Raw genomic sequence first — 70,640 nt, 5'->3', positions numbered from 1 at the left:
AGTGTGGAACATATAATCCGAGTTCTATGCCAAGGCAAAACTTTTTCATTATATAAGTTTCATTTACGAATTGAAAATTTTCATTCTTTTACTCATTACAATATTTTTTTATTTTAATGTATAAATTAGACATTAAGGTTATTCACCAAATGGAAGTGGAAAGTTTATCTTTTGAGATCACCAATGTGCTGAAATAAATTGGAATATCTACATGCGAGCCTAGAAATTAGATGGTTGTAGTAAGCCTTTGACATATCTTCATTTATTTTCATTCATCTCACAATAATACACAATGACAGGTTAAGTAACCAATACATTTGTTCAAATTTTCAAGAATTGTTTTGAATGTAGGAATGGGAAGATGATCCAAAGGCATTCCCTTTAAATCTTGATATGTTCCTTGCAAGGACAATGTCCTTAAGGGTCAAAGTGCAGCCATTCTACAACCAATCCTCTGTGATAAGACTATCTAGAAGTTTGATCAAGTCTATTTCTGATCAGTTTGGAATATTATAGGTGCAGATTGTAAGTTAAAATATATAATGCTCTATCCATATTTGTAGGGTAAAGATTCTTCTAAATTGATAATAATTAATTTTTACCTATTATTAACCAGGGTTCCACTTTTGAGGAACACAAAGGAAAGTGTCATGTCAATCACATTTCTCAACATGAATCTATGAGTGTAATCCATCTTTTTTTACAATGTTTATGGTTCAAAGGTAATTACACTAATAAGTATGATATATTGTGAATTTTGCAACTTGCATGGGTAGTCTGTATTTATCACTGCTGATCATGATCCAGATAACCTTCAAGTTGTAACTCCAGCCAAGAGAATGTCGAATAACCTAGCTTTGGACCTCCTATAAAGCCCCTTCTAAAAATCCACTTAGTTGTCATCCTCCAAGGTGGCAAAACATATCAAGATTGAATGACTAATCCGAGTATGAAAAAGATATATAACCATTTTTGAGAACTAAAATTAAATGCATAATAGTTCGATGTATATTTTGTGACCTTATCCTCAAGTACCCACAGACCGACTGACATTACAACACAAATTTCCTATATTATGTGACTATATGTAACTATTAGAATTTCATAACCAATAAATACTGAAAATATAAGTAACATGTGAGGGACATCACATTTAGTAAATTGGGTTATATACCTTTTTGGCTAAGTAGATATAAACAAACATGATTGATTAATCACCTTAAATTAATTCTCTCTTCTTAGATATAGATTCAACAACCACATTAATCATAGCATATTTCACCAACATCATTATTTATTTTTAAAGCTTTATGTTATGTATTTCTTTTACAGATATAGGCAAATAACACTACATAAGTAAATATATTTCTTTTTTATTATAACATAGGATGTCTCATAACATTGTATATGACCATCTCTCTATCATATGTATTTTTTTAAAAGAGATCATGACTCATCACTAATGATTTATGCCTAATATCAATTGTTTTTTAAATAATTAATGACCATCAAATGTTACTATATTTTTTCAAACATGGATTTGCAACGCTAAAATTAAGTTTGTAATAATCTATTTCCATTTCCAGTTGATATAATTAAATTCTAATGTTAATATATTTCTTAAAAAATAGAATTTTAGTGATGATGGCTGTAGACATGATATAAGTCACAGACTTAGAGCTGATTCTCATAACAGAAAACGAAATCGTCTAACTGTATGAGAATGAATGTCCTTTAGATTGCAAACAAGGAAGAATGGGACTCAAATTTTGTTGAGGTCAAGAAGGCTATTTCCTCAATTTTTAGTTGATGCTTACACTATGGTGGAGTTTGAACGATTGTCTTTTATCAAAAGAAATCAGTCAAAGTTAATGTTGATAAATACATAAATTTGAATCAATCTCAATCAAACAATCAAAGTCAAGGATCAAATATTGGGAAAAGAGTGATATTACCTTCAACCTTTGTTGGTAGTCGTAGATACATGGGTCAATTTACTTTGATGGGATGACAATTTGTAGTTAGTTGGGATTTCCTGATTTGTTTCTCATATTGACATGCAATCACAATTGGCCTGAAATTGTTAGATTTCTTAACCCTGTGGATTTGAAGCCACATGATAGACCAAATATAATCTCAAGAGTATTCAAAATGAAGTTTGAAGAGTTACTTCAAGATTTAAAAAAGTGGCATGTGTTGGGTAAATTAATTACGTATAAGTATATATTTTACAAAATTTATTCTATTATCTCATGTATATTACTATTTAAATAATTTTAGATACTTGTTATTCCTTTTTTATTTAATATTTCAAATATGTACACCATTGAATTTCAAAAAATAGGTTTTCCATATGTACACTTGCTTATATTTTTGGATCTATCTAACAAATATTCATCTCTATATGATATTGATAGAATTGTCTCAGCTAAAATTCCAAATCCGAATGATGATTCTAAATTGTACAACTTGATCAAGTCACATATGATTCATGGTCCATGTGGTTCTTGCAATATGTCTTCTCCATGTATGAAAGATGGTAAATATTCTTGGTATTTTCCAAAATAATTTCATCGGTCTATAATTGTTGATCAAGATGACTATCTTGTTTATATGAGAAGAGATATTGGAAACATTATTGAAAAAAATGACATTTCTCTTGAGAACTGTTATGTTGTCCCTTACAACCCGCAACTATTAATTAAGTATCAAGCTCACATTAATATGGAGTGGTGTAACCAAAGTATCTTTGTTAAGTACTTATTCAAGTATATAAACAAAGGTTGTGATAGGATTAATATGACAGATATTATTGAACCAACAAATGATGGTGGGTCGCAAACTCCAAGGAACATTGATGGGGTTAAACAATATCTTGATTGTAGATATGTATCACTATGAGAAGCATGTTGGAGAATTTTTAAATTTCCAATTCATAGGAGACAACCAACTGTCGAAAGATTATACTTTCACCTTTCAGGAGAATAACATGTTTACTTTATTGATCATGAAGACATTGACGATATTTTTTCAAGACCAACAATATCAGGATCTATGTTTACATCGTGGATGGAAGCTAATAAACAATACCCATAAGGTAGAACTTTGAGTTATGCTCAATATGTGTCAAAATTTGTTTATGTCAAGAAATATAGGTGTTGGAAGCCAAGAAAGTCAGGTTATACAATTGGTAGATTAATTTGGGTTCCTCCATGCACCAGTGAGCTATACTATCTTAGGATGTTGTTGACAGTTGTTAAAGGACCAACATGTTATGAAGACATTATAACTGCTTCAAATATTTGTCATGCAACATTCAGGGATGCATGTTTTTCTATAGGCTTACTTAAGGACGATAGAGAATATATTGAAGCTTTAAGAAAAGCAAATGATAGGGGTTTTGGATTCTACTTGAGAAAATTATTTGTCACAATGCTTCTATCATCATCTATGAATATGCCAAATCATGTTTGGGAAGAGACATGACAATGGTTATCTGATGAAATTCTTTACAATCAAAGAAAAATCTCCAATAATCAAGGTATCCAATAAATTATATTACACTTAATTATTTAAATTTTATTTAACGTAAATATATTATGTCATATAAGACTTTATTTACACTTTATATGTTTGGTGGTTAATGATGAACAACTACAAAATCTAACCTTATTGGAGATTGAAAAAGTACTTGAAGGAAAGCCGAAGAAATTTGAAAGACTATCCTTCAATGTCATACCCAATAGGGTATATAACAAGTCAATTAGGCAACAAACTAATATATGATGAGCTTAATTATGATATAGATGAATTAAAGAACAATTTCACTACTCTTTTCAACTCTCTCATATGTACTTACATGAGGTTGAGAGTTTATGTATTTAACTTTATTTTCATTTAATCTATTTTTAATATTAAGATGAATGTTTACATATTCAATTCATATTATGCAGAAGAATGGTAAGATATTCCAGACTATACTGCAAGTCGTTAACCATCAACAAGGTCGCATGTTTTTCCTATATGATTATGAAGGAACTGGAAAAACACATATGTGGCGAACTTTAACATTTACATTGAGATCTCAAAAGCATATTGTATTAATTGTGGCTTCAAGTGATATATCTTCTTTATTATTACTGGGGGTAGGACAACACACTCTAAATTCAAAATACGTGTACCAACATTTGACAACCCTGTTTGCAACATTTATCAAGAGTCTGAACTTGCAGAGTTATTGAAACTAACAAAGTTAATTATAAGGGATGAAGCTTCAATGACACATAAGTTTTGCTTCGAGGCACTTGATAAAAGTCTTGGCGATATAATGGGAACAATAAATGACTCAATTTTGTTTGGAGGAAAGGTTGTAGTTTTGGAGGTGATTTTAGACAAATCCTACGAGTGATTGCAAGAAGGTGTCGTTCAGGTATTGTACATGCTACAATTAATGCCTCTTATCTTTGACAACAATGTACAATTTTAATTCTTATAAAGAACATGTGTCTACAAAATCATGATAATGCAACAAATATCAAAGAATTCTCTGAATGGATACTAAAAATGAGAAATGGAAAAGTATTTGAGCCTAATGATGGTTGTGTTGAAATTGATATTTCGGAAGAACTTCTGATTGTAGATTATGATAACTCAATTGATGATATTGTCTCTAGAACCTATCTAAACTTACAAGATCATTACAAGGACATAAAATTTCTTCAATGTAAAACAATACTCGCATCAACAATTGAGATTGTTGATCAAATCAATGACTATGTCTTGAGTAAAATTATAGGTAAGTTATATTCAATTCTCTTTAAATATTCATTATGTTAAATTTATTACATTTATTATACTTGTAGTAATAAACATTGTAATGTATATTCTAGGTGATGAAAAAGAGTATTTTGAGCTAAGATGAAGTTGATGTGTCAGATGCTAATGAAAGTGAAACATTCAACATATTAACTTCTGAATTTTTAAATTCACTTGCAACATTTGACCTTCCAAATCATAAGATCAAGCTGAAAGTGGGTACTCTAGTTATGCTATTGAGGAATTTAGACCAGTCTGAGGGATTATGTAACCATACAAGATTGATGGTTACTAAAATGACTAATCATGTATTTGAGGCAAAAATTACTGGAAAAAATATTGAAAACATCACTTATATTCCTCAGTTATCAATGTTACCATCACAAGCTCTATGGCCTTTCACGCTTATCAGAAGACTGTTCCCTATAATTGTTTCATATGCAATGACAATCAATAAATCACAAGGTCAATCATTAGAAAATGTGAGTTTGTATTTACCCAGACCAATATTCAGTTATGATCAATTGTATGTAGTTGTTTCAAGAGTTCAAAACAAAAAAGGATTAAAAATATTGATGCATGACAAGGATGATAAACTAATGAAGACAACAACAAATGTGGTTTATAAAGAAGTTTTAAAAAATATTTAACAGGTGTTCTACAACTTATTTTATATTATGTTTCAAATTTTTCTTTCTAACTAATATTTTTTTTAAATAACAAATTCAATTTCATCTCATTCTTGAACGACTCTACATGAAGAATCAAATGCATACAAACCAACCTATATAAGGTAATCCTTAATGACATTATTACTAACAAATTATCATATTGTTCTTTAATTAAATTCATCCAATACACAATACTACATATGTGAATGCACTAGTCTCCTTCTAGTTTTCATAAATTCATTATATTTGGGCCTATTAAAAAGTCTATTCATATTAAGGGATCAAACTTTAAATCATTTAAAAGACATATTAAATATAATAAAATCTATTTAATTATATTATATATTAATATTTAGAGAAAACGCCTATGTCAGTTTTTAAATTTTTTGTGTTTGCCAATTTGGTCCCTAAAATTTGAAAAACAAAAAAATGTCTCCAAAATATCAAATATGAATCAAATTACTAGTTTGATCACTAATAGAAACTATTTTAATCCACATTTGTGATATTTGAATTCAGATTTTTTCTTTTTTTATATATCAAAATGATACATGCGAAAATTTATAATAACCAAATTAAATATTCATTCTAATATTTATATTATATTATTTCAACAACTTTTTGGACCATATTTTTTCACAATTATATTAAATGTAACCCAACTACAACTGGAACACCACAAATATATTAAAAGCAACACAACTACAATTATAACACCACAATTATATTAAATGTAACACAATTAGAACCGTATTCGATGAAAGTCGTATGTATGGCTTGGAGGGAAATCTTTCATATCTTTCGAGATCCACCCTACAGTGAATCGTTCTTTTTTCTCTGACAGATGGTCAGAACTTCATCTGGGTTCGAATCCTACTGAGAGGTCCACTAGAGATCAGAAATTGTTGAAAAAAGAACAAGATGTTTCTTTTGTTCTTTCCAGGCGATCGAAAAATAAAGATATAGTTAATATATTCAAGATAATTATGTATTTACCACAATTTATAGCACATGTATCTATTATTAATATAAATATTTATATGCAGTCAACATATTATCCATTATTTATCTGTATTACTTTTCTGAAGAGTCAATACTAATAAAATGTGAATGATAAATGATGTAATAATAATATATAAAACTCGTACATTATGATTGCATAATTTTTTCTCTAATACAAAACTAACATAATTACAAGTGCCACCAACAATTTAAAAAAAAAAAACTGATAAGATATAAGTTGAAAGTACAACTTAGTAAAGAAATAAGAATATACAAAGAGGAAAAAAAATGTATGTATTGATGAGTTTTATATATTATCATTCTTATGTTTAATCTACATTGATTTCCATGACTCTCATATGAATATGTAAAGAAAAAATGTATGCACTAACTAGGGGTGGGCATGGGTCAGGTTGGACGAGTAAAAGTTTATCCTTTTCCCGATCCTAAATATTGTTCGAGTTATTTTTTGAACTTGAACCCGATCCTAAATAACGACCATATCAATCTTTGAACTTGGATCTGTCACGACACCATATTAAATATAACGCATACATATTTTAGATAAAGTCTTCTCATTATTACCTATTATTATTGATATGTAATTTGATATATATAATGATATATATATTGTTAATCATGTATATATCATAAAAAATTAGAGAATCAATAATACTTTCGACTAAAGATGTGTCATTACTTTGTGCACAATTGAATAGGAACACACACAAACATGTTGAATGAGTGATCATGTGACGGGCCGAGTTGGATCTTGTTTGTCCCATACCCAGTCCAAAATATTGACCGAATCTAATTTTTGAACCTGAACTCGACCCTATATCTGATGAGACCCGACCCTATTTAGACCTGATCATGATCGAACCATATTAGGTGAGCGAGTAGGGTCAGGTCTTGCTCACCCATAATATTGACAATGTATAAGTTTTATACGCTATCATCGTATCATCCGCCATTCATGTTATATATATATATATATATGAATCTCTTTAAATTAACAATACATAAATATTAGAGTAAATTACACTGACACCCCTTGAGTTTTAGTAAATTACACAAACTACCCCTCACCTTTTTACACCTACACAGACCTCATCTAATTTTTATACTTTCATTACACCGACCACTCATACATAAGAAACAAGTGTAATCTTTGAAACAAAAAATGTGATGAATGCAATTAAGTTAAATAAAACATGATATATTGTGGAGACAAGTCCAAATAATATATGAGTCAATATCTCTTTATTATTTTTGGTTCGTTACACTATATTATAGAGCAATATATCTTTAAAATTGTTGATGCATTTTGTAATAAAAAATAATAAAGATATATTGATTTGTACATTATTTGGACTTATCTACACAATATATCATGTTTTGTTTAACTTAATTGCATTTATCATGTTTTTTGTTTAAAAGATTACATTTATTTCTTATGCTTGGGTGGTCAGTGTAATTAAAGTATAAAAACTAGGCGAAGTCTGTGTAAGTGTAGAAAAGTGAGGGTTAGTTTATGCAATTTCACTAAAACTCAGGGATGTCAGTATAATTTATTCTGAATATTATATCCTATAATTATATATTGGAACAACTATCATATAGTGACCATGTATAAATTTTTAAAGACACTGAATAACTAATATACAAATGTATGTAAGAGATGAAAATAAAGTATCTCTTAATATAAGGATATAAATTATCTCATTCAGCTACTAAAATCATGAAATGTATTATTTTATATAATAAGACTATAAAATAGTATACATGTCATGCTTTTACTTAAAGAGTAAGTTATATGATGATACCGAGAGAAATTTTATTCTATGAGAAATATATAATTAGTTGAATAAATATAAGAAATAGCTAGAAGGTATAGCAGAGTTGTGAGGGTTAGATACAAAATCGCAAAACCCTAAAAACGAGAAAGAGAGTGAGAGAATGGATTTGCAACAGAACGATTTCGATCGGCTCTTGTTCTTCGAGCATGCTCGTAAGACTGCTGAAGCTGAATACTCCCTCAACCCTCGAGATGCTGACGTCAGTCTTCTCTCTTTCTACACTCATTTTATTTCATTTATCTATTTTCTGAACCTATTATCGTGTCGTTCGATTCATGTAGCCGTGTGTAATATTTTCAGAATTTGACAAGATGGGGAGGAGCTTTAATAGAGTTGTCTCAGTTTCAGAGTCTTCCTGAGTCTAAGAAGATGATTCAAGGTAATTCATTGTTTCTCTTTTTTTATTACTACAAAAATGTTAGTTTTATTCAAGAACAATGTTCACGGTTATTGAAAAATTAGAGGAATTTTCATTTAGTGTATTCGTGTTTTGAATTTCTAGAATGTGAAAAAAGAAGAAAAATGCAGTGTGGTTGAAATTTCTTTACATTTTTTTTATATTTCTGTTGTCCCTAACCTTTTTAACATTGTTATTTCTGTACATTTTTTCACTTTTATTTACCCTTTATTAATCAACCCGATTTTTTCTTCAAATTTCAATTAGGTTTTCGTGTTTGACGTTCTTTTTATCACTTCATTATTTGTGTGATATGTAGTTTTGATTTAGCCAACAAATTTAAAAAGAGTGTTTCTTTTTGTTTTGTTTTCTCTTTTTGTAGTTGATATTTATTATAATTACGAGAGCGACACCTTATTTTCTTTTTATGATCAAAATGGGAAAAATGTGCTTTGTTGCTCAATAATTATGTCAATGAGAACAAATCAACTGAAAAAGATAACTAAAACAATGGAAAACAAACCAAACACTCCATATTATTATGGCGAACATTCATGAACTTCTTTTGATTTTTCATTGAGGATTGGTCATTCGATTTGCAGATGCTGTTTCCAAGCTCGAGGAGGCACTAGCTATTAATCCCAAGAAGCATGATACTCTGTGGTGCTTGGGAAATGCCCTCACTTCACAAGCATTTTTAATTCCAGACCAGGATGAGGCCAAATCTTATTTTGATAAGGCGGCTGAGTACTTCCAGCAAGCTGTTGATGAGGTATATTTTCGGTCCAGTACAACAATGCCATCATTGTATAGCAAATAGTTCACCTGTCATAGTAATTTGTAATAGAGTTGCTTTGTTTTCTGTAGGACCCGACAAATGAACTTTACCAGAAATCGTTGGAAGTGGCTGCCAAGGTATGTTCTCTATTGGAATGTTTTTGTATTCCGTTATAATGCATTCATGCTGTTTCAATTCTCCCTTTTTCATTTATTGTGTTTGAAAGATCTGATATGTCTCTGTGTACTATGGAAATGGCTATTGCAGCTTTGTTCGGTTTTGTCATGGACTTTTTAATCTGTTTGCTGTTTTGGTTGAGAAAACTGGAAACTAGGTGGTGTGACAAGAAATATTTTTGGATTTTTTTAAATTTTGTATCACCAACTTCGTATCTTACTAAGTTGCAAAGGGGTCCTGTAAAATGGTTTTACTATCTGCAGTTATGCATGACAGTAAGAAATTGTGGTTTGACTTGTAGAATATGGATACCACTATGGAGAGATGCTTGATACATGAATGTGGAATGAACTCAATGAATGTAATCAATATGGTGTAGGACCTGGACATATTCTATTGATAAATTTTATAGAGTAAAGTGTCATATTGGTTCTCCAAAGATACCATGGCCACCAAATTAGTACTCCATAGAAAATAAAATAAGTCCCTGCCAGTTCAAATGGGCGCCACATAGTGTAAATTTTAGTCCTTGAAAGATTCGCATAGGACCAATTTGGTGGCCATTTTAAACTTTCAGGACTTATTTGGTGATCAATTTTTATGGAAGACTAACTTGGTGACCGTCGTATCTTTGAAAGACCAAATTGTTGTTTTATTCTGATATATAAAACACATTGATTGATGAAGAGTTTTTCTAACTGAAAATGTTTCATGTTTACCTTGCTAAATTTTATAACTTAGTATGATCTCTGTTTGTGGCCTTGTTTTGGGGTCATAGATTATTGTTTTTGTATGTATTTATGTTGCTGTCCTCTGGACAAATTCAATTACTAACAAGTAACAACTTTTTTTAAGGCTCCTGAGCTGCATGTAGAAATCCATAAGCAGGGGTTTGGTCAACAGTTGCAGGCAGCTGAGGCTGCAGGACCTTCATCTTCTTCAGGAACAAAGGTAATACTTAGAAGTTTCACTTATCTATCTCTACCCTGCTATTAATTCAATTTCTTATTTTTCTTTTGACTTCTTTATGCACACATACATTAGCATATGTTTTCCAGTGTTAATGAATTGTTTTGGCATTGAGGTTTAGTAACTTAGGTTCATGTTTTCATCCATATATGGATGTTCTCCGACCGTGGACACATTCAATGAGTGTTCTTGCAGTGAACTGAGGACCTTGTTGACTGGAATTTACTGTACCTTTCTGCTGACAATTAATGTTTTTCAAAAGTTCATTATTTTCTGGCGATAAATTCACATTTCATTGACTTAGCTCTTTGTGATGCAAATCTGCACCAAATTAACTTTGGATGTGGGTTACCTAACTCATGCATTTGTGGGATTGAGACATAGATTGAGTTAATGTCATGGTGAATTTTCCCTTTGAAAAGGACAGTGTGTGTGTGTGTGCATATATCTATGTACTTTAAAACAAGTTTAATATATGAACTAAACTTTTGTTTAGTCAGATCTCCAGATAAATGCTTTTGGTTGTTTTGGACTGTTATTTGTTTATGTCACCTCACTCCTGCTTTATGGGTCAAGCATGTCTTCATTCGTGCACCAAAAACAAGTTGAAGTAGATATGCTATAGAAACTCTGATCTTCATATACTTGAATTGTGCCCATTTTTTTTACCTAACTTATCTGTTCTTTTTTCAGACTCAAAAGAAAAAGAAAAGCAGTGATCTGAAGTATGACATATTTGGATGGGTAATTCTAGCTGTTGGCATTGTTGCTTGGGTAGGATTTGCAAAATCAAACATTCCACCTCCTCCACCATCTCTATAAGTCAATCAATTTTATTTGATTTTGATGCATTGTTATTGATAACTGAGAGTCACATTTGTTTTCAGCCTTATTGTTTAATCTTTGACAGTAGTTATGTTTTTAATGGTGTAACCATTATCTTATCCATCATATGAAAATTTATCTTTACTATAATTCAGTTGAGCAGCTAAATGTTGTAGCACTAGATCTTTCCAATGTATTGCAGAACAAAAGGCATCATTGGCATCAAATGTTGAAACATAATAAGATTTTTCTGCCAATTTTTCTGTTAAACCTTCATATCAAGCTTTAATTATTTGCTTTCTGTTCATGACTTCATGTTGAGAAAACATTTATAGTTCTTAACAATATAGCAGTACTGTGCAAATAACCAAATCTGTAATGAAAAATTGAAGAGAATTATTGGTACAATGTGTTGTATGGAGTTTTAATTATTTTTTATGAGGATATTAGTCTAGTCATTTAGTTTGTTAGCACTGATAAATTTATTGAATTAAAAAATTTGAATTAACATGCACCCTGCTGGTCAAAAACTAGTATAATATATTAAAAGATATATAATCAAATCAGATAAAATCTTAAAAATAAATAATGATGTAATAATTTCAAAACTTTTGGAGAAGGGAAGAGATTTACTTACTCAAAGAGTAAGTTTTTTAAATTTACGTCATCCTAGAATTGATGGCCAAGATGGAGGAAGTAAGTTGATTCCCACTCTTCGAATAAACTACTAATAGCTGTATATTATGTAAATAAGGTTGTCAAGTTCCCTTTAAAAGGTAATGCATTACTACTAAACTCACGTCAATTGTGTCAAAAGGGTAAAAAACACTCCAACTCTATATAAGTATTTTATGTTTATGAATGTAAGTCAGATGTACATGTGTGAAATATTCATGTAAAATATATACGTTCCAAAGTGATAAAAAGGAGGGTTTATATAACATATTTGTGGAGAATGGTCACTTAAGAATTGAATTTGAGGTTGGTAGGCTATAGGTTATAACCTACTAATTTGATCGCTGACTGCACTTGAAAATGATCTTTGTTTGTTTTAACCAAATGATGATTGAACGACTTTGAACCAAAGAGATTTTAGTTCAACCTTATTAAACCCGATTAAACTTGAATAATTTATAAAGTAAACCAGACGATTCACTTAAAATATTAAAAAATATGGAACAATGTTCTAATGTTTTATTTTACTTCAAACTAAATTAATTAAACATAATATAAGACATCTTTCAATTTTACTTCCCTTCTAGTTTTATAACATTTTTTAGCACAACACATTGACTTAGATGGTGCCACCACCTCACACCATACCCTCATACACGTCCCAAGACCTATGTGAGGTATGCTTATTCATGCCAGATTTGTGGATCAACATTCTGTGAAATTAACACATCCTTCATCCACATGGATCAAAGCCAAAAGTTTTTGGTCATCAAATCCTGGAATCTCTGTTGATGGAAATAAGTTATATAATCTATTATTTCCACACTCCACCAAATAAAAATCTTATGCATTAAGTCCAAAGAAGTTATACTACAAATTCTAGTAATGCATTTATATTATGAGGGAAAAAAATGTATTGAAATTATATGAGTTTTATATATCATTACTCATGTTTTATTATCATTTACTCTTAAAAAATAATATAAATAAATAATAGATCATTATATTAATAATGTATATATTTCATTATTTCTTTTTTTATCTAGTGGCAGCCGATATCGTACACATGAGAGTTTTCTGAAACCTAAATTAGTTTTACAGATGTAAGAATCTTACTTTCAAATATATTTCATCACTTTTTTGGATAAGAATTAATCTCTTTCGGGATTTGTGTTTATTTCTCTCAACAAATGTCACTCCTAAAAGTCAAATCATTAAACTTCTGGTTATCCGAAAGATCTAATAGAGTCTTACACTATTTGACCAAGAGGTAGTTGAAACATGTACCTATGAATTAACCACTAACAACATTATTTCTCCAATATGTGTATTTAATATTTTGTAAAATCATGGGCCTTTATGGCTTAGGCTTCATTACTAACCCAACTTGTTTTTATTTTTGGGGTTAGGCCCATTTGAGATAGAGGACTAAGTTACAATATTGAAAAAGAAAGAGTAATTAATGCAAAAAATTGAGTAAACTCTTCAACAAGAAAGACATAACAAAAACCAACCCTTATTATATAATATTGCACTTTGCTTTCTACCGAAGAAGAAGAAGAAAAAGAAGTTGAATTGAAATCACAAGTTGTAAAAATGAGTAGCATTGGAACAGGTTATGATCTATCAGTCACTACTTTCTCTCCTGATGGTCGTGTTTTTCAGATCGAATATGCTGCTAAAGCTGTTGATAATAGCGGGTACTCTTTTTTCTTCTCTTCATTCACTTTTTCATTTATTTTTTTATAATTTTAATTCTATGATTAATTATTTCAGGACTGTTATTGGAATCAAATGCAAAGATGGGGTTGTGTTGGTAGGTTAATTTGACTTTGTTTTCGTATCTGGGTCTGTGTTTTTTTGTTGAAGTTTTGATTTTTATTTTGTTTCGTGTATTGGGTCATGTTTATTTTTGTTTATGAGTTTTTATTTTATTATGTTTAACTTGGGTTTTTGTTGTAGGGTGTTGAGAAGCTTATTCCTTCAAAAATGATGCTTCCTGGTTCAAATAGAAGGATACACTCGGTTCATCGCCATTCTGGGATGGTATTGTGTTCTTTTACCTTTTTTGTTATGTTTTCAACTTATATGTGTTGAAATCCCGGAACCTAATGTTGTTTACATCTATTCTTATTTTGAAGATATTAGTGTGGTTTTGTTTTTTTGTTCATGTCTATATTTGTTTTGATCTTGTAATTGTGTAATTTTGCAATAACCGAAAAAGTGGTTACATAAAAGAGAGATGTTTGACTTGCATTTGTATTCAAGCTTGATCTCAAATAGCTAGCGTTTAAGTGAAGAATTGAACTTTTAAGGCGAAAGAAAGTGAAAAGGTTTGATTTCTGTACATATAGAGATGATTTCTCCATCACTGGATGTTGATGTACCGGAATAGAATTAATTTGTAGTAGTTGCTTTTTATTTTGGTTTCATCTGTTGGTAGAGGTCCTATGGGATTAGCATACTGAATTCTAGATCCTATGCACGGGACACCAATTTTGAAACTGTAATTCGGTGACGTTTTTCATGATCTATTAATTTGATGTGAATATTAGTAAGGAAGTCATAATGTCATGGCAATAAATATAATTAAGGATATATTCTTTTGTACACCTTTTGCTATGCAATAATAAAGCAATCTAATACCATTATATTTAAGTCAAATCATTGCAATGGGGGATACTATTTGTTCATTAGTTTTTTGGTTTATAATCTCATTTGTTGCATTCTACGTTTTTTGCTGTTTTGAACTTCTTCTGATGTATGCATGAATCTTCTTCCAATTTTAGGCCGTGGCAGGATTAGCCGCTGATGGCAGGCAGATTGTTGCAAGGGCTAAGTCTGAAGCAACTAATTATGACAGGTTTAGTACATTCTCTTGCAACATCTGAAGAATGACATGCCACTTTTATTTTCTGCAAACGTGCACATTCATACATTGTCTTGTTACTGCATAAAAAGTAAATATCGCTGCAATAGATGGTCTAATCGGAAAGCCCTAGAAAGTAATTTGACCTTGTTTTTGTTTTGATTTTTAGGTCAACCTAATTAAAATTTCTCGTTATGTTGCTATATTCCAAAGCAGTAGCTAGAAAAGTAGTTGCCATAAAATTTCACTTATTAGTTTTGGCAGACTAATTGAAACATTGTATGGTGACTCAAACTTGTTTTTCATTTCGAAGTCATTCTTATTTTAAGTGCTTATTTGTTTGCCAAAGATCCACAAAGAAATAAGTTATATCTACCAAATTTCATCAATTACAATGGCAATTCAGTAGGTTGTAACTATTTAAATATATTTTTTCAGTTTATTATAGTATTATACAGTATTCTTAAGATGCTGCCTGATGGTTGATGGCCAAAGATATTTGAGTTGTGGTTTTGTGGTTTTGACATGCCGTTTAGTGTAAATTCAATTATATAGATCTCTTAATTCCAAGGTTTTATTAAATGTTTGTGTTCCATTTTTTAGAACAGAGATGTTTATTCTAGCTTGCTTGTTTTTTCAGTGTATATGGTGACCCAATTCCTGTTAAGGAACTTGCTGAACGTGTAGCTAGTTATGTGCACCTTTGTACACTATACTGGTGGCTAAGGTTTGATTAATCTGACGGTCCTGTGATTATTTTGAAGTTATATCTCCTCATTTCACATTAATGATGAATCTGAATGGTGCTGCAGGCCTTTTGGATGTGGTGTCATACTAGGAGGTTATGACAGAGACGGTCCACAGTTGTACATGGTTGAACCTTCCGGTGTTTCCTATGTGGGTCTACTTTTTGATATTTGATAGCAACTTATGGGCTTTTTAATCATTAACTGAGCTATTAAGGTTATTTTTTCCGCAGTTCCGTGTGATGTTTTTGCACTTATTTGTTTTCCGGTATTTGTTGTAGAGATATTTTGGTGCTGCAATTGGAAAGGGTAGGCAGGCTGCTAAAACGTAAGTGCATATGTTAATTAATGTATTGTAACTCTGTTCCAATTCTAACAACATTCGAGATATGTATACTTGACTTCATTTATTTTGCTCTAAAACTGTCCATTCTGTATATTAGCTGTTTAGTTGATGTTACATGGTATCTTGGTTTATAAATTTTGAAAATAACTACTGAAGCTGAAGCAAGATAGCAGTAATCCTTCCTAGGAGCTTCTCCGAGTGTAGCTTGTTTGTGGGATAATTAGACCATTTGATAATGTGTGTTGACAATTTCTTCACCGTGTTTTCATAATTTGACATTTGCTTCAAGTGAATGAACAATGCTAGAAAACACTATTGTAAGTCAGAATTCTCTCCCTAATCATTTAGCCATTTTCTCAAGTGCAAAACTCCACTGTTGCACTTTTTGATGTATTGTTTGTGCCATCTTCATCCCAAACACTGAAAATAGTGGATTCATGACCAAATTATAAATATTTGTTATTAATCTCGAGTTGGAGGGTATAAAATGAAAAATGTATTAATTTGGTATATGTGTACCCACAAATGTGGGTGTGCATGCTTCTACATCATCTTCACTGCTTTGTGTGGCAGTAAGGTGTAAAGTGGATCATTATATTGAGATAAATACGAAAAATCACATCAGAGGAATCTTGAATGTGGTTTAGTAACTTGTTGCAATATTTGTGCCTTTGTGGATAATGTGCTTTTCCTTTTTTGAAAGAGTAATTGCGACAGTAGTCCTATCTTTCTTATGCTGCATTGCATCAGTTTCTTTGAATAAACTTTTCATGTTTATAGTCTTGGAATATTTCACTTAGTTTAATCTCATGATATAGTTCTAATGTGATTCAAATGATATTAAATTATCATGTTAATTTCATGGCAGGGAAATTGAAAAGTTAAAGCTTGCTGATATGACTTGCCGACAAGGAGTTATTGAGGTAGCCAAGATGTAAGTATCATGGTTATTGGCATATAGTATTCTTAGTTATTTTGTTCATCATATTCCTAGTCCAAGAGGTGTTCGGCTTTGAATTTGGGTGCGTTCTTGTCCCTCTGTTTTGTGTTATGCACCCATTGTTAGTAATTATGATCATTGTGTATCCTTGGTTATGTATAATCAGGGTAACTAAATCTTAGTAGTATCATGCTTATTGTTTTAGTTTATGAAACCCCTATTGTTTAGGGATTGTAGTTGATTCTTAATTGTATTGCTATTGCTCATATATAAAGCTGCGACTTAGGGTTCGCAGGCTATTAAGAAAAAACCATAAACCGCCAAGTTAGCATCAGAGCCTGCTCTCTTTCGGTCAATAAGATTTCTGCCATCAGCCAACTTTCAGATCCCCAACCATGGTTGGCGGTCAATGAAACTGTTAAGGTCCAACTGGTCTTAACCCAAGAGAACAACTTTCGCAGTTATCAGATGTGCCTTTACACGCTGCTGCAGCTTGGCAACCATGTTCATCTTCCGAACACCTTATTGTGATGGGGTCTTTCCCTTCATTTGCTGGCCTTTTCTGTCCCTTTACAACCCTCAAACCTGTTTTACAGTTTTATTCGTATTTAGCCTGAAGGTTAGATTTTCACACCTTGGCTATGACTTTCGTCACTGGTTTTGACACTGAATCTTCCTCTTTCACCTCTGATTAGTGTAAGAACCTGGTCTCCTTTGCTTTCTTTAGTACACCTACCCTAACATTGAGAAAGGTAAAATGAAATAATTAGTTAGCACCGGCGTGCCACTGTTGTATTGTTTTTAAGTCAGGGTCTGAGGTCAGAGCACTTGACCAAGAACTCTGAGGAAATTTCCCCTGTTGAAGGGAGTAGTGAAAGAAAACTGAGTGCTCTTACTTTTGGCACTCAATTGGTTAGAAGTTATTATTTCACTTTTGCTTCTACAAAAACATGTTACCATATATGAAAGACAGCACTGGATACAGCACTCATTTGAGTTAATGAATTTATGATGCACATTGAAGACAGATATTATAGAAAGAATCAAGAATGGAGATTATTAGAATATATGAAAATAACAGAATATCTTAAATTATATTATAGAGAATATCATACTTAGATATAGAGAGAATATCTCATATTATCAGATGGGTAGTCTTTCTTATATTGCATCATTTTACTGCAACAAGATGGAAGTCACTTTTTTTTCCGGAAACATGCTACTCCTTATCTAACTCAATTGCCTTTTGTGAAATGTTACTTACAACATTTTTTCTTCTGTTTGTCTGTGCCACACAGTATATATGGAGTTCATGATGAGGCAAAGGATAAAGATTTTGAACTAGAAATGAGCTGGGTCTGTGATGAATCAAACCGCCAACACGTAAAGGTAAGGCCTAACTTTTATATGAAGATGTTTTTTCCTTGCGCTAGTTTTTGGCATTGACGTCGTGTGCATTTTTTTGGGTTTTTTCTTTCTTAGCAATTTATTTTAGTCCCTTAAAAATGGTAACACATAAGGACTTGAAAGTTTACCTCTACCCTTTTTAACTGATTGCTACTTATCTAGTGTAGTAATTGTTAGTAGCTATCAATTTTTTTCTGTTATGGGCAATTTGGCTGCAGAATTGGTCTGGCCAAGATAATCTGATTATGTAAATATGTTCTTTTGTAACTAGTTTAATTTTTTTTAGATCGGTTAAAATTTGTCCCGAACTTATTATATAATTTAAAATATAATTATGGAGATAGAAACAAAACTTGAAAGAGAAAGTTAAAATAATGATGAAGGAGATACTAAAGAAATAATATGCACAGGTCCCTGATGTTCTTCTGGAGGAAGCCAAGACAGCAGCCAAAGCTGCTCTTGAAGAAATGGATGCAGATTAGTGTATTGAAAAATACTATCATCAAATGTGTTTCACAATATTATTTGGAACATCTAGGAAATGTAATAGCTTTAATACTTGGATTTTGTATGCTTTGATGGTTAAATGCCTTGTTGATTTCTGGTTTCTGAGAGAAATGTTTTAACTTTGTTGAGATCACTGAACAAATATGCAATACCTATGAGTTCATTGAGTTGTGAATTGAAATATTAAGATTTGGGAACAGAAACATTCTAGTCAAAGTTTTAACAAGTGAATGTATTGTGATCAATGTTCTTCATTTGATATTGTTTAGTCTTTCCTTCATTCTTGGCCTGTAAAATATGGAGTTCTCTTATTCTTGGCATCAACCAAGACAAGCATTTCAATAGTAGGTGTTGTCCCATGCGTATTTTGGTCGTTAAGGGTTTGTTTGGTAGTTTGGTTTCGAAGATTGTTTTGTTTAGAAACTTATTTTAATGGCCAAAGCATTGCAACTAGTTATTTTTCAATGACCAAATTTTAAAGAATATATTAGCAATCTACATCAATTCTTCTAATATTCACATGTTATCTATTTAAAAACAATTTTAATGTAAGAGTAAGTTAGTAAAATAATAATACATTTAACTAAGAAAATTGCCTAGTCTTAGGAGAAAGATGTCATACTTGATGAAGAAAGAATCAACAAGGAGATGATGGAATAGAAAGAGATTAGTGAATAAAATACATTTAGTCAACATATTAAAAAATACCAAAGAAAGAATATAAAGTTTTTTTTTGTTAAACTTGGTTTTAATACAAAAATTTAATATCTATTAGTTTAGCAAAATTATGTGAATACTTATTATTATTTTTAAAAAAATTAAGTATTTTTTGAAAATATTGAGAATAAGAAAATATTTAACTATACAAAGAATCAAGAATGACCAAGTACATGCTTCAATTTTATCAAGTAAATTGGGTGAATTACTAATTTAGACTGAGGTGAAGTACACATAAGATAAACTAATCCAGATTCAAAGGTAGCATCACAGATTTGGACATTTTCTCTACAAATTGCAATCTCTTTATCATATTAAAGGAATAAAAGAGAAGGCTTAGTAATCCCACCTAAAACTACTCAATCCAAATGTGTATGAGTTAAGTTACAAGAAATTCTTTCTATCAAAACTTGAGTTGTTAGTAAAACATAACACTACCTGCATTGCTAATCTTGACGATAATATCAACCAGGTTTTCATTCTACTCGATGAAGTCGACTACATGGATCAAATGAAATAATAATGTTCTATCTTGAACAATTAATGAAATTAAGATTGTTGTACTGGGAAGCTGCATGCCAAATATCATAACAAGATTCATCACCATTCACCAAAAATGAGTAGTAGAAAGCAAAGTTTACATAAACATCACAAACGTTTTCCACTTTTTGCAAAACAAACTAGAAAAATATCATTCCAATTTCCACCACAATCAATAGCACTAAGTGAAGGTTGGATTCAAAACTATCAACTAAAAATGTAGAAAGAAGAAAGGACATGGAACTAGAACTAGGATTAACAAGCCAACCTTGTCCTTTTTGTTTGTCATTTCTTATGACTCATTTTGTTCATTTAGGTTTTACTGGACAAGTTGTGATCTCACTTGGCCATCATAACCTTAACAAATTCATCATAGTTTATTTGGCCGTCACCATCAACATCAGCTTCTCGAATCATCTCGTCAACTTCTTCATCAGTAAGCTTCTCCCCAAGGTTGGTCATCACATGGCGGAGCTCAGCAGCTGAAATGAAACCATTCTGATCCTTGTCGAAAACCCGGAATGCCTCCTTCAGTTCCTCCTCAGAATCAGTGTCCTTCATCTTCCTTGCCATAAGGTTCAAAAACTCGGGAAAGTCGATGGTTCCATTTCCATCAGCATCTACCTCATTAATCATGTCCTGCAGCTCTGCCTCAGTTGGGTTCTGCCCCAACGATCGCATAACAGTTCCAAGCTCCTTGGTTGTGATGGAACCTGCAAGTTCATACAATATCGAATTCAATCAACCATAGGTTCAAATTAATTCACAGCATCATGCACAATGTATACATCAATCATATCCGCAAAGAGATCGATAATACTTTAACAGAGATTGCCAATGTCAACGCATATCAGTTAAACATTATCAATTAGAGTTTTTTTTTAAGTAGTTCTTATCTACTATCTGTATCCTACAAATTAATGATAAGAAAAAAGAAAAAGAAAAATGAGTCCTCCACTATAATTTGTTTCTCTTTCCCCTTTTCCAATGTGCTACAATCATTTGAAACAAAGCTGTAGTAAATAACATACCAAAAACAATATCTACATACTTATTAAAAAAATATCTATATACAAAGAGCGCTCCGGTGCACAAGGCTTCTATCTAGTGGGGTCTGGGTTCATTTTTTTCCGGAGAAATTGTTTCCAGTATGAATCTTTATTCTAATTGCATATGTTGTAACTACCAATTGTAATAGTATTCCTGATTTTAAGAAACTAATGTATGTATTAATTCCTGAAACCATTAAAAGAAACATGTTCAAATTAGCCATTTTGATAAGTCAAATTTGTACAAAAAACAAGTTTAATTCTAATGGAGTTTTCATATTTTTCAGGCATAGATATGTAATAATTTCCTAAAATTAGATACTATTTTGAAAGTGCTTATAATTTGAGGAACTAAGGTAAGAAGTTAGTATTATTCCAAAGAGAAAAAATTATAAGATAAAAAATGAAACTCTTAAAAAACAAAAATTACACAGAGACACTTAAAAAAACAACTCCTAATCAATTGAAAGTAGCAAAATAACATAAAACAATATATAAAAAGAAAAATCGAGATCTGAATCTTCTTCAAAATAAGGTAAAAAATCAAACATAAAAAGATAGATCTAGGAAAATAAGTGATGCATAAATTAAATAAAAATAAAAAATAAAATAAAAATAAAAAAAGAGAAAGATGATAGGAATCAACCATCGCCATCCTTGTCGAACAAGCTGAAAGCTTCTTTGAACTCTGCGATCTGTTCATCAGTGAGATGATCCGCCATTGTTGTTCTTGTTGTTATAATGAATGATAATTGTGATTTGTGATCAACAAAAATAGATAAAAATGCGTTATTTTCAATATTCAAACCTAAGGTGGCGTTGAATTATATTTATATATATATATATATATATATATATATATATATTCTATTTCACCTTCTTCTTTTTTTTAACTTTTTTTCACTCTTTCTCTTGTTTTTTTCTCATGCTTATTTTTTCCCTTTTTTATCCACCAAGCAATAAATATATCATTTTTATAGGGATAAGATCACTTATATCATTTTTCATATAAATTTGAGAGATAAAATTTGGGTTGTGGGTTTGGGGTCGGGTGTTCGTGGTCAGTTCGATCAGTTTTAGTTTGTTTCAAGACATTTGATTTAATCCGATTTAGATTATGTGCGATTTGGATGAGTTTAGACTGATTTTTTTATAAAAGATTGAAACTCTACCATACACTTCAAAATCAGAAACATGACTAAAATATAAGTCTAATACACTTTAAAATGACAAGTTTACATGCATTCATGTTAATAGTGTCACAACTTTATTACAATATTGTTTATATACACTATAAAGATATAACACTATAAATTCATAACTTTGTACCTACTACCTTGTTAATATAAACACACAAACAACTATTGCATAACTATAAAAAATTATTATATTAAATACCACAACATAATTAGGATCACGACAATGGATAAGGATATTATACAATAAAATATTCTCATTTTAAAAAAAGAAATAATTGGATAAACTGACTGTTAACATTGATTTCTTTCTTCATTGTAGTGTATATTAAGATAAAACAGATCTAACAACTTAAATATATTTGGTCTTCCTTCGCGCTTTTGAAGGCTCGAATGCTTGCTTGGAGGATTCTATTGGATAGAATTCCTTGTAAGTTGAATTTAGCCCCAAAAAAGGTGTTAATATCAGTGGCACGGGTGTAATGCTCAACAAGAATATGTGAATCATTTGTTTTTTTCCTTTCACTTTTCTTACCATGTTTGGCAGCCTCTCTATCCGTGGTTGGATTTTGTTGTGATTTTAACCCCAAGCGGTAAGGAGCATCTTTTGCAACATTTCCTTTTAGTAAGATTCTACAATAAGTTTTTTCGGTAATTTGGATGGTTGAAATTTGGTCCCTTTAGATTTGTAGGAACAATTTGGTTTTCAACCTCAAGCAAGCATGCTTGTAGGATTTAACAGATGATATTAAGCTCAAGTCTTGAATATGGATCAACCGAAGGCACAAGTCTATTAATATGTCTTGGTTTACATGAAATTCTAACCAAATCATAAGTTTAGAGTAGTATTGTTAAATTTTCTCTTCTTATCTGAGTTTTGCGTATGTCTTTTTCTAGTTCTCTTTGGGTGGGTTTTGTATATAAGAGGTTTTCTTTGGGTTTTCTCTCTTTTCTAGGAACTTTGTACTTTTATTTTGTCTGTGGTATAATTCTTTTTCTTTAATAAAATTGAAAAAGATAGGTATGAAAATGATCTTGAACTAAAATGTTAAACACTTAAACATATAATTTTGTTTATGCGTATTCCCAATGAGCTAAATTAATGTGGTTTGGTTTGAACCAACCTAGTTCTCAGAGTTGGATCCAAAAACTGAACCAAACGAATCGATTTTTAAAAATTAATCTGACACAATCTAATCATATTAGGTTTTTTCAGTTTGTTCTAGGTCATTTTTTGGTTTTATTAACACCCCTATTTGGGAAGACCTAAATGTTTAAATTATTTTTTAATTTTGAATTTAGTCCTATATTTTAAGGTTAACGTGGCCATAAATGTCAATCGATCTAATTTTTCAACCTGAACGTAATATTAGGCCCGATTAAAATTAATACATTCCTATTTTTATATAGTCTTATCAATATTATTTATTATTTTAAATATTTAATTTGATATATTAGTCCAGAGCTGAAATCTTAGAAGAAACCTCTTCACTTGTAAAAGCAAGGTCATGTATATTCATCCTCCTCATATCCCACCGTGTAGGAGTCTCGTGTCCAGCTCATACAAGTGGTGATCTTCCCGAACCAGAATGCAAATTAATCCACTTGGAGATTACTTGCTTTTTTATATGAAATAAAGGTTATAGATTCAATTGTAAAAATATTCCCCTTAAACAAAGACAATCATAAAAATATTAGATATAATAAAAGATAAAGTGGTTGAGATATAAAAATTATAAATATTCAATTACTTAATTATCCCTTAATCACATTAGTCATATTTTAACTTTACATGTTAATATTAATATAGATCAAGTGTTTGGAGAAATATGATTTATTAGCCAGTACTTATAGAGCTATAAACAAATCAAAATGAGCTGAGTTCGGCTCTGCTAAGCCACATAAGAAATAATGACTTGAAAGTTATTCTAAGTTTGCTTATGATTTTTCTTTTAAAAACTTGAATCCGTTTCTAATTAAAATTAGTTAAGTGGACTAAATGAAAAGTTAATTTTTAAACACTGAGAGCCTGTTTGAGAGTTTAATTCTGAAGGAGAAGAAATAGAAAGAGTAAATTTGTGAGTCATCTCACAAGTATATTTCATGACTTACAAGCCTTCTATTTCATTTTCTTTCCCTCCAAGACTCAACTCGTAAACAAAACTTTAGGCTTTGTTTGAGAGTGGAGTTTTGGAGGGTAAGAAATGAGAAGATATAACTTTGAAAAGTATTGAATGAAGGAGAATCGAAGATTTTGAAGGGTTTCTCAAACCCTCCAAAACCCTCTATGTGTTTATTTTTTAAAGTTCCACAATTTGAGGTTTTTTGGAAATAAAATGTCAAAATATCTAAATATTTTTAATAATATTATATAATTATACATTATTGTTCATTTCTCATTGTTAATTACATTTCTAAAGAAAAAATAAAAAAATATTCTTACATTATCATTAGTTTACCTTCCCTCATCTAAATATCATACTCCCAAACAAAGGAAGAGATTTCTTTCCTTTTCCCTTCCTCCCCTTCCTAACCTTTTGATCTCTCTCCTACCCCTTTTCTCATAATTCCCCATCAAAGCCTAGTGTCACATAAGCTTTGTCACAAATTTGTATTTTTATATCACTTTTTTTAGAGTTCAGGAATTTATTGCGCTGTGAAAGTTGAAGGACCAAAAGGAATTTGTTCCTTACTGTGAAAGTTGAAGGACCAAAATTACATGTGGTAAAGTTAAATTGTGTAATTGGAGCTTTTCCTTTCTATTTACATTGGCTGAAGTATCAACTTCATCCAAAGGTTTTTAATATCTAAATTCCTCTCTCTGTTTTCCACACCTTTCACCTAACTCCTTTCTATGTTTGCATACCCCCTCTTATGCCCTCCATCACTTTAATTTCATCTTCGCCCCGATGTTGTTGATGAAGAACACGGGACGAAAATGGATGAAAGGATGGAACAACGCGCTATTATCCGAGATAACAGAACATAACGAAAATGGATATGACATTATGACACATGAATAATAGAACATAACTTCATCTCAACATAACATTTATAATAGAAGTGACGTGGTCTAACAATCAATGTCAAGAGAACCTACTTACAATAAATAACAATCATGGCTTACAACATTTTTTATCTCTTCACCTAAGTTGTCATAAAACAACTGAAGATTATAACATCAATTCCCAGTACATTTTTTCAATAATGAAATGCCGTTATTCCTTTCAGTCCAATGATACAAGCAAGGAACATAGCAACCTCGGAATTTCTCATAGCTATCTTTATATGCATCACCAAAAGGGGTGAATGATTTAAATCAAAGCCCATCAAATCAAGCACTTACTATTACTGGTGTTATGTGCTTCCAGGTGCATCCGGTTTGCGATTCAAATAGCGAATAACAGCATCTTCAACCCTGTTCAAGTTGTCAAACAAGATATAAAATTTCATAGTGGTGGTGGTAACTGATTATGTATTTGCATGATCTTGAAGGAAATGAACATAAACCCAGTTTATATCTAAATTTACGTGGCAGATGAACAAAAGGAAAAGCACATAATGCAATTTTAGTAATTGCGTAAGCTTTTATTGCAAACTAGTATACTTCATGAATTTTAAAAATTATATATTTAGTTTTCCGGTAAAAGCTAACCTAGGTTCCTTAACCATTGCCATTGCCGATACCAAAACCATTTTAGTAATTTCAAATGAAATGAATCAAAATCATCCCATGGCCATATAGGATGAAGGGAAGTATTTAAGTCCAATTAAAATAAATTAGTCATTCTATCCTAAGGCGCAATTCAGGGAAAGGACGGTAATAACTAACTTACGAATAAAGCTGGATTCTAAATTAGTGTTGTCTTCAGGTCAATCATAATCAAGTCAAATGGATGGTAGTGGAATTATTTTTAAATGCAAACAAAAGTAAAACAGAACAATAAATGAAAAAAATGCTAAAGCTTACCATGGTTGGTTGAAGAAATCTGAATGACGCTCTTTTTCGGCATTGCGACTGGGTTCTCCAGCTACAAGTTTCAAATCCTTGCTCTGAGACTCAATCAAGGCATTAATAAATTCTACTGGAGATTGACTGAAACCAAGAAAGAATGCTCGTCTCCTACGGTGCTCATGGATTTTTCTAATGATTCCACATATTGCTTCATCGCATGTATCAATCTCTTTATTCTTCTCCACATTAGCCAATAATGCAGACAACTCCCTCTGAATAGGAAAAGGAACATCAACCGTCACATCATAACAAGCAGTTCCGGGTGGACTGTTTTCTGAAAGCTTAATCCTATGCTCCAACAGTATAGGCTGCGGAGGGAACAAATGGTGTGATATTTTCTGTGAAACCATTGTAAACTTCATCTTTTCATCCCCAAATACTTTCTGAAGAGGTGGATCACAGTGAAAAAAAGAAGGATCATTTGGGTTTTGCAATTTCCTGGCCTTCACATAATGCCAGATAGCAGCAATAACTCTTGGCCGGGTATCAACCTCAATACCAAGAACTTCTGTCAATGCTTGTGATAGCTTAAACTTCTCAGGTACATAATTCATTTCCAACCGAATACTCGCTGTGAATTCTTTGTCTCCTTTCCTCTTAACTTCAAAACCTTCGTGAGGAACAGGTGATCGAGAATTATCCCATATAATCACGTGATTTTCAGGATAGAGTTTCTGATCCAAAGAAATGGTTACTCTTTTGAAGAAAGCTGAGAACTTCGGATACAATGCAGATGACTTCTGAACTACTCCTGGCTGATCAGGGTCTACACCATCTTCCAATATCCTCCCAACTATCTTCAGCGTCCAGGTAGGCGGCTCAGCATTCACCTTCTTCGGAATTGTACAGTTTTGATTACTAAAAGTATTAAAAACATATATCCGGAGCGTTTTCTGAATACAAGGTGGATTCTTAAGCGCTTCCTGGATATCAACCTTCTTTCTAGAAAGCGCAGCATCAACACGAGACTCAAACTCGAGAAGCTGAGTGTACATAGCAGACTCAGGCAGCATAGCCGCCACTTTCTCGTGCAGCTGTTTTTCAGGGAGCTTCTGCTTCTTCCTTCTATTCAACGCAGCAGGCGTGAGTTCCATCGGCCTCAAAGGCGAGAAGCTATTCCCAGGCGAAAATCCAACGGGACGCATAGGGGGTTTCAAAGGCATACGCTTCCCACTAGGATTACCAGGTGCCGAACCAGACACGTTCCCTAAACCACCACCAGACTGACTCTGGTTAAGATTCATCAAGCCTTGAGCTTGTAAATGAGCCTGAAGCTGAGCATGAGCTGCAGCAGCAGCTTGAGCATGAACAGCTTTAGATTGTGCTTGTGCAATTGCATGAGCTTGGGAAATTGGAAATTGTCCTTGAAAACCAGCACCAATTTGGGATTGTGAAAATCCAGGGTTTGAAGTGGATCCATTTCCAAAGGTTGAAGAAGATGATCCAATTCCCTTTGAAGGGTTATTATTGTTAACAGACATCACTATCTACAACCCTAATCAATGTATAAAAAATAAATAAAAATGTAATTTTTATTAATACCCAGAAGTAAAGATCTTAACTTTAAGTGCGGATCTTAACAGCGTAACCAAGTGGGGCATACCCAATGAAAAATCGAGTGTTGAATTTCAAATTAATGTGACTCGATGGTTTTGAAATTGAAAAAAGGAAAATCTGAATCTGATTGTGGATCGAGTAGTTTTTACCTCGAAATCGAGGATAGTGAAAATTGAGGAGTGAGAGTGTTGAAGAAGAGAGGGTGAGAGAGAGAGAGAGAGAGAGAGAGAGAGAGAGAGAGATTGAGGTTCGTTGTTTCAGGGAAGGTCGACAATGGCGGTGGTGGTGAGTTAGGGTTAGGAGAAGCGTTTCACTTCTAATGCTTTGCTTCCTTTTACGGTGTCGTTTTGGTCAAGCAAGATTTTCTTTTCTCTTTTGACTTAAATGAAATATTGTCATGACAGTTTTATTTTACAAAATCCACTTAAACAACAATTGATATATGATTTGTAAACCTTCTAGATGAATTATTATTAAATAAAATATTTTCTTTGTCATGCATTTATTTTTCTTTAGAATATAGGATGCTAATTCTTTATTCTTTTATTTTTTAATAGTGTCCACAATGATTACTTTTTGGTAAGGATAGCAACATGTGCCACCAAAGACAAGTAGTGTTTTATTGTCTCTAAACGCCAATATTTACATGTACTCATGTTTATAGCTTATTTATGGGTATCTAACGAATTTTTTATTTTAATGATACATTTATATATTTTGTAATAATTAATATGTAAAAAAAATTATTATATAAACAGTATGATTTTAATATGATAAAGTTATGATCATAATCGAATAGATGTAATTTATCATGAAATAATAATAAAGTATATGATATATAATCTTAAAATAATAATAAAAAACTATAATATATATAAAAATTTAATTAAAAACTAAATTTTGTATTAGTGGGCACCCATTGTGAGTATTTTCACGGGTACTTATTAGTCGGGTTTTTGTGTCATTCCTACGAAAAGAGTCATTTTACATCATTTAGTTCAACACTACAAATGAGGGAAAAGAAAAAATATACATGGGTCCAACACAAAAAGTTTTTCTCCCTAGTTTGTGAAAAAAATGAAGAAAGGAGATAAAACCATAAAAAATTTCAAATTTGCCTTTCCACAATGAAGGAATTGAAATAACCATAATCTATGTGAATATAAATACAATATAGTGAAATTATTTGTTTATGGTCATTTTTATGATATTAATTAACTTAATTTTATTTTCATTACTTTTAAACTCATAATAAATAGTAATAATGTATTTTTTTTAAAAATGGAGTGACAAGAAAAAACAAACATAATTACTTAAAATTACCAAAAAATGACAAATAATAAATAAATTAGAAAGACAATATGCAAATGTATAGAAGTGAGATTGTAAGAAATATAAAAGTGATTGTCAAACACGAGGTATACTTTATTTAGATGCATTAGTGGAATGATTTTTATTAAACTTTATACACAAAAATTGTTATATTAAACTTAGTTTATACTTTACATGTTCCTTAAAAATATTAATCAATATTATTAAAAATAAATTATTTATATAACGAGGTATACTTTATATAACGAGGGCACTTATGTTATTTTAAATATATTAGGTTTAAACCTACATTTTCTTTCCTATCACTTTTCTTTCATTTTCAATCATACAAAATAATAAAATTATCATCTCCTTTTTCACTACTTTTCTTTTCTTTTACTTTTTTCCTTCCACTTTCATTCCTTAACTAAACATAGCCTTAGTCTTTCTATAAGGACACCATCCAAAAAACAACATTGGGGAATTAGTAATGTGGTTATGCTAGTTTTAGCCATATACATTTTCGGAAATATACATTAACCAAATGAATTTTATACATTCTCACGATATCATCCATATTTGATTATCATTAACTTTTACCCTAACACACTACTAATTGCCCATGTTTACTTGTTTAGTCAAATGCTTCTCACATGACACTACCAACCATTACGTGCATTTTCCCCTTTCACCACATTGTCCTATTGTTACTAGAACGTGTTTTTTCAATTTAATCTAGTTTAAAAAAAATACATAAATTTCTTCTATTTTATCTATCAATTCATCATAATTATTAAGGGTATTGATCTGCTATTTCACAAGTTATATCATTGTATATACTATCAGTTGTAATTGGTTAGAAAAATAGTTAATTCATCATATTTAAATATATATTTTCAACCAATCACATGACGACAATGGTACATACAGTTACCCAACTTAAGAGACAACAGATGTGCTCCCGATTACTAATGGGAGCCCATCTTCTATCTATAATGAGTGTCAGTTTAATGGGAGCCCATCTTCTACCCTTGTAATGCACAGAATTCAACTTTTTCATGATTACAATTTTCACTAACTCTTTTAGGAACCTTCATCCTAGCAATACTTTTGTCAACTTTATGGTTTGCATGAAATTCCAACTTCTTTTCCTGTTTCTAAAAGGTATATGAATCCTAACTAGCTCTGTCCTATAAAACTCTAGAAGAATAAGAAAATTTGTTAACATCTATATATTTATAATTGCAATGAACATTCACAATTCCTGTTGGAGAAGCAATGAATGACTTGAACCTTTAGCTTTGTGGCTCATACAAACTCTGAGCTATGATGGAGAATCTGATTTCTGATCTGCATCTGCTGTGGCTTGCACTTGAGCTGCATATTGTAAGTTCCATAAGACATCTTCGAAAGAAGGACGAGATGCCGAATCCGGAGATATGCATTTTGTTGTTATAGATATCGCAATTGATAATGATTCTTGAGAGCATGTTGTTAACACTATAGGATCTACAATCTTTTTTCTACCATCTTGACTGTCAAATGATGCCTGTGGTTCACAAATGCAGGTCTTAAAGCAATGAACTATTTTCATACCATTATAAATTTTCGGGTTAGAAACATCAATAGTGTTACTTATCAAAATATTGATAAATGCATGGAATTAGCACAATGAAAAATGAATTATGGGAATTTTCCTTATATAGGAGTACAAAATCAGGAGTACAAAGTTTTATTCATCCACAAAGTAAAACTAGATGTTCTCAAAATATTTGTCTAACCTTTTCATTTAGGAAAAATGTTTCTCCTTTATCACTTGCTACCGGTCCGACAAGTGATTCGAGCAATATGAATCCAAAATTATAAACATCATCCCCCAATTTCGTTCCTTGGCTGCAAGAAAAAAGAGAACTATCTGTTGGATATTGAGATATATAAAATTGTTTAAGCATAAAACTTAATTTCAAACCACATCTAGTTGAGTATTCCATTTTTTCATACACTCAATGTATAATGAAGGGTGAAAATAAAACTTTTCGATGATTAAATAAAGCATGTTGACAGAGGTAGTGGCAATTAGGAGTGAAGTAGCATAAAGGAAATAGCTCGAAAACGAAAAAATGTAAGCAAATGCCCATATGAGTGAAAACTAAGCATAATTGTGTTGGTGATGCTAAGCCAATGGCATTAGTCATGAGTGAGATTTAAGCTGTCAGTGACCACAGAGACGATAGAGTACAGAGTTTATAGTGATGTTGGTGGCTTATCACGACGGCAATAAAATACACCGATTGAGGTATTGAACAAATACAGCAAGGAGGAACATGGATTAAGCAGTGAAGAGAGTTACGGTAAAGATGATTAACAAGGGCAGTGCTATTGACTTGTGTATAATATTAATCCCAACAAGGTAGTTAAGAATACAGATGCAAGTTGTTCCACTGAAGTAAAAAATGTTACTGTATTCCTAGTTCCATACCATGATTTTGGTTTCTCTCCCTTTGCCTGTAAAACACGGAAAGAAGAAGTCGCTTGAGGATCAATCATATCAGATCAAGGTTACAAAGCGATATTGAATTGCCAGAAAACATACCTCAAACTTTTCGATCTCTTCTGTGATGATAGACATGCCATAGTCACTTAGTTTTGGGATGCGGTGCTCGTCAAGTAAAACATTTTTTGTCTTTAATTGGTTACTAAAACAACCTGGTATAACACCGGTATGTAAGAAATGCACAGCCTTGGCGACTCCAATTAAAATTGCCAATCTATCGGACCACTTAAGTGCTTTCCCTGTAGTGAATTCTGCATGTTTGTATAAAGCAAGATTAGTGGATTGAATCCTCGAAAACAGAAAGCTAAAATGGACCATGTAATAAAAATATAGAGGTTATGAAATATGAAGGTTGGATGTGTTGTAAACATATCAAAATATAATTATTACGATTTATGCAGCCATCAATAACAAAAAAATAAGAATTCTGAGGTCAAAGAGACAAGGAGGGAAGCAGTAAGTGAATCTTTTTGCAATTTTCGATATACATATTACAATGCCATACTAACCTGACAGATAGGTACGATAATTCCCATTCGGCATGTACTCATATACAAGATGAAGTTTGTGGTTAGTGTAATTATCTTGTGCAGCATCAATACAATGGCCCAAGAGGCTAACCAAATTTGGATGTTGAAGCTTTGAGAGTAAATCCAGACGAGATTTAAGATTTTGAATTGAGCATTTCTTTGACAGAGCCAGAGATCGTATGATCACGGAGGAACCGTTCTCTAGTTTACCTTTGTATAGCTGAAATTTAGCAGTGAATTAAAAGTGAGCATAGGAATTAGGAAATGAGTTTTGCAAAATTTTCTTATGTCTCTTAATATGGTTATAAAATCATTTGACCTTCTAAGAAAGGATTAAAGAGCTAAAAACAATTACTATTAGATTGCACATATGGATGGTGCAATCATGCCAATGATCTTAGACATTGCAACTTTCCATAAAAGTAAAGAAATTATAGCAAGAAGATGGTTGGAGCATGGTTTTAAATTGTGGTTGCATTTGTGGTCACAGTTATGTTCCGTTTACCGCAATAGTGGAAAAATATAGCCACAATTGTGGATGCAAATTGCAATGCATGTGCGGAGATTGCCAAAACCACAATATTGCAGTAACAATTGCGGTTGCATATTGCAATTTAAAACCTTGAATTGGAGTATTCATAGGGACAAGCCCCTTCTTGCAGAAGGTTTCCCACTTCCGAATTTTTATCAACTTGTCATCTGATAAAAGCATTTAACAAAGACGAAAGGAAAAGGAAAATCTTCCATTCTGATGAATAATCACTTATGAAGAATTTAACAACACTTTGAGTGATTGAAGGGTACCTTCCCTATGGAGCCTCCACCAATATAAGTTGACATGTCAAAGTTTTTTGTGGCCTCCTTCAGTTCTTCGATTGAAATCTGTCGACAACTTGGAGTAGATTGTGTCCCTAGCTTCATTGCTTGTGAAATAAGTCCTGAAAGTGATAGTAAGACATCAGTATCTTAGAAGTGCACATGTCCGGTTAGAGTCTGAATAATTCAACAAACTAAAGTGTAAATGCAGAAAAACGGTGAAATCGGCGAAAATTGGATGGTGCGAACAGTCAAAAGGTGAGATACTAAATGTGTGCATAGAATAGAATTATTCTTACTCCCTATCCAGTGTACTTACTAGCACTTGCAAGGATTTCGGATGAAACCCCTGTCCTTGTTGTGGAGTTATCTTGGACAAGCTTAGGCAACACAACCTCCTCAGTTGTCTTTCTCAAATGAATTTTTTTGCATAAGTAAATTCCGAACACCAAAATCACAATAACAAGTACAACGATAATGGCCACAGCTGCAGCTATTTCCCATGCCTTGAATTTTTTCCATACCGAACTGGACTCTTTACAATAAGACCGTCGTCCTTGAGGCTGAGACTCGACAGATAAACAATTTCCACCATATTTAACAACTCTTCTACCAGAAGTGTTGGCCAAGCAAGAAGGAAGTCCACCATGTAACTTGTTGCCAGAAATATCCACAAACCCGAGTTCGCTGCCGCAACTTAGTTTTTCCACAAGGGAACCACTCAGCACATTTCTTGCTAGATTCAAATAACTTATGCTTGGCAAAGAGAACAATGCAGATAGGGGTACCCCACTGAGATGGTTCGATGAAAGATCTAGGTGTTGAAGCTGACTCAATTCTCTAAACTGCCTCGGAATCTCTCCTGAGAATGAGTTGTTGCTCATAAGAACAGTGACTACTGCTTTCGGCAAAGTCGGTAGCTCAGAATCTAAATGATTTTCTCTCAAGTCCAAAACATGTAAGCCAGTGAGATTACTGAGACTAGGCAATCCACCAGAAAGCTGATTGTGTGACAAGGAAATAACTTCAAGTGACTTAATTTTGCATAGTGATGAGGGGAATGAACCCTTTAAGTAGTTACTCTTCAAACTCAACACACTTAGATTAGACAATGAATCAAACCAATCCGGCATAGTGGTATTAAAATAATTGTCATCGAGTGCTAGTGTATGAAGCTTTACCATTTTCGACATTCTTGGAGGGATAGCACCAAACAAGAAATTTGAGCTCAAGTCCAAAACTTCAAGCAAAGACAACCTATGAATCATATCAGGTAATTCCCCCCAAAGCCCCAAAGACACCAAGTTAAGAACTCTTAAGCTTGTTAACCTTGTCAAAGTGGTGAAAAATGAATCAATGGTGAAATTCATAGATAGTGTCTTATTTGGAACAGTGAATCCACTGAACCTTGATGATGGCTTCAATGATTTATCTCCCATAATTTTAAGCTCAGTTACTACATTATCCTGACATTTAATGCTCATGTATGCAGATGAAGGAACACTACATAGGTCCCAATAGTAATTTTCCCAAATTTGCAAAGATGAAGGGTACTCTAAATAATTCCTTAATTGTAACAACACTTGTGTCTCACCTTGTTCTAGCTCATGAGTTTTTGGAATGAACACAAAGAAAGAAAGAACCAAAAGATAAAAGTAAAATTGTCTCATTGAAACAGTTTGAAGTATTAGGCACCAAAGTTCATGAAGTTGCACATCTAACTAGTTCTAGTTCTAAATTCAACACAAAAGATTCATTTTTTCACAGAAAATAAAATCAAATAATACACACCAAACATGTAGAATATCAAAACTCAAAAAGACTCAAAATAGATCCTTCAAACTTGAAACATATTGAAGTGAAAATTACACATTTTGTTTCAAAAGTAAACAACCCAGAAGAGAATTTTGATGAAAAGATTCAAATATTGCACCATATAGTCCCTAAATATTAATATTATTATATAATATGCAAAGAATGTAACTTTACGTCACAGAACACCTGAGAAGAAAAACAAAAAAGGACCCAGATTAAGGAAGGTGAATTTAAAGGTAGTGGTGGTAGGAGAGAGTAAAAAGGGTGATGAAAAAAGATGCAATGGAATTGGGTGGTGTGGAATTTGATGGTTATAATAATAATGGAGTTGTGTTGTGTTGTGTTGAATGAAGAGAGGTGAGGGTGGTAGTTGGAAAATGGTGAAGCATTGAACACTGATAAGTCCAAAGCATTTAGTGCATTTTAGTGAAATGGTATCAATGCTGCAATTAATGGTGTTTGTTGTTATAGGGGGTGATGAGAAGAACAGGGCAGAGAGAAGAGCAGAGTCATGTCCACGTGAACATAATTTAACTATTCATTTTTTATGGTAAGGCTTTTCCTTACTCGGCCCTACATATTGGTCGGATTATTTTTAACCCAAACTTTGTATTAAGTTAGAAGTTGATTTGACCCTAAATGTCGATCAAGTCCTCTTTAAACTTGGACTTATCGTATACACGATTAAATATAATATATACTCTTTTAGATTAAATCTTTTCAGTATCATTTATTATTATAGTTATCTAGTGTGATATATGATATGATATATTTATATATTATTAATCATGTATATAAAATTTAAAAAAAATTGGTGAATGAATAATACTTTCGACCAAAGAGATATCATTACTTTATATGTACATAATTTAATATACACATGTACAAACATGATGAATGAGTAATCATAAGACGGTTTAGGTCATGTTATGATCGTCTCTTATCCGACCTTAAATATTAATCGGATCTAATTTTTAAACTCGAACATATCTCTGAACCTAATGAAATCTGACCATATTTAAGTTCGATGATCGGGTAAGCGATAAGGTTGGTCATGTTCACCCTATCTATATTATATAATGATGGTTAATGATTAATTAATGATATCATTATTTAAAGATATCATACAAGGTTAACATTATCATTTGTGAATCATTTAATGGTTTTATTTTTTCCCATCAAATTCAAATAGTACTTACACAAGTATTTATATATATATTATTTATCAATATCTGATAATGACAATAAAATCCAAATCCACTTGTAACATATAAGTTCGGATGGGCGAGAATTACTACATAATTTAAGGAAAAGTCTTAGTTATATTATACAATAAGGGTTGTTGATTTTTTATTTATTAAAGTCGTCAAAGGAAATTGTTAGCACACTTAATGTAGGTGCATATCTATTGTCTCATAAGGTCATGGTACTAAGTGGGAGACATCAGATATTCACCTGTGTAAATCATTCCAGCTAACAATTAGTCACTTATTAACAAATAAAAGTGGCTTTTGTGAAGCTTTGTGTTTGCCCCCTACCTATAAGATACTTATAATCAAGTGTCATTTTCCTCACCTTCAAATTCAATAAGAATTTCATACTAAAATAATCACATCAATTTTTGTTCTTTCATTAATGTCCATATTGAGTTATAAGTTATTCACATAGAATTCAGAATTTGTGAAGTGGGGTGCAATTGCATATGTCATAAGCTTTTAATAAGAATCAATTATGCACACTAGTGGTTAGGTGAGTAATAAAGTGTTACAAACAAGTATTTTTAGAATATGAGCATGGTCTCCTTTTGATTCAGGGAACAAACACATGTCTTTAATTTGTTAAGAGTGAGTAACACAAATGATAAAATCAGAAATATATTAATGAATGTGCTCAAAAATTTAATGTTTTAGATGAATATGTGATATTTAATATGCTTTATTGTGATTCTTCTTTAACTAGTTAGTTATATCTCTCTCTCATTATTGGACTCCTCAATCATAATAAGTTGCATTAGAGTGATTCTTAATTAAGATGCAATGACAATCTAGTTATTATGATTTTTTTGTCTAAGTTATTAATTATACATTTTGGCAAGTATTAATGTCAACTATCAAAATAATTCTATCTTTCTTATCTTATATCTATAACTAATGAATTAATAAAATAACTTTACTCATTTGTATAGTACAAAATGGAGCTAACTCAACTCATAAACTAGCTAGGTAATAAAACCTATGATAACAAGTTGGAGCCTAAAGTTTAGCATTTCATTATTTGAATTATTCTTTTAGTCAAGTTTGTTTATTAAATTTGCATAATTTCTTTCTTTATGGTAAAAGAAAGAGGGTTTTATAACTTTTCTTTATTATCTTTATACACTTTTCAAAAACAAAGTTTTGCAATTATCATAGAAAGAATATAGGTATCACATTGTCACATTTTGGTAATACATTTTATAACTCTAACGACCCTAACAATTTTCTTCTGTTAAAGTACCAAATTTCCTTCTACTTTATGAAGGAAAATATACTCTAGTTTAAGGTATCACTAATTTCATTTTGAGTAATCATATTATATTTCTATAAAATACTTCACACGTCACAATATATTTTAAACATTATGTAGGTTAATTTTATAAGATAAAATATCATATCTCCATTTCATAATCGTGGGAAGTGGAAACATAATGTCATTTTGCCAATCACATGTGACTTGAAAAGGTAGAGAGTGATCAACCAAAAAAGAAAGAAAGTGGATGCGACAAATCATTCTATATGTTATTTGTTGTGATGAGTTAAAAAAATATATTTATGTTGCAAAGTTTAATAATTAAATATTTTTCTTGTCAATTATACTAAATAATATATGCAATGGCACACTTTCAGGACAACAAATATGTTCTCGGAAAAATAGAAAGTGGGGGGTATAATGGGGAAAGAGGAAAGAAGAAACATATGGCAGTTATAACGGCGATAGGAGAGGGGCCATTAAGCGGTGTACAGCCTGTCGTATATAGGATACCATGTTCCTCTTTCTTAGATATATAAAGGGAATAAGTATCTCTTGATATAAGGAGATAGTGAAATTATGATATGTATCATGTTTCATCGTTTTTTATAAAAATATTTTTAAACATAAACAAAATAGCATATATGTCATATTTTTACTGGTCAGAAAAGATAAGTTATCTCATGATATGATGAGATATAATACAATTTTCATCAAACTTTTAATGTCTTACTTTATTCGTTTTCTTTTCTCTTTCTTCATTCCTATATTTATGGATGATTATTAAGCTCAAACTATTTCCCAACTTCTATTACACGACTTAACCCAGCTTCCTGCTTTTAGTCCAATATAGATAATAATTACACCAATAGCTCTAATCAATTTTCTAAATATATATATTAATAATTTAAAATTAAATGAATTTGTTTTAAATCAATGGGTTAGAACCAACAAGATGTTAATCTAATTGTGTACAATTCCATTAGATCTCAAAGATGATCAAAATGTCAAGAATTCAATTCCTGATATGACATATGATGGGAAGAGCACCCACACACTCCCAAAGGGATTAGTTCATTACCAAAAAATGTAAGAGAATAACTCAAAAAATAATAATTAATGGGTTAAGAGTATTACCTTAGATATTTTCAATACGGTTATTAAGTCATTAGTGTATCTCAACTAATAAATAAATCTTTATATTATACTATTCTCATTTGTTTATGTCGTAGTACATAACATCTTGATACTTTTATAATTTTATTGAAAGATGTGTCACAAAATGTGATATTATTGAAAGTTTCGTATAGTTTGGATTAAAGTATATTATTGAATACTGATAAGTAAGTGAAACTACCAAAATTGAAAGGGTTATCATTAGCTAAATATCAATTGAGGGAAATACCTTAAGAATCTCATATTAATTAGCATAATATACTTAATCTATAAAGTCTTTCATCTAATAAAGTAATGTTTTAGATTAAGTAATTATTATGCTTATATACTAACACAGTGATGAAAATATATTTCCAATGATTAATCCTTAATCATATAAATGGTATAATATTCCCTCCAACGTACACGGCAACTGGGACCAACACACCACTTCATTATAAGACCCAAAAGTCCAAAATCAACATGTTCCATCACATATTCAATGTTTTCTTTTTTGGTAAAACATATATTTTATGTTTTAACCAACTTATTCATATGACAAATTCAAATATTCAACTTGGTCGTTAATTAAATTTGGCAAGGTTACAAAAAATATAAAAAAAACTATTTCAAATTATAAACAAATGTTTTTTATTATTCAATGATTGATATACAAATGACAATATATGTCACTTTCTCGTAGTATATGAAGATTTTATAAGAAGATTACTCTTAAAATTTTATATAACTGTTTAGTTGTAGTTATTTACTTAAGGCTTTAACTACAACATAAATTGTGGTTAAGATTTATTTTTCAAATGATAGCTAATTAGCAAAAAAAAAATTACTAAATTTGCTGTATATATGGTGATTTTTTATATATTTGGGACTCCATAAGTTGTGGATATTCTCCTACTTAAAGTTGATATGAACCAAACCCTAATAATAATAAGTGCTTTATTATCTTAAGCTCTTAAAGCTGAGATTAAGTAACAAAATAAAAGATAAATGTTTAATAAGGAATTGAAAACATTAAAGAACTAAGATTTTTATACCTATTTTTTAGTGATACATTTTCTTCTTTAATTTGTTAAACTAAACTCTAAAAATTTGAGCATAACAAAACCCCAATAATAATAATAATAATAATAATAATAATAATAATAATAATAATAATAATAATAATAATAATAATAATAATAATAATAATAATAATAATAATAATAATAATAATAATAATAATAATAATAATAATAATAATAATAATAATAATAATAATAATAATAATAATAATAATAATAATAATAATAATAATAATAATAATAATAATAATAATAATAATAATAATATAATAATAATAATAATACAATGATGATAAAAAGTAGAAGGAAAGAGTGAACCACACACCATGAGTTGTATCCTATATGTATCAAGCATTGGATTTAATATTATAATATTTTTTATACTACTAAAAGTATCTCTTCATCTTTTTGGGCAAAAACTAATCTCTTTCAAGGTTAATGATCGTTCCTCCTAACAAATGTCGCTTCCAGGAATCAAACTTTTGACCTTAAGAATCCAATATAGTCTTACACTAATAGAGTAACGTCATGTTAATATTCAATATTACAATATGAATTAGCATGTTAGCATCACTATTTTGAGTTTCCCACTTGAACTAAACAAATCAAATAATGAATTATAGTCAAAAGGAACATAGGTTCCTTGATGTTGGGACAAGATAAAGACAACTATAAGACACTTATAAAAAGTAGTTAGGCTCTTACTTTTAAGTAAGAATTTTGCAGCTTTCACTGAATTACATATAAGACAACTTTTGATTTTCTTGGGAATAATGTCTTAAAGATACTACATGATAAATGGATAAAGATGGTGAGAATGGACCACATTTCATGAAAGTGATTTGAACCTTCCCACTAGGAAGTGTTTCTTCTTCTTTATTTGGTTTTATTCATTGTCTTTTCATGTTTACTATGTGGTGGGGGAATTTTTAATTGAAAAGTAAAATTGTAAACAGGCATGGTTACTAGGCACATATTCTTTATGGATATGTTTCAAATTTGGAATGGTAATTTTTCTATAACATTTAAATTATGTGAACCAACAAGATATTGATCTAGTTACGTAAGATTTAATTGGATTTCCAAATAAGATAAATAGTCAAATGTTCAATTCATAAGAATTGTTGAGAGGAATAATCATGTACCCCAAAAGAAATTATTTTTGTATCTATAAGGTGAAGGAATACATTTACTTATACCAAAAAAATCATGTCAGAGCATAATTATTACTATTTAGAATATTCTAGGCCGGATCTTTATCAACTTGCTTATCATCAACTAGCATGAGTAATGTTCCACCCCAATCAACTGAGCATTCCACGTTAACCGGACTGGCCTTATTCAGATACCTAGCCATAGGCCGGACACACTAGGCCGACTCTGAGACCAATGCCTCCCGCCTGACACGTTGTCAACAACATATTGTTGTGCTGTCTGCAAATCTCATCTACCTCCTATGAACACGAATGATCGGCCACGTCGACATTACCCGCCAAGGACTACATTATTCATCCTACCACTATAAATAGGAGAATGCCCCTAAAGGAAATATTCACTATTCTCTATTATTTGTAATTGCTCCTTAACCTTAGCACTCTATCACCTCTCATCAATCTCATACTAACTTGATCATCAGAAAAACTTTTCAGATACCTCCTCCAGCGAGACCAAACTCAACTCAGACATCTCTTAGAAGACTTTTTGCCCGCCTTCGTGCCTGGCCTACCGGACTTATATCCACTAAAGAACAAGTAGGATCTTAAAAAAACAACAAAAAAAACTATATGAGAAGTTCAAACATGATAGCACAAGCCAATTTCATGCAGGAAGGTTTCAGATTGAATATAGATCTTTTGCAATATCTAGTTATTAAGCTAGCTCAGAATGGGTTATAAGTAAGTGCTAATTGAGATTACACACAACTACACAAGGTTTTCCAAGCTTCTCATTTTATGGAATTTTGATGTGTTATCAACTACTGAAGAATTAGCTTATTTAAACTAACTTATACTCATGAAGATGGAGATATGTGCATTGTGCTTAATGCAAAGGATGTTTCTGTGACTGAGAGAGAACTTACATACAAACTCATTGTAGGTATATGGGCCTCCTTAGTAAAAAACTATAAGGATTTGTTTGCGAGTTGATTTTTGGAATGAAATAAACGAAAATCAGAGACTTTAGAGTCATATCCGATATACTTCATGACTTTCAAGTCTTCAATTTTCCTTATTTCTTCTCTAAAACTCAACTCGCAAACGAACTCTAACCTATTATATGCCAAAGACCCAACAAACTACATATACTAGTGTTTTTCAAACTTCTCATTTGAGTATAGAATGTAATTATCAGAGTCTAAGTTAGAGACTTTTCATTTTACCTTTATTAATCATACAGATCATATACTCTTTGATTCTAAAACATCAAAAAATGTGCAAAATAATTCTTCTAATTTTGAACATTTGCTTCTTAGTTCTTTTATCCACATTTCTTTCCATGAATTAACAAAGTATAAGTAAGATCATGAAATTTTCGAGATTGGGTCATTTCCCCTAATTAAACTATGAAAACCAATCCTTGTACTTTCCATGAATCCTATATCAAGATTATTTGTCATTGCATGAAGGAACAAAAGTATCTGTTGTCACAAGTTCTTGTTCAATAAGCACATTCACTTGTTACATGCAAATGGCAGAACCCTCTATATGCATGTCACTGGTCTAAAAATGCTACAACCAAAGGCCAGAAGATAAGTTGCATATGAAATGTCCTAAAATTTATATACTGTTCTGACATTTGCACAAATAATCAGAACTTTGTACAGCAAACTATAAAAAAGACAGCAGAGTCTGAAATCGGCAGATATACGTAAACTTATCTTCCTAGAAAGAGAAGTGAAAACATGACCTCCGGATCTCAAGATAGACAACCTTATTGTTGGACATCATATTTTTTAAACCAAAGGTCTAAATAACCATATTACATAACCAGAATGTGCTTAACCAAAAATTTAACTATGAAACCAGATTATGATGTTATCATGTCCTAACTGTTAAAACTTGATTGTAGGTACATATATATAATTATCCAAAAAATACTTGAATTAATTTAGTCTCAGTGGACAAAGAAATTGAAGAATCACACATCAAACTTACAGAAATTTAACTTAAAAAGAGATTACAACAACCAAACCTTATCCTGCTACATAGTTAGCAATTAGAAGATTGCAGAGGGAAAGAAAGCAAAATCTCATAGATGTATTGCTTCACTTCATTGAATGCAAAGCATTCCTACTTATCACAAAGACTTAGACAAAAAAGAAAAGACAAAGACAAGGTAAAATGCTAATCACTTGAGGAACCATCATCATCCTCTTCATGATCAGCTACAATTTTCTCTATGAACCTTTTTTGAACTCCGGCAATGACAGCTTCTCTTGATTTCTCATTTGTACTACTGCCATCATTAAGTACAGGATCTGATTGGCACAGAACAAATGCAACACCTGATATTTCAGATCATGGAAAGAATTCAATGGATTAGATTAAGAAAACAAGGGAATAGATTTAGATAAATCTTTTAACAATGAAAGAAATTACGGCAAGACATGCTTGGGGCATGAACTACTGCAATCCAGGCCCCAAGTTCAACTAGATGAGGGAAAAGAGAATGTCTCTTGTTTCCCTTAATAATCTTATAAATTATTAACACAAACCAGAATCCACAGAGATGGGACAGTTACGAGTTTATTGTCACGGTCGCAGTCTGTAAAATACATGATTCCCATGAACTTCCATTTATGCCTGGGATTTCAAGAGGTATGAATGCTAGTAGAGGCAAAACTAACAAAATCCTCCATGGGATATACTATTGCATTGAGTATAAATAACAACGAAATATCAAAATGAAGTAGACCAAGAAAAATCCGACTAATTATACTGGACAGATATCACTTCGGTAGTCTTGTATTACTATTTTGGTTTTCAGTTGTACTGGCTGAAGATATGTGGGAGAGGTTTTATCTAATGTTATTGAATTTTGGGGTGGTGTTTTCGCTATACTGATTTTGTTAATCTTGTACTCAGTTTTAGCACTTCTGGTGCTTGGTTAATAAATTTTGCTCATCCAAATAAATAAAAAATTACTAGAACTAGAATCATGTTCATAACAACTTTCAACACCCATTCTCTTACGTCATCTTTAGAAGTATCAAATCTGATATTTTGAAGATAAATTAATCCATGAAGAATTACAACTAGCTTAAGGAGGGTTGACCAAGTATTATAAGTGGTTATTTGCTCATATACTTAACTGATGAGAGTTAACACTTAACATTACTATAACACAATTAACATGTTCTTTCATATTAAAAATGGTAAATAAAATCAGTAAGAGGTGGTAAAATTGAAGGAAAGAGACGAGAAACAAAGGATCCAGCACATTGTAACATAACTACCTTCGGGAGTGCATCTTCGCCCAAAGCTATGCAAACCCACATAATTTCCTTTGACTGCTCCATTGTTGTACACCAACAAAGTGGGAAGATTACGATCTGGGTAGTTCGGAATGCAATCAGTTGATATTATCTTCACAAATTTTGTTGCAGAATACCTTACAGCCAATTCTTCAATGCTTTGCATCAACAGCCCACAATCAGAAATCCTGTCAAACAAAAGCAAAACAAACGTCGGCATAATAGACTAAGTAAAATTGGGATGATAGAAGTAAGTTACAAATATCTTAAAGGCTAAACCAGAGCATACCCTTCTTTGTACAGGATAACGACCACCCAAACATCTGATGGAGCCTGTGAAACCTCTCGAATAAAATCAGATCCTGAAATTGGAATCACCGATCCAAACCTCAAAATCTTAGCTGTCTCCTTAATCTCAGCCAACCTCTTCTTCCTATCAAAGCACAATGACTCTTGCACATTAATTCACTGCAAAATCTTATGTTCATCAAAGTATACCATAATTGTCACTAATATTGTTTTTAGGAATAAATAAAACGAATAAATTATATAAACTTCAGACAATTACTACTAAAGAAAACTCGTATAAGTTGGTGGCATGGATGACTCATAATGCAACTCAATCGAGTTTCTTGATTGAAAATAGTACTTGATAGGCAAGAACTTAATCTCTTGGGTACGGTTATATGCCTAAGTTGGGACACCTCCCCATAATGTTTTTCTATGCACATCCAACTATTTTGATTTTTTTAATTAAAAACAGCTACTCTATGCTTAGATAAAACAATAATTGGAAAGGAAATGTGGTCAGAAAAAGGAATAGGTTTGTAGTAACTGACAGTGTTCGAGTTAGAACATGACACGGACGTTAGCACCTTAAGGCAAACAGACAAATAAATATGGAGCATTGAGTTCCGGTGGTTCACTGAAACTATATGTTTTATGGCAGGTGAACATAACAAACACTACCCATCCTATCTCTCCATGCACTGCACTTACTGCAATTCTTGCTTGCTATGAATTTTGAAACCTCTGCATTGAATAATGATAACAATAATTGAATCAATCAATGATGAGCCTCACTTATTCCTTTCTCACTCTAAAGTCTAAACCCTTTCAAAGTATGGGTATCTGAACCAGTAACACAAGATGAGATGGAATTTCTGAACCACATTACCACATCTACAAATATGAGGTTCCTTGCTCCATCATAAGTTCTCTAACTCTGCTCAATTCTATTGTTGACACTAATTCTACCTTGATTTAAAGGTATTTGTGGCAAGGAATTGATAGTACGACAGCATAAATAGTCAAGCTCGACGGGGAAGTTTTTTCAAATGATGATTTTTTTTTGCCTTAGAAACAACAGCAAGGTTGCGTGCATCTATCTTCCTGAGAGAAGGAGCCTCGTGCACCTCGTGCAAGCCGCCCTTTTAATGATTTTCTCTGCATCTTTGCAATATGGCATGATTTCATATATGCTCATCTATATATTTTATGGAGCTGAACTTAACATTGCTTTATCAAATTGGGAAAACATGGTAATTATATTTTGTCACGCACGTGAGATTTATTTGACAATTGCTTGCTCCAACAAATGTTATACATCACTCTAATAAATAGTCTAACTAATTGTGGGATTGATTAAATATTTTATCATTTCGTGTAACTCATCTCGTTGATGTTTAGTCATTGTTATACATTCATTAAAGTATCTTCCCCAAACATGTATCCGACAGCTTAATTAGCACAACAAGACAGGCCGAGGGAACATTTCGGATCCTGGCCATAAATCCCAAACCAGATTATAAAGAGATGTCCCATCAATTAAAAGGAGGCAGCCCAGTGCAGGAGGCTCGATAGGATCTGGGGAGGGTAGATGACATAGGCGGAAAGACTCTTTTCACAATTTGAACTCGTGATATCTTGGCCACTAAGAGACAACCTAGCAGTTGCACTGAGAATCATCCTCTACCCTATTCATTAATACTGACAAAAAAATAAACTTTGGAGCAAAACCAAAAAAATATGGGAAATTTCAAGGTTTCAAATTGATAACGGCCACAAGTCCCAAACCAGATTCAAGAAATACCCCATTATTAAAAAAATCCCATGAGACTCTCCCACTTAGTCGGGTCTGAGTATATGTATGCAGCCTTATCCCACAATTACGAAGGGCCGTTTCCGGGATTTGAACATATGATCTCTTGGTCTCACTAAGACGCAATCTCATCATTGCCCCGAGACTCGTCCTCTAATCAATTCATTACTCCTAAAAAACTCGACTTTGGATAAAAAACAAAGAAAAACAAAGCAAATTCAGATATTTGAAATTGATGAAAATTAAAACATCCTATCCCAGAAAACAATAATAAGAACCTGTATTCTTCAAGGAATCGATCATCATCAAAATCATCTTCAAGATCTTGAAGTTCATCTTCATTTTTGGAATCAATCCAATCCTTATCTTTGGGAATAGAATCAGAATCAGGGTTAGGAGTGAAAGGAGGAGGTTTGAAAGCAGGTTCCTTTGGAGGTAAATTTCCAAGCTTTCTTTGAATATCATCCCATTGGGTTGAGGATCCTTCTACATCCTTGTATACAAAATGATAATCTGCCATTTTTTGATGTGTGAAAAATGTTCTTCAATGTTGTTTTTCTCTTTCTAGAGAGATCTAGTTACAAACATAATAATAAACACTAAATAAATATTGGTTCTTATTGTTTTTAGGCTTTCTCCCATTTTCATTTTATTAGATGTTATGAAAACTGAATAAGAGCTCAAATTATGAGATAATTTCTATTAGGTCAATTTAAATAGTTAAATCATGATTTATATATAATTAATAATTTTATAAAAATAGAAAATTTTATATAATTAGATTAATGTTTTATTTTTTTTTTAATTTTAAGTGAATTATTTCGTTCATTTTTTGGGTTATTGTGGTTCAATCAATTTCTTATGTTGGAACATTTTTTTATTTAAAGCGGTTCAACCCCTAATTCGATTAAGATGATAAAACAAAGTCATTTTTAAGTCCGATTAGAGGTCGGATCGCCCAATCTGGTTTGGTCCTCACAATACTAATTTTATACATAATAATAATAATAATATATGTCTAAATTGATCATTAATAAATAAATAAAATCTATTTGTGACATATCTTACTTTTTATGGTTTAAGAAAATTTGTAGGAATATATATATTTTCCATATAGAAAATAACATATTTTTCTATAGAATCATCATATGAATTATATGTTGGGATAATCTATATGTTCAATCAATGATTAACTAATTAAATCAAATAGTCATAAATGGCACATTTAGATTTCTATATATTTATATATAATAAATTTCAAATATACATATATTCAAATTTATAATTCATATTTGAAATTCTAATTATTAGTAATTTCCTGCTGATTAGTGAAGTATCAATCCTTAGATCTTCAATCTCATGATTCTCATACATAATATTAAACAATGATACAAAGTCATATTTGAATTCATGTTCTCTGATATACTATTTTGATATATATTTTGAGAGAATTTCTATATAATGGTTTTCCTCAACCAAATCTTTAATTCTTTTTGGGACTTTCATTTTCTCTCTCATTGGAAGAGATGAAAACTAGATTTGGTATCTTGGAACCACAACTGTTCCTTATGTGTTAACTTATAGGGTTTTTATTATCCCTTATAGACTAACCATTTGGATATCAACTCATATTCATTATCACTTTTATAAGTCCTTTGAGTTGATAGAAATTTGATCACTTATTTTGTAACCCAAAATAAATGGTTGATGTAATTATATTAAATATATGATGTTCGTCTTAATTAGAAATTATGAATTTCTAACAATCTCTCACTTGAACTTCATATTTTCCTGAAATAATTATATCACATATTCTTTATGTGCGCATTTGTATGCTATTTATATTTGAATTTCTCCTTAATATAATCGCGTACATCTCATATATTAACTATGGAACACCTGAACTTTCTGGGTTGTTCAACCGGGTTTAACATGGTCGGACCAAAATTTCTCTGATTCAAAACAATTCAATCCTAATTTAATTAAGACTGTAAAACAAAATTATTTTCAACTCTGGTCAGAAGTCAAGCAAGTGGGACCACTCGATCGGGTCGATCCTCACAACAATGATTTTATCAATAATAATAATATATATGTCACTTCTAAACTACTCATTAATAAATCAAAGAAATCATTTGTGACATATTTTACTTTTTTATGGTGTAGGAAAATTTGCAGGAATATATATCATTTTTCCATAAAGAAAATAACATGTTTTTTCTACAAAATCTTTATATGAATTACATTGGTTAAGAACATTGGGGTAATATATATCTTCAACTATTCACTAATTAAATCAAATACCGGTTAAATTAGACACAATTAGATTTCTATATTTTTATATATAATAAATTTCAAATAAACATATATTCAATTTTATAATTCATATTTCAAATTGCAATAAGAAAAAATTTGGTACATTAGAAAAAATAAAAATAAAAACAAACTACGAATACATAGAAATATCTAACTGTGATATAGATTGAAAGTCCGTTAGGGTTGAATCCCAAATCTTCATCTCATTCATTGAGTGAGAACCCAATTTAGCCATGAAGTCTACCACCATTTAGCCTCTCTAGTCACAAAGGTTACCTTAACGACCCAAGAAAGAGCCAACCAAGATCTAATATTAGTGGTCACAGATGAAATGCGAGCAGTCTGAATTGGAATCTCCTCATAAATAATTTGTACAGCTTCCAAACCATCACTTTCCAAAACTACATTCCTGAAACCAAGATTCCAGACCAGCAACAACCCATGTTCCATAGCTAATAATTCTGCTAAAACTACATTCCTGAAAATCCGACATTCACTAACCCTAATTATCCCAAAGAATGCCGCCACCTCCCATAATACTAGATCCTTTGATACAAAAAAAATTATAAGCGAAACGATTAGGAAAAGTTTAGAGATCAATGCCTTGTGAGCATTATATCGTCGTCTAATCCATGTAGCCAACTCCACCTAATAGGACTGAGATTTGATTGTTGGATAATTTTTTTGTTAATGGAACATGAAATCTATTATTCAATTTTTTTCTTAATTGGGTTACATATTTATGGTTGTAGAGAAGCGTCCATGGCTGTTCCGGTTTTGAAACAGCAAGCTGAGATATTAGTTCCAATCACTAGATTCATCAGTGCTTGCAGGGTGGAACAAATTCTGTTGGCACCTGATAAATGTAACCATTTTCGCCTCCAAATATAATTGTGTTGAAAAAAATGTTGTGTGATTGTTGTGTGTTTCTATGTCTTGATTTGATTATTTCTTTTGTTTGTGATTGTTGTAGTTATATCTGTGTGTAAGAAGTTGAAGGACCAAGTAATTTTATTGGAAACTCCCATACTCTTAGGAAGCTTCACTGCATCTTGAGTTTCTTCTGCTGTGCTTGTTGGCAAAGTGCTACAAAACCGGTCTGTCCATATTGAATGATGTTATTTTTGAAGTAGACCAACCAAGAGACATTTTCCTCTACTGTTATTATGGGTACCTCTGAAGCACGGATTCGTCGAACACCCTTACGTGTTGGACACCAACACGTATCTGACACGGATACGCTCGAATTCGCGAAGGATACGTATTCGTAGAGTATCCAAAAAATAAATGTGTGAGGAATTCTCGATATTTAGTTTGTGGAATATACTGTACTTTCTTTTACAATAATGGTATGCCTTGTTGAACTCTTGTATTGCATTTCATTTACAGTAACTATTAGTGCTCATATGATTTGAACCTTTGGTTAATAGTACCACTAAAGCTGGTAATTTGGTGGGAAAGTCTTGAGCCATATAAACCCCACATTAGATTCTCATACTCTACAATTGTGTGCCAATGTTCTAACATGCTCCACAGTTGTGGCGGCTACCGGGGCTAGCTGTGACTAGCACTTATGAATTGTCTTGGGCAATTTCATGCCTGTGTCACCACCTTTGTTGCTTGTTTGCAACTAAGAGGTATGGTAGAAGGCTCTGATACCCAATTATAAGGTATCTGTAAACTGAAGTATAATCTTAACTTTCAGTATATTTATTCTGAAACTGATGCCATTGAGATGTTAGTCCAGAAAAATCTTACAAACACCATAAAAATCTCTGATTTCCTAAACACCATGATATTAGATGATCCCTTTTTATTGGATAAATAAATTTAAATAATCTCCTTTTTATTGGAGAAATAAAATTATTTAGATCTGCCTAAGTTGACTCAAACACCTCCAACTACTAAAAATAAATCTGCTTCAGAATGAGGCATTATATTTATAGCTTAGAGAAAGATCTTTGGAGAGCAATTTTGTTTAAATCTTTCCTCAATATCTTTCCTGCTGCATTCTTTGGTATTGATTCTATAAATGCTACACGCCTTATTTTCTTGTATGGTGCAACCTGGAACCCACAACATTATAATCTTCATACATATTTCTATCCAACATGCAAACATGAGTGGAGTGTATCATTGTATCATAGGAACAAACAAAGAGGGTAGAAGGGATAAGTACCTGTTTGGCAACAAAATCAATAATTTCTGCTTCGCCAAGGGAACTTTGGGGCTGTCTTACAACAAAAGCCATTGGCACCTCACCAGCTTCTTCATCAGGGTACCTGTTGTTGATGTATAAAAGTTTGAATAAATTAACTGATAATTTTAGGATCCAATTGGAGTCGAATTTTGTAGGAGAAGGAAGGATAAAAAGGCTTGAAAATGAAATATACTTGGCAATTGTCATATAAACACTTCCCTTTCGGCTCCAACTCTTAAATAGTCTAGTTTAGTTATACTAGTTATCCTCTTCTTTAAAACATTTTTGTTCATTTACCCAAAGGGGGTATAGTGCAAGAAGTAAGGGTTTATATATAATTTCACAAAAACTCTCACGTGTCATTGTAATTGTTATATTTATGAATGGCGGCATGACAAGTTAGGGTCGGATTTGTGCTTACCCAACCCTGAATCCGAAATCCACAATCCGAACTCAAAGCGAGGTTAAAGAAACGCTATCATCCCCATCCCCAAAACTAACGAGAATTCATCCAAAACATATATTTCTATACCAAAATACAAGAGACTTTTTTAAAAGCTCAAAATGATATGCAAATTCATTAGCTTATATCTTAACATTGAGACTTTTTTCTTTATAAAGTTTGTCATCAAAGTGAAGAATAAAGATTAATGTGCGTTCATTGAAATTGAAGAGTAAGTCTGTGGTCATAAGTATACGGTCCAAGGTTTAATTGGTAGCTAATTGAACCCCATAACATTAGGTTCTTTCTTTATCAAATGTGATGACATGTATATATATATTATATATAAAAGTTTTATATATGTGTTTATGTTTAACTTTTTAATTCTATATATATTAATTGGATTTGGTATAGATTTAGGTAGAGTATCAACTATATTAAACTCGAACCTGAAAGTTGAATCTGCGTAAAACTTGAATTCAGTCGCATCGAATTTTTCCCGTTAATTTCATATTAGGTTTAGGCGAGTATTTAGAGGTTTGATTTTTATTGTTATCTCTAGTTATATTAAACTAGTGTCATTGAGAATTTACAAGTTCCAATCCAATTTCTTAAATTTATTTTATTGTACTACAAATTATTATATAACCCAATATCAATGGGCTCAATCTAATTCTCATGAATAATATATTAATGACTTAAAATTAAATAAGTTATTTCAAAATTAAAAGTGAATATGTGATTGAGCGAATTGATGTAAAAGATAAAACTGTTCTTAAAGCCAAAAGGGTTAATCAGTAAGTTGCATAAAGTATAAGAATTTGCTATTTGGCTCTAATGCATAAACACTAGAGTCTGGCAACCATAGAGAAATGTTGAATTGTTAACGTGCTGTTGTAATAATCAAATTAAAAACAAATAAATAGATGGTGTAGAAATGTAGCGAGAGTTTAAATAAATTTAGTATGAGGAATCTTACGGAATAACTGCGGCATCGTTTATCTCTGGGTGGCTTAGGAGTAACTGTTCTAATTCTGCAGGGGCCACCTGCATTGTAATTAAAGAGAATAAATAAAATTATATTAGTAGATCATTTATATATTTGTCAAATAAGTCACAAAAATTAATAACTAGAAATATCTTGTAACTTAGAGTTCGAACTCAAGTTCAAAGAAGAGTAGCATCTACTTATTCTTAAGTTGGTGGCTAGCTAACTATTTGGCTGTGGTGCAGAAGATTTACTATTTGATTTAATATCACGGCTATATTATTAATTTATTACCATAAAATCATAGACACCTCATTACACGACCAAAAAATTATGAAAGTTTCATGATATTTTAAGGAATTAATCTCTTTTTAGATATGTAGTTGCATTTCCAAACAATTGTCGCTCACATGAAATGAACCATTAATTTAACCTTATACTACTAGGCAAATGCATTGTTATTTGAGAGAACTGCACTTTGATTTAATTATATAAAATATTAGTATTATGTCAAAAAAATTATCAAGTTTCTTTAATATTTATGTTGTTATTATACCTACTATACATGTATATTATCATGACATTTATATCCTTCCATTATAAATCTTGATGAAGTTGAAATGATTTATTTTGATTTGAAGCAAAGGTATACACAGACCAAGACAATCTTACTAAAACTAGATAGGATGACTAAGAAAAGTTTAGGATGTAATTAATTCATCCAAGTTCCCCTGGATTTTATGATTATAACGTACCAAATACTATTTTTCCAATCACAAAATCAGATTTTGCATGGAAACAATACACGACATTGTACCTGGTAGCCCTTGTATTTGATGAGCTCTTTCAACCTGTCTACAACATACATGAAACCATCATCATCGAAATAACATAGGTCCCCGGTCCTTAACCACCCATCCACCAAAGTTGCAGAAGTTGCTTCAGGATCACCAGCATAACCTGCTCTAACATCATCCATGTCCAAAAATAAAGTCCCATTATTTTATGGCAATCATCAATCATGCATGTGTCACTCCAGTTTTATAAAACATAACAAAAGTGATGAAAACCAACAAGAAAAGGACAACCCTGTGCATGAGTCCAGTGAAGATGATGGACCCAAGGATAAAGGGTACATGTGTTGAATGATCTAGAATATGACAAAATGGAGTGACATGGGCGTAAGTTTATATAATAAGTGGTATAAAAAATATTAACTATAAAGGTAATGTATACAACTCTTTCTAGGTGTGCATAGGCATGAGTGGTTCCACTATTGCATGAGTATCACATCTAATGAATATACGGATGATAAATATACACAATCTTACTTTTCCGAGGGATCCATAACCTTACCCACATTAAACAACTCTCAAGTTTGATTACCTTTCATAATGGAAGGTCCTCTGATCCACAGTTCACCTTGTTCACTAGGAGACATTGCTTCACCTGTGTTTGGGTTCACAATTTTGGCTTCCACCCCCGGTACTAGTCTACCTGTTGTTCCAGGCCGGCTCGTTTCCTCCGCCGTCATAGTTCGGACAATCCCGGCAGTTGATTCAGTTAATCCGTATCCCTGCATCATTTAGAGACTCCCTCATGCTTTTAAGTTTATAGTTATATATTGTTTGTACTTTTTACATTATTTTCAACATCAAAATTGCATTTTTAAACAATTTATTTCGTATTGATATCTGAATTTAATTTATGGTGCATTTTCAATGTAAGAAAAGAGTTGTATATAATATATATTTTTTTGGTCATTATTTGATGAAGATGAGTTGTTATTTATCAAACTAATTAAATGAGTCGTACCACATAACACAATTCAAATAGAAAATTAATTTAACATTTTTTTCTATAACAGATAAAATTACTTTTTTAACTAAGAGCTCCTCAAATTGAAAGATACAAATCAAATTTTTGACATCGTCAATATATTTTTTAGATTTTTATACATACACATATTTCAATGAATATCATAAAATAAAAAATTCCATTTTGATTGGACATAAAAGTGGTAAATAAAATTAGATTATTAACATAACACAGTTGAAAGAAGTGTGGATTGGGCTGATTTTATGTTTTTAGGTTTATTTATAAAAAAAAAAGAGTTTCTTAAGGGTAAAATTCATAAAAGGATACTTTTTTATGGAGGATGATGCATTCAAAAAATTAAAAGACATTTATATTTATTTTTTCTATAAAATTATTATTAATGGGTATATTTGGTCTTAAGGACTTATTTTAAGAAAATACTAAAAAATAAAATTGTGCTTTTAGATTACCTAACTTTAGACGGCGGTATCCATGTGTGAGGGCAAGAGAATAAGTAGCAGTCTTATTTGTGCCACACCAGACGTCAACGTAACATTTGTCAGAAAAAAATAAACTTTTTGCATGATGTTCAAAAAGGAAGAAAACAATAATATTAAATGAAAAATGATCTTCATTCCAAAAAAATATTATATCTCCCTATACCAAATCAATTAAACTATAATAGAATAATTTAAAATTATTAATTTGTTATTATAGTTTTTCTTTCTAATTAAATAAAATTTTACAATTAAGTAGAGACATCTGTTGTCCCACAAACACAGTTTGTGTCACTTCATATATATATCATGAGGTTGTGTTTGGTTAAAAAAATACTTAATAATTAAATTTTAATTTAAATATAATTTTCTAACCAATTAGAAATTAATAACACATGGAGTAGCACAACTATGAAACAATATATATATACTCTAAGAATGGTGAGAGCTTATCCTCATCCATTGTTGGGCTATATACTATGGACGAGGAGGACGTGATCCTGTCCACTTATTTTGTTTAACTCCACCATGATCAAAACTAAATATAATTGGGTATTATTGCGCCTAAGGTCACAATCGAGTTCATAAATTAAAATGAATTTGATCTATGGTCACAAATTCATTATATTTGTATATAATTTTATTAAAATGTGTGTAAATTAACATACTTTGTTTCAGAATATCATTAATTCTCTAAATTTAATTAGGAACTTGAATTGTAATTGTGAATTGGGATGAATCTAATTTTTTTAAAATTGGCATAAATACAATCTAGTTGCAAACAAACTTACAATAATGCTTGCAACTCTGTAAGGATAATCATGTTTTTGATCAGTGATAATTTCTCAAATTTTTCTATAATCACAGTAAAATACAACACAACCAAAATCGTGATGATAATCTCAAATAAAAAACGCTGTAAGCTTTAAACACGATTATTTGCAAACCTGGATGATGACTACTCCAGGAAATTTGAATTTGAAAGCCGCAACGGTATCCTTTCCAAGCGGAGCTGCACCACAAGCAACACCTTGCAACGACCTTAAATCATACCCCTCCGTCACACCGTCTTTCGTCATTGCCACAACCAACGGCGGCACCACCGCAAGGTGCGTCACGCGAAACCTCTCTACCGCGCTCAGCATCCTCCTCAAAGTAAACCTCTCCATAATCACCACCGTGTCCGACAAAACCAACGCCCTCAAACTAAACGTAAAACCGTACACGTGAAAAAACGGCATCGTATAAAGAAACACCGCAGGTTCCTCTCTCTTCACTCGAACGGCGTCGTATACACCTACTAACGCTATAAGATTCCGATGCGTCAACATCACTCCCTTCACATTCCCCGTTGTTCCGGACGAATACAGGATCGCTGCCACGTCAGATTGACTCACCTCAACTCGCCCGAGTCGAACTCCTGGTCGAGTCATCATCACCAGCGACTCAAACTCCTCCGAGTCGATAACAACCGTACCGAGTTTCACCTCCGGGATTTCATCAGCGTATGCTGACGTGGCAAAAGCGATGATAGGTTTGGAAATACGAACGAGGCGCGTGAGCTCTGAGCGCGTGGAAGCTGGATTCGCGGGAGAGATGACCACGCCGATAGAGAGGAGCGCGAAGCAGAGGATCGGGATGTTGATAAGGTTAGGTGAGAGAATGAGTGCGGTGTCGCCTTTGGAGAGTTTGAGAATGGAGGTGAGGTTGGTGGCTAGGGTTTGGGCGCGTTGGATGAAATCGGAAAAGGAGAGGTGGTTACCGGTGGCGGAGTCGATGAGGGCGGTGAGTGAGTCGGGGAAGGGAGAGTGGCGGCGGAGGGAGAGGGCGTAGGTGGCGGCGGAAATGGGAATGTGTGGAGGAGGGAGGTTGAGAGGGGGTTTGAGACTGTGGAATGTTCTAGAAGAATGGTTGAAACCGCTCTTTGGGTCCATTGTTATTGTTTTGTTCTCCATGTAAAGAAGAAGATGGTGTTTTTTTCTTTTTTCAATTTGCATAAAATGAAAGAGTATATCTATATTTCTTTTTTTTAGTTGGTAAAAGTATGTTTTAAAGTATAACTATTTACTTTGAAGAGGTTAAATATTGTTAGTGTAAATTGGTTAGTATATTATCTATTATTAATTTGTATTTCTTTTATTTAAGAGTTAATTATGTACATATTAATAATAAACGATTAATAATTTGTTAATAGTGTAAAAATACTTACATTTTTATTGTTGATATATTAAATCCCACTTTCAATTATTGTAGCAATAATATATACTTACTCTACTACAATATAAATGTATAAAATGAAAAATAACTTATACTGAATAATTTGAAATGGTAAAATTGAATGACGTAAAGAATGTTATTAGGAAAATAAAAAAGTTACATCTAAAAAATTAAATATGTAGAAACTATAAAGATAATAGACAAAATTTTAACTTATAACAAAAAGTAAAATGAATGACCGAAGAGAGAGGAAAATGTTGAAAAAGTCTTCCCGATAAGTTCTTCAAGGTTGTGAAATTGTGAAAAATGAAAAATTAAATATTTAAAATTGGGATGAAGGTATACAAAATGTAAATTTGTGATAAAAGTAAAACAAATGAATAAAGTGAGAAAAATATGGAGTAAGTTTTTTTAAACTTAATCTCAAATAAGTAGATTCCCTCTCAATTTCTTTGAATTTGAGAATTTTTTAAACACTTATAAAACTATTTCTTTGAACTCGGATACAAATGACTATTAATTTCTTACATAAAAGGGTAAAAAAAATATCATTGATAGTACAAAAATATATGATGACATTATAAGTTTATTGTTTTTAAAATTATCAACTAAGAAATACTATAATATAAAAGGAGGTTAAAGTTCTAATTAGGGGTGAGCAAGACATGTTGGTGAGTGGTCTATCCAAATAAATAAAAAAGGATAGACCCGATTAAAAGGGATAAATTCATCGTAAAAAAAGAACGGATTCAGGTTTATGTCTGGGTCACCCGACCCGTCCATTGTAGTTATATATAAAAAATAGTTTAATAAGTACCTATCAATACTTATTATGTTTAGTCCGTATCACTCAAATATCTAAAATACTTATTATGTTAATATTTGAGAGTCTAAATTGTTATGAAATTTTCCATGTTTTCTATAATTTGTAGTCACGTGATTGCGATAGTTTTTAGTTTGAATGATGCAATTTATGGTTTGTAGTTTATATAATGATGTATGCGGGATGTAGATTTTTAGTTGAATTTATATAGAGATTGTGATAATTTTGATTGTGCATGCTTAAAGATTTGACAAAAAAATCTATGTTTATTATTTTGTCATTTTCCAACCCGGATCCGTCCTTATCTTGATCTGTTTTATTTTGGACTCGTTCCTCATGCATCTCATCCTAATTAAGGACGAGTTCAAGTTTAAAAATTGACTCAATCAATATTTAAAGACAGATAAAAGATATGCTTAATCCGTCTCAACCTGTCCCATGCCCACCCGTAGTTCTAATGTCAAACTATTTTATTTTAAAATATTAAAATATAAAATATTTTTATTTTTTTTAATACTATTAAAGATATAAAAAAAATCTTAAACATTAAAGAAAAACCTTTTATTACAAAAATAAGAATAATAACAATAATTGAAGTCAAGACTCTTTCATCTAAAAACAACAGAAGATTTTTGTATCCCTCTCACCTTCACTCTCACACTCTCATTTCCCTTCTTTCTTATTCCCCTCTCAATTCTTCTTATCTCAAAATCCCCAATTCCCCAAACCCTAACCCTAATTTATGGAACTTTCACGTCTCTCAATTCCAATTCGCTATTCTCCCGCATTGCACTCTTTCTGCAACAACCACCGTGCCCTCCGCCGAACAAGTTACTGCTCCGCCTCCAACCACCACACCTTGGTCACTGCCAAGAAAGAAGAAGAAGCTGAACATGGTGACTTGAAATGTTGGATGCACAAGCATGGTCTTCCACCATGTAAGGTTGTTCTGAAAGAAAAGCCTTCACATGATAATACCCATAAGCCTATACATTATGTTGCTGCAAGTGAAGATCTTCAGGTTCATAAAAAATATATATTTTTTGTTTTTTGTTGTTGATATTGAATGTTTCTGAAATGGGTTTTGTGATTGTTGTAGGTAGGTGATGTTGCATTCTCTGTTCCCAACTCGTTGGTTGTCACACTTGAGAGGGTATTGGGAAATGAAACTATTGGTTAGTCAACTATTGTGTTATTGTTATTACTACTATTGCGAAATTAAAGGAAACAAATCGTCCGAAAAAAAAATGTATTTAAATTAAAAATTAATTTTTAATTAATTTTTTGATCAATCATAGCTGATTACACATATAATGACATAATTTATGAGACAGATGTGTAACTGAAATTAAGTTGGAGGTTGCATTTCTTACTTTTATAGTTTGGTAATGTATGTCCAAACTCCCAAAGACATTAGAATAGAATTAGAAATAGAATAATAAAATTAGATTTTTTTTCATTTAAGTAATTAATAGAATTTAATGAAAGGTATTAAATTTTGGCAAATGCTAACCAGTATGTTAAAAGATACATATACTTTTATTGGAAATAACAACTTTTCAATTTCCATTTAAGTTTGCCACTCTCAGATTACAACTTTCAATCTCAGATTTCTTTGTGGGTTCCCTTATTGCACTGGTTTGCACTTAGCAACAACCTTAGATTTTTTGGTTTTTATGGTTTTAAATTGTGATTTTGGTTGGATTTAAGTGACAACAAATTAACAGTGGTTGGATTTTATGGTTTTAATTTGTGTTTGTAGTTTATAGACAATTGTAAAAGAATGTTGCATAAGCTGCCTCAATTGCAATATTTCAATATGGCACCCAAAATTGAAGACAGTAATTTAAAGTTGTAGCCATTTTATAGCTGATATGGTTTCAACTTGTCCATCAAGTGGCAGATTGATTTAAAAGATCTTAATATGAGCTAGAATTAATTACTATTTTAGGTTAGGTTGTAGTTACCAAATTTGTTTCACCTATGTAGACATGTCTTTCTACAACTCAGTCTGTGCATGCCTATCCATGGTATGTTGTGATTAAGAAGACATGATATTAACTCCAATTTATACTAATACTAAACTCTAACTCCAATTTATACTAATACTAAACTCCTACGTAAATAAGGAAAAAATTGTAAACGACAAAATAAAGTAATGTTAATCCTAAGAGATATTCTAGGATACTCTAAACAAATCTAAGATATAATTATCATAATATAAGATATTCTCTCTATATCTAAGTATCATCTAAATATTCTCTATAATATAATTTAAGATATTCTAAGATACTTTCATATATTATAACACTCATTCTCAAGCTAAAGCTTATTACAAATAATTCCTTTAAAAATGAAAGTAACCACAATAGTTCTATGGACTCCACCAAGCATGGGTTCAAGGTGTTGTAAACGTTGATGAAATCTGCAATGAAGATGGTGGAATGATAGCTATGATGAAAGTAGTCAAAGGTAACTGGAACAAATGCTCTTAACCATTCATAACAACCACAATCTTCAAATGTCATAAGGAAACAAAGCTTAGTCATCCATGGCAGAAGTCATCTCTAAGCCTAACCAAAATGGGAGAAGCAAACAACATTAACCACCATGGATAGAAGCAAACAACTTTTAACCATCCATCACAGAAGCTGTCTCCAACCTTAACCACCATGAACAGAAGTAGACTAACAAGAATGATGATCACACAACAGGCAACACCAGACAAGAGCCAAATTTGAGGATTGATCTTCAATAAGGAAGAACTAGAGAGCACCACCAACCAAAAACTACCATCATTTAACCAATAATCAAGACAACATCAAAAGTGTCGAGAAGAACCTTGATCAACACAAGAACATAGACACTAACTGCAACTAGACCACGAAAGATTTGAACCATACAAGATTCGAACCACTTTAACACTCCCCCTCAAGCTAGAGAATATACATCATATGGATCCAACTTGTCACATATGGAGAAGGGAGAAAACCAACAACGCTTGTGACGGAGATGGCTACCACAAATCCAAGAGGAGCGGTGCAGATCAAATTGATGTGGTAAAGAGGTCGGCTAGAAGGACGATAGAACAACAACGGAAATGACAAGCCTTGAAAGTGGGATGACAACTACGACTAAGAACAAGTGGGAAAGAAGGTGACAACAAAAAAACCAACCAAGAAAAGGATCACAAGCCTAAGCTCCCCTCTAGGCGGATACCATCTACGACCTATCCGTATCCATCCCAAAGAGTATTGTGAAGCAGATAACTATGGGTTGGATGATAAGTATTTTGATGGCACATTTATGCGTTTAGTATCAGACTGACATTAAAAACTGTTTGGAAGCGGTTTTGTGAAGACAAAACATTCTCCTTTGTAGAAAATTAGATGAATAACTAACCTCAATTTCATTTTTAGGGCAATGGGAGGGGTGGTTTGTGTTCATGTTCACACTTGGATGAATGAGTTATGTATTAACAGATTGGAGGTATATTGATGCATTTCAAAATTTTGAGTTTATACCTACTACTTTATCCTTTTTGCAGCTGAGTTATTGACCACAAACAAATTGTCTGAATTGGCATGCTTGGCATTGTATCTGATGTATGAGAAAAAACAAGGGAAGAAGTCTTTCTGGTATCCATATATCAGGGAGCTTGATCGTCAACGAGGTAGGGGTCAGCTGGCTGTGGAATCACCTCTTCTATGGTCAGAGTCTGAGCTGGCTTACCTTACAGGAAGTCCTACCAAGGTTTCCTCCCTTTCTCTCCTTCTTGATGAAAGATGAACTCAGCTATTATACTAATAAATGATAACCTTAGAATGGTGTAATGCTTGATACTTCCAAATATACCTACTCTAAATTTTGTTGGCTGTGATTTAGGCTGATGTTCTTCAAAGAGCTGAAGGAATAAAAAGAGAGTACAATGAACTTGACACAGTCTGGTTTATGGCTGGTTCTCTGTTTCAGGTAATTAAATATGCACTAGAAAAAATACAATATTTATATTCCATTTAGTGCTCACATTATATGCTTGATGCAGCAATACCCATATGACATTCCTACAGAGGCTTTTCCATATGAGATTTTCAAACAAGCCTTTGCTGCAGTTCAATCATGTGTGGTGCATTTACAGGTAAAGTTTCCTTCTTTCCTGGTATGTTTTTGTGAGTGTGTGTGTGGTGGTGGTGGGGGGAGTATATGCAAAACAATCTCCAAACTAATAGAGGTTGATTGCATATTAGTTCCTGTTTCACACTTACTATGTCACATGTAGGCATGGAATTACCTGAATCTGAAAATTTACATGAACTATTAAGACAAAACACCCAATTTGGTCCCTAAATATTCCAATTTGGTCCTTAAAGATCTCAAGTTTGGTAGAAATTTGCCTAAGAATGACTAATTTGACTTCAACTTGAAATCTTTGGGGACTAATTTGTATTTTCCAAATATTCAGGGAACAAATTGGTACATGCAAATATTTTGAGTGTTCACTCTACAATTAAATGTCAGGCCACAGCTTTACAACACAATTTATTATTCAATCTACTTTGTAATATTTTCATTGATTTGTACTTTTTAGATGAAATGGTAATAAGCTAATCCAAATAAAAAATCTTACTATTGTGACTACAGAATGTGCATGATATATTGATACAAATGAATATTATTATTGCTATTATTTCTTACTTTTACATGATGCACTAATTTCCTTGAAATGTTTGGATTGTTTTTGCCCTTAAATTCAGTGATTGAGCTTTAAGATTTCATCCTAATATTCTCACTGGTTGATGAATTCTTATGTTTCTGGCAGTTAGATTTCTGGGAGCATAATGCTCTTTGTTAGAATCTGTAGAGAAGTGAAAAGAAGAAGAAAGAGAGAACTATAACCGAAACAGTTATTGTATTATTGCATGATGATTACATAGTAGCAAATCACTACTTATAGAAAGTGGTTAAAGCTAAGCATAAGAGTTGTGCTAGCTGGTACAGTTGGCAAACTAACTGATAAAGCTGACTAACAAACTTCCTAACAAATTAACCAATATCATAGACTAACACTAGTCTCTAATACTCTTCCCTGTTTGTACAGCAGCAGATGTTAACCATGTTTTTTCTTTTTATTCCCGCTCTTTTAACAAGGTGTGCAAACTGATTCTTTGTCCTTTTTGAAATCAGAAAGTTAGTTTAGCTCGGAGATTTGCTTTGGTTCCCCTGGGGCCTCCTTTGCTGGCCTATGGAAGTAAGTGCAAGGCAATGCTAACTGCTGTTGATGATGCTGTTGAGCTAGTGGTTGATCGCTCATATAAAGCTGGTGACCCAATAGTTGTCTGGTATAATGTGTTTCATTTGACAGCTTGTAATTGAGCTAAAGTATTTTCTCTTGCCCAACGTTCTTGCTAATTTGGCACAGACTTTGTGCCTGTTTCAGTAGCTTCATCATAAGCTTTAAAGTTTGTCGTTTTCAGGTGTGGTCCACAGCCTAATTCAAAGTTACTTATAAACTATGGTTTTGTTGATGAAGATAATCCTTATGACCGTCTAGTAGTTGAGGTATAAACTATGGTTTTTGTCCTGTATTTTGTTGTTTCTTATTTTGCCTTGCTAATACATCTGTCCCAGGCAGCTTTGAGCACTGAAGATCCACAATATCAAGATAAAAGAATGGTTGCTCAAAGAAATGGAAGGTTATCAATTCAAGTTTTCCATGTACTGATACTGAACTCTTAAAGTTATTGAATGTTATCAAGTGTTTTTTTTTTAATTTCCTTAGTTCAACCTTGGTGTAGGTTAACGTTGGGAAGGAAAAGGAAGCTGTGGCAGATATGCTTCCATATTTACGTTTAGGCTATGTTTCAGATCCTTCTGAGATGCAATCCGTCATTTCCTCTCAAGGTCCTGTTTGTCCTGTAAGTTTGTCTCATGTTTTTCGTATGTGAATATGAGATATTTGAATATTGCCAAAGCTCTTAGAAGCCAGTACCTGTTCGCCTGCGTCTAAGTAAAATCAAGTTCTCATGATGTCCTCTCCACCTCCTTACTTCGTATTTTGCTTTCTTAAGGCTCTTATCATGAAATAATGTGAAAAATTGAAATTTATGCTTTTTTTGGTCTTATCTAATTAAATGGATAGTAAATCTTGATTTTGCAATCTGACTCCCATTGTACATTATAGATGAGCCCCTGTATGGAACGGGCTGTGTTGGACCAGCTTGCTGATTATTTCAGGACTCGGCTGGCTGGCTATCCCACTACCTTAGCTGAAGACGAGTCTATGGTACTGTTTATTCAAACTAGAAGTTGAATATATCGTAATCCAGGGGAATACATTGGTACCCATCTTCCACAATGGGACAGTGCCTTGGGTGAACTGTCAAGAGTTTCAAGCACTATTTATATATTTTAAACATTTATCATGAAATCAGCATTCTATAAATGCTTGACAATTCACCCCGGGTACCATACCCATCAGGTACCATAGGAATTTCATGTAATCTAAGACTTTTCAACCTTCCACTGATAATTTATATTGTACACTAGTTGAAAGATGGTAATCTAAATCCAAAGAAGCGGGTTGCTACTCAACTTGTTAGACTGGAAAAGAAAATGCTTAATGCATGTTTGCAGGCAACCATCGATTTCATAAACCAGCTACCAGATCACAGTGTATCTCCATGCCCTGCTCCTTATGCACCTAAGTTGAAATGAAAGGTTCCTCTGTCTCTCAGCCTTTAAACATCTTCATCATATTTTTATTGATTCAGAAATTTCTGCAGTATTTCCCAAAAGTTTTCGCCATTTGTTAAGTGTTTTTGGATTTGGACCTTCATTGTAGGAACTGGATATGTATATACTGTACAATATGGATTTAGATGAACCAGGTTAGTCAAATTTAACTTTCTTGATAGTACTGAAGATTATGTGCATCCTATTAGGTTCCATGTGAATATGAAAAGGAAAAGAAACTTGATTGATAGAAAAGCTCATAATTAGGGTAAACTACTATTATCTTTCAGTTTTAGGACACCTTAGATTAAACATTAGGGTTTGAAAAGTTAAGAAAGAACAATTGAATATACTCTGTTTAGCAAACAGTTAAATATATCTGTCAAATTGCAATATGGTATGTCTGAAACAAAAAGTTAAGGAAAAGTGCATGATATCTGAGTTTGAAAGGCTTTGATTAATGCATGGAATAAAGTGATTCAGAATACCATAATAGGTTTCATAGACCCATTCTAAGTCTTGTTTTGAGTCATGGCTCATGAGATGCTGATGCCTACTATTTCTTGATTGGTGTACCTAGAATTATGATGCAAGAGTTCCAAATAAAGAGGGGTCTGAGCCTGCTATACATTTCCCCATGAAGATCAAAACTAAATCCAAGTGTTTTTCTCCTGGTTAGGAAGGGGGAGCATCATGGAGGAAAGTCTTCATTTGTTTTTTTTGGGGGTCTTCCCTTAGTAGTTTTGTACATATGATTCAAATTTGACTCAAGAAATAATAGTCATCTTTGTAAATGAAACCCTTGAATCACCCAAATTCAACTGTGTATATATATTTTCATGTACTTCAATTGTGTCCAGGCAAGATTGTAATTCACCCAAAAATAGAATTGTACTAGAAACTGACTTTGATTTTCACTATTCATATATATACACACAATAATGTACAAAATTGTTATTAACAATTACCCAACTAGGGGCATTGAAGAAATTGAAAAAAGGGCAAGGAAAATAAACCCAATTTTTAATAGAACTATGCTACTAAACCAAAATAGAGAAAGCTTTACACATGACAGCTTTTATATATTATAATCTTTGACTTAAGACAAACTTAATTTAGTTCTCCACATATCACTAATCACTTTTCTTGGCTGTGGATTATCTGGACCTCTGTCCCTCTGCCCAGATGTAAAGTACAAATAACCATTCCAGAAACCAGCTAATGTTGTTTTCACTCTGAAAGGAAGCTTTCCAACCAATGACCAAGTCTGCAATTAGTTGAAAAATTCAAGTTTCTGATGTTAAAATGGACATTAATTTATTCACTATATCAAGAACTTATAAAGTAATAAATTGATAGGTGGGTTGCATAATGTACCATAGTTTCTAAGTTAAATCTGAAGACCTCTCCAACCAGTATCATCCGTTTTGTTACTGGGTGTTTTTCTGTTGTACCACCAGTGATAATGATTGAATTGTTAACAATTACCCATGCACACTCTATATGTGAGTCTGGTTTTGGCATAGCTGGTAAACCTTTCCAATTCATTTCTTCATCCAGCATGAAAACATCACCATAAACAACCTGAACATGAGAGATTTAAAGCCATCAACATCACAATGTTTCACAAGAAAGGATGATGTTGACTCAAAGTCTCAAACATTTTATGCATGTAGAAATAGGTGTATTCATATCATAGAAAATGCTTGTTAGCTAGAGTTTAATTGGTGAAAATTCCCACTTATCATTATATTTAGAAAAGAAAGTAGCAGATGCTATGTCGTTCGACGGCAGAGCCACATTGACTCGAGGGTGTGCACATGACTATTCGAAATTGCACCCATGCCACTCATTTAACCACTCCATGCAACTTGCTCCCTGTTCCGAAGTCCTAGATCTGCCACTGATGCTATTCATGATTTTATCTGTTACAGTTTTAGAGCTATATAGCACTGCTGATCATATACTCTAACAGTGTTGATCATAACTAAGCCAGCATAAACAAGAACCAAATGATACCTCATGCCTGCGTGAACACTTGAATATAGGTGAACCAGGTTTGGCCATAAAATCACCCTCTTGTCCACCAATGATATAAAGTCGATCCTCCCAAAGAATGCAAGCTCTGCGAAAAATAAGTATAGTTAGATGAGAGCCAACCAACAGTAGTTTCTACTAAAAAAAGCTGGCCCAGTGCACGAGACCTTCACTTAGTAGGGCCCGAGGAAGATAAATGTATGCAGCCTTACCCCTACAAGTGGATAGACTGTTTCGAGGATTTGAACCATTTTTTAAAGTATCGTAACATTTGAAAGCTTGTTTGGTTTTAAAATAACAGTATTTCTTTATGTTAGTTTCAGAATGAAGTTACTTGTTAGTTCAATGAGAACAGAATTTGGATGAAGTGTAGTAGTCTACTATTAGAATCTGAGACATTTTCTGACCTGTGTGGTCCACCACGAGGGATCGGAATTTCAGTTCGCCATTGTTTCTCCAAGGCCTGATCACCCTTCACACCCAGACTCCAATGGTCTACACCAGGTGTATGGCGATTCTCCATGCTACCACCCATTACATGGAGTCTTCCCCTCCATAATTGAGTTGCAGCTGCATACCTGTAAGTTTCTATGTTTAATCTCTTCATTTTCGGGTCACAAATGCAAGTTACCTTACCGATGCGCCAAGCGCTCACCCTCAGCCCCATAACTTAGACACTTCAATTATTTTAGTGGATTAATTTTTCATAAAGTACTACATGATTGCATCATTATTATCACAAACTTAAAGCTCACAAGTCTCATACTTGATATAGTTTTGAAAAATCTAGTACTACTACTGACCAATGCCATAGTATAAAGAGTTATACTTTTCAAAGAAAAACATATTTCATGCATGGTTATATGCAAATTTAGACTAATCATGAATGCAGTAGATGGAGAATAACTTAACTGAAATTGCTATCATTAGATTAAAAAATTAACATGCAATTGACACTAGTGCAGAGTAAAATGACATCTGCAGTAGAATATGAAGCATAATTCATGCAAATATTTAATGGTTGTGCAAAACATACCTAGGAGCTGGCAAAGATGGCAAACTCTTCCATTTCTTTGTTTCAGTGTCTAATACGAATACACGAGAAGTAGGTCCTCTGCATTGAGGACCATGTTGCCCTGAGATAGCATATATGTACCTCCCATCAGATGCCACTCCTAAATGTGAATTAGCCATATCTTTTGGCATACTAAACCTATCTATCCATTTGTTCGTATCGAAATCGAAGACATCAACATGAGAGTGCACCTAGAAAAACAAACATAATCACCAAAAGACTCATCAAGACCATTAATCTCAACTCCTCAAGTAATCTAAAGTGATATCCAATCACCGCAATCACAATATTGTGGTCACATCAGATGTTGTGGTCTGCAATTTGATACAATTTCATACATAGTATATATAATACTGAATGTATTAAACATGTTAACAATTCAAGAGATAAATAGAGTGCCCACATAATTAATGGTGCCATATCCCGCGAACACATAAAACAAATTCCTGATCTGTATCGATGCTCCATCTAGCCGAGGCACAGGCGCCGGAGGCATCTCCTCCCAATGCAAATCAGGTGCAGGTAAATCTGCATAAGCTCCTGATAGGAATCTTGCAGGATAATGCTTCTTCAAATTTCTTGCAGCTTCATCCTATAAAAATCATCCATATAGGCCATAACAAACTCATAAGTTTATAGAATGCTTCTTATTCATAATCTGAAGTTAAAGATTATGCAGTTTAGGATGCTTAAAGAAGACAAAAGTTGTATAAGTTTGAGAGAAAATTTTACATGTGCCAAGTTAATGAGATCATTAGTCAATAGATAATATCATATTAATTAACAAATAACATTATTAATTATCATAACTAATGGTACAACAATCTTTGCTGCACCTGGTTTTCTAAGGTTTTGTTTGCAAGTTAGTTTTTAGAGAGGAAAGAATGGAAAGAAAATGCTTGAGAGTCATCTTATAAGTGTATTTTGTGGCTCTGAAACCTTTCTCTTCCTCCATTGCCCTCCGGTCACCAACTCCCAAACAAACCCTAACAATTTCCAACATGTTGAAGATACTAGGAATTGTGTATATTGTTATTGTTATTGCTATCCACTACTCTAACCACAAAGTTCCATGAATACCCCCTCCTCCTTCCTGTTCAAAAAACCTTTGCCTATAAATAAACCAAAGTTTAATGAATACAAAATGTCAAGCTTTTATTCAAAATCTAAATATTATATAATTCAGTTCAGCATAATTCTTATAAAAAAATCATATTTTCTTTTTTCCTTTTAGAAACCTACTATTATATCATAATATTCAATGTAGAAGCCCATAGTTTCAGCCACATTTGGTAGATAGTTGGATCATTTGAACATGGTATCTAAAGATTATAAATTTGAGTCAACATAGTCTCTGCCAATAGTCATAAAATACTAAAAAGACTAACTTAACTCATGTTTGATATTTTCAGAGACCATATTGTGATTTTCAATTTTCCGAGAGACAAAATTGGTGCATGCAATTTGAATGACCAAAATAAATATTTTATGTTATGGAAAACATAAAAAGTGGGTGTAATGAAAGTTTTTACCTTTTGGTGGATTCTGATAGTGGCAGTGTCATTTGGAAGAGGTTGAATGATAGAATTGGATGGAATGAATAGATAGCCAGAAGAAAATGCAGCCCATAACACATTTGCTATGAAAGCAACACCAAGAATAGCTACAAGCCAAATAAAAACAACATTTGTTGTTGTCATGTTCTTTTGTGGAAACCTTGTCATTGCCATTGTTTTTGCTTGTGAAACAAGAAACCATGAAATGAGATAGAGTCACACATGTTTCCTTTTCATTTTTATTTTTGGATTTTGGAGAGAGAGAATGTGTGATTGAGTGAGTGAGAAACATTGAAATTGAATGGTTATATATGCCTCTAGCTATTTCTTATTTTTTTAAATATTTTATTAAATATTGCAAAAATAAAATTATTGTATTATTCATATCATCTCTTGAGTGAAATTTTTGGATCAAAATAAATAAATTTAACTTCATTATTTTAGAGGTTTAAGATTTAAATTACCAAAGTTAACAGACCCAAATGCATCAAACTTTGATGTTATGTTGAAATGTAAGAGTATCTCCAATCATGGAATAAAAATATTCTTTACTCATTTCTGACAAATTCTTATTTCATAAGAATATTAATTGCACAAAAATATTCTTCTAAGAAAATGTTGACTCCAAAAACTTAAAAATAATCATTTATTATTATAAAATATAAAAATTTGGGATAGGTTATGAGATTAAGTAAAAATAAGAATGATATTTGTTATTGTAAAACAACTAGACGTTATTTTTTAATTTATGGAGATGTCAAATAAATTATAAAATAATGTGCGAGTCTCAAATAAGAATGAAATTGATATTCTTGAATGAAGCTCTAACCAGAATTTGTTTGTTATATATATATATATATATATATATATATATTTTGTAATCTTAAAAATTGTAGGTGTTATGTTTTGGTAAGAGTTGAACTTGTGTAGGGTTGTATTAGTGATCTTGGAAAAATTTCATGTCTTCTTTAATAAATAAAAGTTTTCAACTTGTAATATCGAGTTTTCCAAGGAACAAAAGGAAATGTAAACGTATTTTGCAAAGGATTTTCAAAAGAAATTTTTATCTTAATTTTTCCAATTTTTTTATTTGCAAACCATTTTGTTTATAAATTATGAAGTCCTTCTTTGGTTATAAGTCAAGGTGTTGGAGAAATGGAGGTCGAGTGTCACTAGAAAAAAAATGGTAAGTTGCTTAATAGTAGGGAGTGAAGAGAGGGAAAAGTGGAAAAAAAATAATGAAAAATAATATATACTCATAAATTTTGTGCATAAATTCTGTTACACATACAAAAATGACATTTATAGAAGTAATATTTTACATATTATTTGTGGTACCCCTATGAGTACTCTTGCAGTATCTAGTATGGGAGAATACCTAATTTTAAGTTTATATATTTGTATATTTTGTAATAATCAATAAATATATATATATATAATAATTAGTAAATAAATAATAAAATTTATGTAGATGTTAAATTCATCATTATATTTTAATAAGTAATTCTTTTTGAAAAATAATAATAAAGTAGATAA

At 32.0% G+C, this 70,640-nt stretch overlaps 9 protein-coding genes and 1 long non-coding RNA gene across 13 annotated transcripts; 3 read left to right on the top strand and 7 right to left on the bottom strand.

Annotated features, from left to right (window-relative positions):
• LOC109347447 (mitochondrial import receptor subunit TOM20-like) lies at positions 8,364-11,643 on the top strand. Its single transcript, XM_019587306.1, has 6 exons — positions 8,364-8,546; positions 8,648-8,726; positions 9,347-9,516; positions 9,612-9,659; positions 10,555-10,650; positions 11,362-11,643. The coding sequence occupies exons 1-6, from the start codon at positions 8,448-8,450 to the stop codon at positions 11,488-11,490; spliced, it is 621 nt and encodes a 206-aa protein (XP_019442851.1). The 5' UTR covers positions 8,364-8,447; the 3' UTR covers positions 11,491-11,643.
• On the top strand, positions 13,667-19,084 carry LOC109347446 (proteasome subunit alpha type-3-like). The gene is made up of 10 exons (XM_019587305.1): positions 13,667-13,868; positions 13,945-13,984; positions 14,131-14,214; positions 14,958-15,031; positions 15,678-15,764; positions 15,850-15,934; positions 16,065-16,111; positions 16,998-17,063; positions 18,368-18,458; positions 18,887-19,084. The coding sequence occupies exons 1-10, from the start codon at positions 13,765-13,767 to the stop codon at positions 18,956-18,958; spliced, it is 750 nt and encodes a 249-aa protein (XP_019442850.1). The 5' UTR covers positions 13,667-13,764; the 3' UTR covers positions 18,959-19,084.
• On the bottom strand, positions 20,259-22,090 carry LOC109347445 (calmodulin-3-like). The gene is made up of 2 exons (XM_019587304.1): positions 21,936-22,090; positions 20,259-20,953 (listed from the first exon to the last, which is right to left on the bottom strand). The coding sequence occupies exons 1-2, from the start codon at positions 22,009-22,011 to the stop codon at positions 20,580-20,582; spliced, it is 450 nt and encodes a 149-aa protein (XP_019442849.1). The 5' UTR covers positions 22,012-22,090; the 3' UTR covers positions 20,259-20,579.
• LOC109347444 (SWI/SNF complex component SNF12 homolog) lies at positions 25,509-28,453 on the bottom strand. Its single transcript, XM_019587303.1, has 2 exons — positions 26,456-28,453; positions 25,509-25,903 (listed from the first exon to the last, which is right to left on the bottom strand). The coding sequence occupies exons 1-2, from the start codon at positions 27,979-27,981 to the stop codon at positions 25,843-25,845; spliced, it is 1,587 nt and encodes a 528-aa protein (XP_019442848.1). The 5' UTR covers positions 27,982-28,453; the 3' UTR covers positions 25,509-25,842.
• Positions 30,408-35,591, bottom strand: LOC109347443 (probable inactive leucine-rich repeat receptor-like protein kinase At3g03770). Of its 2 annotated transcripts, XM_019587302.1 has the most exons (7): positions 33,588-35,589; positions 33,257-33,390; positions 32,432-32,672; positions 31,962-32,173; positions 31,848-31,873; positions 31,150-31,261; positions 30,408-30,917 (listed from the first exon to the last, which is right to left on the bottom strand). In XM_019587302.1, exons 1-7 carry the CDS (start codon positions 34,936-34,938, stop codon positions 30,693-30,695), a joined length of 2,301 nt encoding a protein of 766 aa, XP_019442847.1. In that variant the 5' UTR covers positions 34,939-35,589; the 3' UTR covers positions 30,408-30,692. The 2 variants fall into 2 exon arrangements, 1 of the variants encoding a protein (XP_019442847.1); XR_002107600.1 differs by lacking the exon at positions 31,848-31,873 and having other exon boundaries at positions 30,893-30,917; positions 33,588-35,591.
• LOC109347442 (phosducin-like protein 3) lies at positions 42,924-46,993 on the bottom strand. Its single transcript, XM_019587301.1, has 4 exons — positions 46,682-46,993; positions 44,592-44,735; positions 44,285-44,490; positions 42,924-43,333 (listed from the first exon to the last, which is right to left on the bottom strand). Exons 1-4 carry the CDS (start codon positions 46,921-46,923, stop codon positions 43,173-43,175), a joined length of 753 nt encoding a protein of 250 aa, XP_019442846.1. The 5' UTR covers positions 46,924-46,993; the 3' UTR covers positions 42,924-43,172.
• Positions 50,549-56,644, bottom strand: LOC109347438 (4-coumarate--CoA ligase-like 9). Its single transcript, XM_019587295.1, has 6 exons — positions 55,612-56,644; positions 53,736-53,925; positions 53,167-53,309; positions 52,341-52,408; positions 50,899-51,001; positions 50,549-50,785 (listed from the first exon to the last, which is right to left on the bottom strand). The coding sequence occupies exons 1-6, from the start codon at positions 56,617-56,619 to the stop codon at positions 50,660-50,662; spliced, it is 1,638 nt and encodes a 545-aa protein (XP_019442840.1). The 5' UTR covers positions 56,620-56,644; the 3' UTR covers positions 50,549-50,659.
• LOC109347439 (ribulose-1,5 bisphosphate carboxylase/oxygenase large subunit N-methyltransferase, chloroplastic) lies at positions 58,333-65,339 on the top strand. 3 transcript variants are annotated; one of them, XM_019587296.1, is made up of 13 exons: positions 58,333-58,725; positions 58,804-58,879; positions 61,252-61,457; positions 61,590-61,676; positions 61,750-61,842; positions 62,889-63,043; positions 63,179-63,263; positions 63,333-63,419; positions 63,500-63,619; positions 63,886-63,987; positions 64,251-64,421; positions 64,546-64,591; positions 65,017-65,339. In XM_019587296.1, exons 1-11 carry the CDS (start codon positions 58,447-58,449, stop codon positions 64,416-64,418), a joined length of 1,458 nt encoding a protein of 485 aa, XP_019442841.1. In that variant the 5' UTR covers positions 58,333-58,446; the 3' UTR covers positions 64,419-64,421; positions 64,546-64,591; positions 65,017-65,339. The 3 variants fall into 3 exon arrangements, with proteins under 3 accessions (XP_019442841.1, XP_019442843.1, XP_019442842.1); XM_019587298.1 differs by having other exon boundaries at positions 64,980-65,339; XM_019587297.1 differs by lacking the exon at positions 64,546-64,591.
• On the bottom strand, positions 58,795-59,741 carry LOC109347441. Its single transcript, XR_002107599.1, has 2 exons — positions 59,048-59,741; positions 58,795-58,908 (listed from the first exon to the last, which is right to left on the bottom strand). It is a non-coding gene; the product is annotated as an uncharacterized LOC109347441 (long non-coding RNA).
• Positions 65,158-69,405, bottom strand: LOC109347440 (kelch repeat-containing protein At3g27220-like). Its single transcript, XM_019587299.1, has 7 exons — positions 69,081-69,405; positions 67,952-68,140; positions 67,510-67,739; positions 66,881-67,051; positions 66,456-66,561; positions 65,814-66,020; positions 65,158-65,703 (listed from the first exon to the last, which is right to left on the bottom strand). Exons 1-7 carry the CDS (start codon positions 69,276-69,278, stop codon positions 65,536-65,538), a joined length of 1,269 nt encoding a protein of 422 aa, XP_019442844.1. The 5' UTR covers positions 69,279-69,405; the 3' UTR covers positions 65,158-65,535.

This window comes from Lupinus angustifolius, chromosome LG05 (assembly GCF_001865875.1).
Source record: "Lupinus angustifolius cultivar Tanjil chromosome LG05, LupAngTanjil_v1.0, whole genome shotgun sequence".
Lineage (NCBI taxonomy): Eukaryota > Viridiplantae > Streptophyta > Magnoliopsida > Fabales > Fabaceae > Lupinus > Lupinus angustifolius.
This window is presented reverse-complemented; position numbering and strand designations above follow the sequence as displayed.

Bases quoted from the DNA above. Each gene is read 5' to 3' on its own strand.
- LOC109347447 (XM_019587306.1), top strand. From the start codon at position 8,448: ATGGATTTGCAACAGAACGATTTCGATCGGCTCTTGTTCTTCGAGCAT. The intron at 8,547-8,647 runs GTCAGTCTTCTC...TAATATTTTCAG, and splicing joins TCAACCCTCGAGATGCTGAC to AATTTGACAAGATGGGGAGG. The intron at 10,651-11,361 runs GTAATACTTAGA...TTCTTTTTTCAG, and splicing joins CATCTTCTTCAGGAACAAAG to ACTCAAAAGAAAAAGAAAAG.
- LOC109347446 (XM_019587305.1), top strand. From the start codon at position 13,765: ATGAGTAGCATTGGAACAGGTTATGATCTATCAGTCACTACTTTCTCT. The intron at 13,869-13,944 runs GTACTCTTTTTT...TAATTATTTCAG, and splicing joins AAAGCTGTTGATAATAGCGG to GACTGTTATTGGAATCAAAT. The intron at 17,064-18,367 runs GTAAGTATCATG...TGTGCCACACAG, and splicing joins GTTATTGAGGTAGCCAAGAT to TATATATGGAGTTCATGATG.
- LOC109347445 (XM_019587304.1), bottom strand. From the start codon at position 22,011: ATGGCGGATCATCTCACTGATGAACAGATCGCAGAGTTCAAAGAAGCT. The intron at 20,954-21,935 runs GTTGATTCCTAT...ATGAACTTGCAG, and splicing joins GTTCGACAAGGATGGCGATG to GTTCCATCACAACCAAGGAG.
- LOC109347444 (XM_019587303.1), bottom strand. From the start codon at position 27,981: ATGTCTGTTAACAATAATAACCCTTCAAAGGGAATTGGATCATCTTCT. The intron at 25,904-26,455 runs GTAAGCTTTAGC...CAACTTGAACAG, and splicing joins GATTTCTTCAACCAACCATG to GGTTGAAGATGCTGTTATTC.
- LOC109347443 (XM_019587302.1), bottom strand. From the start codon at position 34,938: ATGAGACAATTTTACTTTTATCTTTTGGTTCTTTCTTTCTTTGTGTTC. The intron at 32,174-32,431 runs GTTAGTATGGCA...ACAAACATGCAG, and splicing joins TTATCGTACCTATCTGTCAG to AATTCACTACAGGGAAAGCA. The intron at 31,874-31,961 runs GTATGTTTTCTG...CGTGTTTTACAG, and splicing joins AAGAGATCGAAAAGTTTGAG to GCAAAGGGAGAGAAACCAAA.
- LOC109347442 (XM_019587301.1), bottom strand. From the start codon at position 46,923: ATGGCAGATTATCATTTTGTATACAAGGATGTAGAAGGATCCTCAACC. The intron at 44,736-46,681 runs GTTCTTATTATT...GTGCTTTGATAG, and splicing joins CGATTCCTTGAAGAATACAG to GAAGAAGAGGTTGGCTGAGA. The intron at 43,334-44,284 runs GTAGTTATGTTA...CTGAAATATCAG, and splicing joins GCGAAGATGCACTCCCGAAG to GTGTTGCATTTGTTCTGTGC.
- LOC109347438 (XM_019587295.1), bottom strand. From the start codon at position 56,619: ATGGAGAACAAAACAATAACAATGGACCCAAAGAGCGGTTTCAACCAT. The intron at 53,926-55,611 runs GTTTGCAAATAA...TAAATGATGCAG, and splicing joins CTGGAGTAGTCATCATCCAG to GGATACGGATTAACTGAATC. The intron at 50,786-50,898 runs GTACTTATCCCT...TGTGGGTTCCAG, and splicing joins TTGATTTTGTTGCCAAACAG to GTTGCACCATACAAGAAAAT.
- LOC109347439 (XM_019587297.1), top strand. From the start codon at position 58,447: ATGGAACTTTCACGTCTCTCAATTCCAATTCGCTATTCTCCCGCATTG. The intron at 63,620-63,885 runs GTAAGTTTGTCT...TGTACATTATAG, and splicing joins CTCAAGGTCCTGTTTGTCCT to ATGAGCCCCTGTATGGAACG. The intron at 63,988-64,250 runs GTACTGTTTATT...ATTGTACACTAG, and splicing joins TAGCTGAAGACGAGTCTATG to TTGAAAGATGGTAATCTAAA.
- LOC109347440 (XM_019587299.1), bottom strand. From the start codon at position 69,278: ATGGCAATGACAAGGTTTCCACAAAAGAACATGACAACAACAAATGTT. The intron at 67,052-67,509 runs GTATGTTTTGCA...AGAAACTTACAG, and splicing joins CCATCTTTGCCAGCTCCTAG to GTATGCAGCTGCAACTCAAT. The intron at 65,704-65,813 runs GTACATTATGCA...AACTAATTGCAG, and splicing joins GATTTAACTTAGAAACTATG to ACTTGGTCATTGGTTGGAAA.